Consider the following 72,089-nt stretch of genomic DNA (forward strand, 5'->3'; position numbering starts at 1 on the left):
TCTCTCCCTCCCTCTCCCCCTGATAACCTTCCACATGATCTCCATTTCTGTGATTATGTTCCTGTCCTCGTTGTTTGCTTAGTTTTTATTCTTTGTTTTGTTTTTTAGGTTCAGTTGTGGATAGTTGTGAGTTGTTGTCATTCTACTGTTCATAGTTTTTGATCTTCTATTTCTTAGATGAGACCCTTTAACATTTCATGTAATAAGGGCTTGGTGATGATGGACTTCTTTAACTTTTGCCTGAAGTCTTAAAGGAAGGACCCTGCAAACCAAAAGTGGTGCAGTCTGCATTGTGACCCTGGTTCTGCCAGTAAGTAGCTTGCTGTCTGATGTCGGGAAATCTTAAACTGAGAACCTGAGAGCTAGCCAGACAGTTTAGGGGAAGGAACCAGACAGGCCTAGCCTGTGTAAAGGCCCAGGGGTGCAATCAAGCATGACAATTTAAAGGACTTGAATTGGTTTGGGTTGGCTATATGAGAAAGTGTGGCTATAGAAGTGTTTTAGGAACAAACTAGCAAAGACAACAAGGAAGATACCATGATGTCACCTTGAAGCATTCCAAGGCATTGCTGAGCACTGGATGAAGATATCAACAGAATAGCATGGACGTGTCACAAGACCATGACAAATACATGAGCATATTTTATCCTTTCATGATTTTTGCACAAAAACAGATTCAAATCCACAACCTAACAAAAAAAGTTATTGTGCAGTCAAAAAGTTCAGACAGACTGTATCTGTTTCCTTCAAGATGACGTGTCAAACTCATCTCTAAGCAGCAAAGGGACCTCTCAATGTCCTTGCTAGCTTTAAAAGTGACTATTATTAATACTCAATAATATTTTAATAATTATGTAATGCTGTCAAGGGGGTACTAGACTTATGGGGCAATCACTTCCTAAGTTATATAAATGTCTAACTACTATGCTGTATACCTGAAGATAATATAATATTGAATGTCAACTGTAATTGAAACAACAAAGTGACCTGCCTTTCTCAAGTAAACTCCTGCTCCAACCCTGCCTATTCCATCTCCTTAGTCCCACACCCTGGAATTTTGGATGCAAGGTTCTGTCCAGTCTCTTCTCACCTCTTTTCCACCAAATCCAAAGTCTTGATCTTCTCCATCACTCGACTGACTTTCTAAGTGCCCTCTTCTTCACTCGTTCATCATTCTGCTCCCAACGTCTCAGTACAGACTTGGGTCTTTCAAGGGAGGACCCAAGGGATGCTCTCTCCCCACCTCCATGAGCAATGGACCCCAGGAAAAGATTTTCCCACATCAGAAAACAAGCTGCTAGAATCAGGGTCACCTTACTGATTGCACCACTTCTGGTTCCTGAGGTCCTCTCTTTAAGGCTCTTCGAACAAACAAGTCCATACGCACTTGTGGACAGGAGCCTGAGACTGTAAAATTCTAAGCGGGGGATTTCCTCTTTTCTTCCCCTCTTTTAATAGAACATTTTTCCTCTTTTAAAGAGATAGTAATTAATATTTAATAGAATGCCTTCTAGTTATATTTTACAATTCATGCTCTTGGGTTAAAGTAATACCCAGATGTAATTATTTTGTGTGTGTGAAATATCGCTTATGTCTCTGCATATTAACTCCTGCTTCCTTTAAAGTGGCAGGAAGCCTCCACATAATTGCTGCTGGAATTTTCTGTAAAAATTACTGAGGACTAATCACAAATTATTTTTATTGTACTGGGATGAGGCAGCACTGAATTAATAATGTGCCCTAAACATTAATTTAATCAGTGATTCACAGTCATTTTAATCTCAAAACTCCTTAGATTTCTAAAAATCAAGAACCCCATAAAATGTGTTTGGGGGAATTTATCTATAAACAATATTAAAAATAAAAAGAGAGAAGCTTAAAAGATCTTAACTTATTCATCCATTTTAAAATATCAGTAATAAACCCATTATATGTTAACACAAATGTTTATTTTTTAAAAAACTATGTTTTCAAAAAATGCTAAGAAGAGTGACATTGGTTTTACAATTTTGCAAATCTCTTTCAGGAGATTTGGCTCCTGAGGCTTAAGAGGAGACAGCTGGATCCTCACACCTGTTTCTCCATTCAGTCTTTTGCAGATACCACACATTATGCAGACTTTGGAAAATTCTACTTATACTTATGAGAGGATGAAAAAGGCCAAAAACAACTTGTATTGGCATGAAAATAGCTTTGATGTGATGAGTATTGTAAAAGGTTTACAGGAGTCCAGGGGTCCCTGGACCACATTTTGAGAATCTCTGACTTAACTAAAATAAAACAGCAAAATATATTTATTTATTCAAACATTAGTGTTTCTACATAAGGGGTTTCACTTAATCTTGGCAACCAGGCAGAGAGGAGACATGATTATATTGCATTACATATAAGAAAGTGTCTGTTAGTAAAGACACTGGGAATTTTTTTGTAAATATTTGCATACATAAGCCATGACTCAGAGTCTGTGGAACTCTTTAGGTGGACACCTGATGGCCAAAGTGAAAGTGATGTCACACAAAGATGATGGACTTACCTTAGTAAGTAGTTCACTCTGCCTTTAAATATTCATTGTGGGCAATTCATTTGGGTCCATGATTCATTCAATAGCTTATCTCAATTCTATTTCATCTGTTTAGGGCATGGATTCCTGGTTCAGGAAACAGGTGTCTTATTTTCATGCCTCGTAGATTCTCCTTTGTACCATTTGGGGTGGGGGATGGGGAAGCAATGCCCTAAACCTAGCATCTACTGAGCATAATGATAATCATAGCAATAATCAGCTGTGCAAATTCCAATTTGCACTTTGCCAGGTGCTGTGATTGAGGGTGAAAAAGAGGATCACAGAAAGAAGAAATGTATACATCATAAAGACTGAGATTGTGCAGTAAGTTGGAACTGGCTGCCAATCCCTTTCTGCCACTCACTAATTGTATGGCTGTGGCATGTCAAGGGACTCTGGGGAACCCGGTATCTTCATTGGTAAAATGAGACGACGATGCCCGTCTCCTAGGGTTGCCAGGAAGTTTGGATAGACTGATGCATGGAAAGTGCCTGCCGTAGTGCCTGACGCACAGTAAGAGCTCCCAAAGTGGCAGCTATGATGACGCAGCTCATAGTAATAAGGATGCATCACCAACACCCCGGATGTTTGCATAGTCTGTTGATTCAAGGAGCCACAGAAGGGCTTCTAGACAGAGGCCACAGCCTCCCTTCCCGTCTCTGCATTCTGGCCACAAGAGCCATCTTTCAGGTCCTTGATTATGCCAAGTTCCTCCAGCCTCAGTGCTTTCCTGAGGCTATTCCTTCCACCTGGAAGCTCTTGGAATCCCTCCATACTCACAGTCACCAAGTCTGCCATATGCAGCACATAACTAAACCCTGCAGGCTTTCCAGAGAATCCACGAACAAGCTTCTCTGCATAACTCTTTGGCATTACTCTAAAAGTGATGGGTCCATCCTACTAATATTCTATTGATATAATTTACCCAAGTTTACACAGGTTAAGAATAGATATGCACATCCTTCTCCTCCCACCACCAAGAAATTCTGAAATCTGTCCAAGTTCACACAGGTTACAGAATAGTTGTACCCTCACTCCTCTACCCTAAATCAACAAGCTAAAAATCAGCAGACTATAGTTCACTCTTGCTCTTAAGACTTCTGTTTTATTTCATTGAAGACCCGTGGCTTTGCTCCAGAACATCAAAAATTAGCATGGAAAGGGACTAGGTAAATAACAGCACATTTTAGACCATAGCCATTATTTTTTTTGAACAACAGGAATTTATTTTTTCACAGTTCTGGAGGCTAGAAATTCAAGATCAAGGTGTCAGCAGAGTTAGTTTTTTCTGCAGTCTCTCACTTTGATTCGTTGATGTCCATCTTTTTCCTGTATCTTCTCAAGATCTTCCTTCTGTGTGTATCTTTTTTTCTCTTTTAAAACAAAAGATTTTATTTATCTTTTTAAATATATTTTTTAATTTTATTGATTATGCCATTACATTTGTTCTATTTCCCCCCCTCCATTCCCCTCCACCCTGCACACCCCTCCCCCACCATTTCCCCCCCTTTAGTTTGTGAACACGTCTCAAGTTCTTTAGATTCTACATTTCCCCTACTATTCTTACCCTCCACCCTATCTATTTTCTTTCTACTGTCTATGCTACTTATTTTCTGTACCTTCTCCCCCCTTCTCCTTCTCCTTCTCCTTCTCCCACTCCCCTGTTGCTAACCCTCCACGTGATCTTCATTTCTATGGTTCACTCCTGATCTAGCTGTCCTCTTAGTTCGCTTTTGTTTTAGGTGTGGTTGTTGATAACTGTGAGTTTGCTGTCCTTTCACTGTTCATCTTCTTTATCTTCTTTGTCTTAGGTAAGTCCCTTTAACATTTCATATAATAAGGGTTTGGTGATGATGAACTCCTTGAATTTGGTCTTATCTGAGAAGCACTTTATCTGTCCTTCCATTTTAAATGAAAGCTTTGCTGGATAGAGCAATCTTGGTTGTAGGTCTTTGGTTTTCATGACTTGGAATACTTCTTTCCAGCCCCTTCTTGCCTGTAAGATCTCTTTTGAGAAATCAGCTGACAGTCTGATCGGAACTCCTTTGTAGGTGACTGCCCCCTTATCTCTTGCTGCTTCTAGGATTCTCTCCTTCATTTGAATCTTGGCTAATATAATTATAATGTGCCTTGGTGTGTTCCTTCTTGGGTCCAACTTCTTTGGGACTCTCTGAGCTTTCTGGATTTCCTGGAAGTCTATTTCCTTTGCCAGAATGGGGAAGTTCTCCTTTATTATTTGTTCAAATAAGTTTTCCACTCGTGGCTGTTCCTCTTCCCCTTCTGGTACCCCTATAATTTGGATGTTGGAACATTTAAAGATGTCCTGGAGGTTCCTAAGCCTCTCCTCATTTTTTTAAAATTCTTGTTTCTTCATCCTTTTCTGTTTGGTTATCTTTTCCTTCCTTCTGGTTTGCCCCCCTTGATTTGAGTTCCAGTTTCCTTTCCATTACTATTGGTTTCCTGTGCATTTCCATTCATTTCAATTAGTTTAGCCTTCATATGTTCCTCTAATTTGTGACTAAAATCAACCAGTTCTGTGAGCACCCTGATCACGAGTGTTTTGAACTGTGCATCTGAAAGTTTGGCTATTTCTTCATCACTTAGATTTATCAGCTCTGGGGCTCTGAGTTGTTCTTGAGCCATGTTTTGATCTGTTTGTGCCTGTTATGTATGAGGAGAGGCGCCTTCAGTGTTCACCAGGGCGGGGCCACCCAGGTCGCTGGTTTGTGATGCTGTATGTGGGGGCGGGATCAGAGAGGGAGCAATGGTGATCCTTTCCGCTTGCCCTGTCCGCCTTACCACTTGCCCCGTCTGCCTTAACGCTTGCCCCCGCCTGTTTATCTGAGTGCAAATGTGCGAGTCCGCCACCCTGTGCCAGGGCCTGCGATGTCTGTCTCAATGCATGTCTCTTCACTGGTTTATCTGCGAGCAAATGCGCGACCTCAGATAGCCAGCTGCGCCCCAAGCCTTCCCATAGCTACCCCACACCTGGGATCCGCACCCTTAGCTGCTTGTGCGCCGCCAGGGTCGGGGGATTGTTTTCGCCCGACCACTCCGCTGCTGGCTTTGCCCTTCTCACCAGTTTAGCTGAACTGTTGATTGTTTTTGGACTCCATATTGTTTGATTTTCTGTGGTTTGGTTGCATTTATTGTTGTTAAAACTTTGTTGTTTTTAGATTTGGTTGTGCGAGGAAGCAAAGTGTTTCCACCTACGCCTCCATCTTGGCGGAAGTCTCTCCATAGCCATTATTTCAAAGATAAAACAGCACCTGTGGGATTAATGAGAACTTTCTCATTAATTAATGAGAAAGAGAACTGAGTCTCCACAACGGCTTCCACAGTGGTTTCCTGATCACTGCCTCACACTCTCCTGCTTGGATCTAGCAGTGTCCTGCTGGATTACATTTCTACATACAGCTCTAAACTTGCCATTCTTAAAAATGTCCCATGTTCCACCAATGCCCACAGCCTAAAATCCCAACTCCTTACCCATCTATTTGCATCCTTCTGTGATCTGGCTGCATCCCGCTCTACCAAACTTCTTTTTCACTGTACTCCCCCACCTCCTACCTATGAATATCAGGTGGTCCACTGCAAGACTCTCTTGATGAAGGAAGAAATGCCATTTCATTCAAATACAACTTTATTTTTTGATTGGTACTCAGACCAGCTACTTTGGATAGTACTGACTATCCAGTTGGATACAGTTCTCTTTCCCTAGAATGCCTTTCCATCATCAATTTCTAAGGTCTATCTATCCTTTAAAGCCTACCTCAAATACTACCACCTCTGGGAACTCCTCCCTATTTATCCTCACTAAAAACAATCTGTAGTCACAGCTCTCTCTCATACTACTCATAACATGTCTTGTATTAGCATTCTATACAGCCATATCCTAACTCTTCCAGCCAGCTACTTGATCAAAGAGCTATGTCTTATATGTCTCTTTATGTGCCTCCCTCCCCCACACACTCTGTATAGGTCCTGGCATACAGGAAGTGTCAATTAATGACATTAAGCCAATTAAATAATAAATCAATCAAATTTGATCATGACTGTCTCCTACCTAAACTCTTTTTTAAAAGATTTTATTTATTTATCTTTAGAGGGGAAGGGGAGGAGAGAAAGAAAGAAATATCGATGTATGGTTTCCTTTCATGCAACCCAGGCATGTGCCCTGCCTGGGAATCAATCCTGCCTAAACTCTTTCAGTGGCTTTCATTTTACTCAGATTAAACCCACTTTCTAAAAGCAACTACAAAGCCAAGTGTGATTATCTCTGCCCTGCTCTCCAGTGTCATTTGGCACCATCTCACCTTTTCCACATTCATGCCTCTCCCCTATATGAACCTTGAACCTATCAAATTCTTTCAGGCCTTGGCCTTCACACATGTTCTTCTCCTTCTAAAACCCACTTCCTCTCATTAATTTCCTGGTCCACACTTTCTGACATTTCAGGTTTCACTTTGAATTCCACATCCTCAAAAAAAAAGTGCCCTCTTGGACATCTCTCAGCAAGGGCCCTGGCAGGAAGCAGGTGTCACATACCAAGTTGGGTAAATGTTAATAAATAGACTATGTACAAAGGTGTGGGCAGAGTTTAGTTAGAAACCCCCACAAGAAATAACGTGGTGCCCCATGCCTAACAACAGCAAGCAGACATTACCTCGCTCAGGCTGAATCAGGAGAGGAGGGAACACATACAAGAACCTGGAGAGAGCAGCTGTAAGAAGGAGGCTGCCTTAAAGAATTGGCCTTCAGCAGAGGGTAACAACTGAGCAGAGAGGCATGGTAGAGAAGGAACTAGGGAAGTAAATACCCCAGCCTTGTTTGCTCACTGTCCTAATGACCAATCTCCAGCTGGGAGCAGAGGAGCCCTTAGTGGCCATCCATGCAGGCCAGCCTCCTGGGAAGGATGGAGAAGGCAGGGAGGTTAGCGGGGTGAACAGAAGCTGCCCAGTGCATTATCCATTCTCAGGTAAAACCCTCTTGTTATTCTGCCTCATAGCAACCTGTGCTTTTTCATGAGTGTTCAATACAATGTACACTTCTGTATTCTTTTTTGCTTAATATTTAAAAGTACCTTCAGTTTGTAAATCCCATGGCCAAGAAGACATGAGCCTTGCTTGACATGCTTGTTCACTACTGCATTCCCAGAACCTAGTGTATAACAGAGGCTGAATAAATACTGCTAGCAAATGAGTGAATACAGGCATCGATTAGAGACACAATCACACATATAATTATACACATACATATCTCAATTTCAGAGAGAGAAATCTCCTTAATAGAATTAAGAAATGCCAGGAAATTTCACATCAAAGTCAATTCAATGAAAACAAATTGCTGCCTAGCATTGAATATCAAACTCTAACTTCAAAATAAGCTGATAATTTTCTAAGAAGAGAAGAAAATAAAGTCCTTCCAATTACCTGCTATGAAAACCCTCTGAACCAGACTAGAGAGGTTATCACTGTATTATACAAAATTGTTATCTCCCCCAACCCATGCTACAGATTTAAATAAGATCAAGTGGAAATATTCTCCTTGAACTCTGTTCTCCACAAACCTTGGAGGCTTCCATACTCAACTTCATAGCTTCAAAAGAAGGAAAGTGCTAGCAAACCCTAAACCCCCTTCTCCTGGTCTTGAGATTTTATACATCTTCCAAAAGACTAAATTTCTCTGAGTTCTTATGATAACATTAAAAGGAACCCAGATACAAACTTTTAAATCAAATTCTGTATAAGTTTATAAACCAGTGTATTTTATTGACAGCTAAACTTAATACCCAACCACAACCTCTCCATTTGTGTTTGTCAATACATTCAAACTTTGGTAAGAAGGGGGAAGTCAAATACCATATGCTCTCACCTATAAGTGGAACCTAATCAATAAAACAAACAAGCAAGCAAAATATAACCAGAGACATTGAAATTAAAAACAAACTGACAGTAACCAGAAGGGAGGCAGGAAGGGGAACAAACAAAGGGGAAAAGAGAAGGGTTTTCAGGAACACATGGAAAAACCAAAGAGGGGTAGGATCAAGGGTGGGAAGTGGGGATGGCTGGGGTTGTGGGGGACAGTGGTGAGGGGAAAATGGAGACAACTATACTTGAACAACAATAAAAAAGTTTTAAAAAAGGAGGAGAAAGTCTTTTTCCTTCACATTTTTACAAAGAAATAATTTCAAATCTTTCATCATTCTTTTAGTTCCTCAGATGCATCAAGTGCCATCTTCTCTTCAACAACAGGAATTGTATATTTGCTGTTCTCCTTTACTAAGATTTGCCCCTTTTCCCACCAACTAGTTCTATTAACCAAGGCTAATATTGACACCCAGATCATAGAGTGACTGTTAGGAATAGTGGATATAATAGGATAATTGAGATAGTACATGTAAGTCCCACAAAAGAGCACTAGGCACATGGTAAGATCTCAGTAAGCACTGTCATCCTTATCATCATTAATGATTATTTCCAAATTTTCCTTCAAACCTCTAATCATATGTTACTTGCTTTGGGAAGATTTAATGTACCCCAAATTAAACTGACTGCTTTAATCTTGACCATCTGTGTGATTGAGTACCTTTCCTTTATAGTACTAATGATAATCCACAATTGTGTATGATTCGTATAATCAAAAAAGTAATGTATATGTCCCTGGCTAGGCAAAAAAAAAAAAAAAGGATTTGTGCATCTAGCGAGTGTGTTATTGGTCATCATTGTATGTATCTCTAGATTCTAGGAAAACGTTTCACATTTAGTGCTCAGAATACATATAAATGAAAAGATGAACACACAACCTCTCCCCATCTGAGTGTGGCACAATATTCACCACCACACTCCATAGATTTCCTTCATGTTCACTATTTCAAAAGCTCTAAAGATAGATATTTTAGGAAGCTGATACATCAAGAAGTCGCATGACTACAGACTCCAGTTCCCAGAGTCACAGGTGGGTTAGAACACAAGTACCCATATTTCTAATCATACAGTATCCTAGGTATAGGCAGAAAATGGCAGAAGTTCTATGTTATGGACTAAATGTTTGTGTGCTTCCAAAACTCATATGTTGTAGCCCTAACCCCCAACGTGATGACATCTGGAGGTTAGGGCTACATTAGATTTAGAGGAGATAACAAGAGTGCAGTCTTCCTGATAGGATTAGTGCTTTTATAAGAGACTAAAGAGGTAGCTCTCTTTCCCACCATGCTCTCTTTTCCCACATGCCTCACCATGTAAGGCATAGCAAGAAGGCAACCACCTATATCCCAGAAAGGGAGCTCTCACCAGAATCCACCCGTGGTAGCACCAACCTCCAAAGCTGTCTATAAGCACCTTCGGATTCTAAATCCCATGGCCATGAGCTTTGCTCCTTTAACTAGAGACTTCAGTTCCCAGAATCATAGGCAGGCCAGAACCTAGGTATTCATATAACTTAATAATATAGTATCCTAGGCATAGGCAGAAAATGTCTGTTGTTTAAGCCACCTAGTCTGTAGTATTTTGTGATAGCAGCCTGAGCTGACTAATACAGAGTGGGGGTGAAGCCCTCAGCTTTATTTACACAGTTCCCTATATAATTGTGAAAGCCAATTGTCAAAGCTTAGTTCTGACAGAGTATGGGGAAAAATGCTTGATGTTCACCACACTATTTCTTCTTCCTAGACACACACAAAGACTACATTTTCCAGCCTCCCCTATACTTAGATTGGGGTCATATGACTGAATTATAACCAATAGAATAGAGGCAGCAGTGATAGGATCCACTTCTAGGACTACCTCATAGAATATTCCATGTGTAATTTTCCACTCTGTCTTCCCTCTCCACAGCCACCTTAGAGACCACAAAGCACTACCTATCACCCACTAGATTTCACATAAGTGAGTAATAGATTTTTTATTAAGTCTCAGATATTTTATGGCTAACTTGTTACTACTGCATGTCCTAGTATTATCCTGACTAATGCAAAGAAGTGGAGTGGAACAATGGAAAAAGAAATGAAGAGACCAAAAGTCTGAGGTTCAACTTTGTCATCAGTTTATGATGTGACATTGGAAAGTCACTTCTCTGGCTCTGAATTTTCTCATCCACATTACTCATCACCATGAATGGTCCATGATTTTGCCCCAAATCTACATTCAAACTGGACTTAGTGTTTCACTATGTCCTTCCCTCCTACACATACATACAGCCTCAAAGGCAATGGTAAATAACACTGTTTTACTGAAGAATTTGTTGGGTGGTAACAAGAGACTATATCTTGGGTGACCACTGTGTTTAGTTTGGATCTATTTTGGAAAAATTTAGACCTATTATCCCTAGTGTAATTCACTATAATTATTAATATTAGAACCCCCTTTGCCTGCTAGGCATCCTGGTTAAACAATAAATTATAGGGTAAGATTATGCTATCCAGCAAAGCTACCATTTAGAATAGAAGGGCAGAAAAAGAGCTTCCCAGATAAGATACAGTTAAAGGAGTTCATCATCACCCAGCCCTTATTATATAAAATGTTAAAGGGAATTATCTAAGAAAAAGATGATGATCAAAACTATGAACAGTAAAATGACAACAAACTCACAACTATCAACAACTGAATCTAAAAAAAAACCCACAAAAAATGAACTAAGTGAACAACTAGAACAGGAACAGAATCACTGAAGTGGAGATAACATGGAAGGTTATCAGTGGGGAGAAAGAGGGGGGAAATGGGGGGAAAGGTACAGGGAATAAGAAGCATAAATGGTAGGTACAAAATAGACAATGGGAAGTTAAGAATAGTATAGTAAATGAAAAACTCAAAGAACTTGTATGTATGACCCATGAACATGAAGTAAGGGGAGGGATTCAGATTTGAGAGAGGGTGCTGGGAAGAGGGGAATAAAGAAGAGAAAAAAATGGGACACCTGTAATAGCATAATCAATAAAATAAATTTATAAATAAATACTTGAGAAAGTAAAAAAAATTATAGGGTAAGCTGCACATACACAACCTATAGCAACTCTCACCAGACATCTCTCTGTCCACACTATTGTTCTCCCTCCACCTTGAGACTCCACCATCCCCCACAGGTCCTCCCTAGAGTCCTTCACTGGATCCCCCACACTCACTCACTTGCTGAGAAAGAGAGCAGAGAAATATGCCAACTCATAACTCCTCATCATAATTCACTGCCTCAAACAAGACACATGGCTCTACCCTAAATGCAAGGGAGACAGATTACTGTAGACTTCATGGTGATCTTCTGTGCTCAGAAACAAAAAACAAATTGATGAGTATGAGTAGAAACTTAACAACGTGCCTTCACCTTCTCTATGGGTAAATGAGCATGAGTCCATCTGATAAAGGTGGACCAACATCACTCATGGGAAAAATGACCTGACTGATGATAAACTGCCTCATCAGAGCAGACTGGGAATGAACTATGACTAACAAGTGAAAAGGCATTGATTTAGACTTCTTACATTATGAAACCTGGAAGCTGAGAAACAGATATTGGTTGCAGTGGAACTTAGGGCTTTTAAACTACAGTGGCCCCTATACCTAAGAGAATAGTCTCATTACCTGAAGTCAACACCTGAGTTTTTGGGGGGATGACTATAGTCCTTGGACTGCCATGAAGACCCCTACTGAAGGGACATGCTTGGTGCTGTCCTCTTGGCCTGCAGTGCTTCTTCTGCATCATTCTTCTAAGCAAAGTGGACCATTGTGGTCATGTTGGTTTGATTATTGTTATTTGCTGTTCAAGTATTGACCTTGGAGGGACAGCATTAATGGTACCTGCTTGATGTGGTCAGCTGCTCCCCAGACCTACTGAATTGAAATCAGCATTTTAACAAGATCCCCAGGCAACTGCTATGCATAATTAAAGTTTCTGAGGCAGTGAAATAAGATGAACCCAGGAGAAGAACTGGTGGTCACATAGAACAGACAGAAGAGTAAACACTAGCCAATTTCTACTGCTCTTAGGATGATCTACTGCTCTTAGGATGCTCTTAGAATGATCTCTCAGATGAAATCCATATTCATGTGTATTTTTTCTTGTTGTTTCTAGTTTTTACTTCTAATTGTTTCACAGAATTACTGATGTTCTCCAGAGGACTCTGTAAGAGAGATTAGGTCATGCTGTTAAAACCTACCATTAATCAATTAGCCCTCAATCCCATGCTGGGAAGACAACAATTTCCACAATGTTTTAAATGCATTAAATTTTAGGTTTTATTTCTTCTCTCCAAAAATGCTTATCAAGCACCATCACACTGAAGAAAGAGGGAAGAAAGGCAAAGTTATGTGGCCTCAAAGCTGGGGTCCCCCTGTTCCATGAAATACAGGAGATCTGGGTCAGCTTTGTCCAGCCTGAATCCTGCAGGGGCCATGCACTGGGAAACCAAAGACAGGACCTCACAGGAGCAGCTCACAGCTGGCACGTGCCCTGGGTTCCAGTCCTCTAGTGACAGGGTAATCATCTTCTAAAGTTCTGCCACACTGGCAGAAGAGCCTCTTGGACTGATACCTTATTTTCTCTCAGTTCCTATTTAAGGGTTTTCAGCCCTTTCAGCTATTCATCAGCTACGTCAACATTTTCTGATGTGTGGACAGAAGGGGCTACCCCAGACAGCACCATTCCACAAGAAGAAGAAAAGGACACACAGGGCTGGGTCCACCACTATGTGGGCTGGTTTCAGAGGGAGACATTTAATTTTGTTTCTTATACACTTCACATTCCCTGGAAAGAGGTAGTGAAAGGTAGTACAGGGTTTTTAGGAAAGGAAATAATAGATTTTCCTATGGCCCGCAGGAAACTACCACACATATAATTTAAAAAAAAAAAAGAAATGAAGAGTGTAAGGTCTGTACAGAAAGTGTCCAGCTATGTAATATGAAAAATAGAGACCTTTACTGAGGAAGATGCAAGATCCAAGAAACATTGTACATAAAACAATGATGCCTCAGTCCCCTTCAAAGTAGACACCTTGGGACCTCACAGAGTTCTCCCAGTGTCTCTTCCACTGTTCACAGCACTCTGCAAAATCCTTTGTTGGAATAGCCATCAGCTGTCCCACAGTATTTTCCTGAATCTCATTGACAGTTTGAAATCTCTTCCCTTTCAAAGGTTATTCTACTTTTGGGAAAAGTCAGAAGTCACAGGGCACCAAATCTGGTTCATTGGTAGCAGTTTGAATCAAGTCATTAGCAACTGCAACATGATGCTCCTTCTGCTCCAGTAACAGAAACCATGGAACAAATTTTGCTATGACATGTTTCATGCCAAGATCCTGCGTCAGAATCTTGGACACAGTAGTTTTTGTCAGCTTCTAGATCAGCTTCTAGTTCTTGCACTGTTAGTCTCCAATCTTTATTCATTGCAGCCTGTACACATTCAACATTCTCAGGTGTTCTGCCTGTTGTAGGCCTTCTGGAACATGGATCACTTTCAAGAGATTCTTGACCATCTTTGAAGTCTGTGCCACACTTTTATTTGCACTGGACTCATTGCATCATCCTTGAAAGCCTCCTGAATCATCTGAATAGTTTTCATGGAGGAATGTTCAAGCTTAATGAAAAATTTAATGCAGAGTCATTGCTCTACTTGCTCAGTCACTTTGAATGCAACAGCCACACAGTACCCATGCTCACTCAACATCCACCACCCCCACGGACTAGTACAGTGAAGTCATTGTTGTTCTCACAAGTTCATTCCAGTCCCTTCTCTTTGGCTGCCAGGTTACAATGATGTTGTGCAAAACCGTTATGATATTAACAATGGCTGGACTTTTTCCAGACAGACCTCATATAACATATATTGAATATAATCACAAGATAGTAGTTGTCATAGGATTATGGGTTGTTTCTAGTATCTTCTTTACTAAAAGCAATACATATTCATTTTAATCAACTTCAGACAAAAATATATAACAAAAATAAGAGAAATATAACTGGTTAAAATTGCAGCTGGGAGAGTAGAAGGGAATATTAGAACCAGGAAGGGAACAAGGACAAGTGAGAAAAGGAAGAGGGAAAGCCCTTGAAAAGGAAGAAAGCTTGAAAGAAAAGGAGGAATGGGTGTCTTTGGTGACTTGACCAGCAATGCTGGAGGAATTTCATGACCTTGACTCATACTCAGTGGCTCATTCAGCTAGATTAATGCTTCAAGTCAACAAGACTCAGATCCTTTCAACAAATGTAAACCAAGTGCTCACTATACACCAGGAGCTGTTCTAAGATGTTTTAAATACAATATCAATCTTTTAACCACCCTAGAAGTGAAAATGATTTTTGTTATGTTACCAATGAAAACAATTGACACATAGGATGACTAAGTAAGCCCCCTCCCAAATGCTAGAAATGGCTATCTTACGGTGAGTGCTCAATAAATGTTCATTCTCAACAGAAGGAAGGGGGAGAGAATTTGAAATCAGGTCTGTAGCAGGTCACTTCTCTGAATGCTTCTCCAAACATCCACAGTTTCTATACAACAGTTTCCCTGATCCACAGCTTTGCTTTCCACACTTTCAATTACCTGTGGTCAATTGTGGTTCAAAAATTAAATCAAATTTCTCCAACCACTGAAATCATCTATTCCTGACATCCAACCACCATCATCATCATCATGACTCGATGACCCAGGATCACTCAAAACAGATGATCCTCCTTCTGAACTGACATATGGTGAGAAGGCCAGTTGTAGCCTGATGCTACATCTCAATGCCTATATCATTCACTTCACTGCACCTCATCATATAGGCATTTTAACTCACCTTCATAAGAAGGGGGAATACAAGAGGTATTTTGGGAGAAAAGAAACATTCACATAATTTTTATTACAGTGTATTATTATAATTGTTCTATTTTATTATTAGTTATGGTTGTTAATCTCTTACTGTGCCTAACTGATAAGTTAAACTTTATTATAGGTATGAACATACAGGGAAAAAAACGGAATGCGTAGGGCTCATCACTATCTACAGTTGCAGGCATCCACTGAGGATCTTGGGAAGTATCTCTGTGAATAAGAGGGGATTACTACAGCCCCAGAAAGGACAAGTTTCCCAGAGAGATGCTCCACTACATGTTTTCTTCTATTTCTTAACACCTTCTGTGTTTCCCCCTTCTTGATTATATCTCCTCTGCAGACAGATGCTCACATGTTGGTATTTTCAGTCTGATAATCCCCCCTTTATTGGCACAGCTGGAAGTCTGATGTTAAGAAAGCAAAGTTAGGTTGGGACTTTTTGTTCTCCTTCCCAGTAAAAATAACAACTACGCAAAATGAAGGGGCACATTCTTGTGGTTCACATGTTTCCTCCTTTGCATGTCCCTTCACAACTGAAAATATGTGGCAGTGCACAGCAAAAGCACCTGTTTGATTTGAAATAGTTTATTCCAGGGATAAATCAAGTATTACTTCACAACCAAGACCCTTTGAGCTTCAAATTTCACAGAAAATGAAAAAAAAAGTTAGCACACTTTAAAGAGAAAAGGTCACTTCCTGATTTTGCTAACGTCAGGAAACAACACTTTAGGACATCTTTTAGTGTCAATCTCCACCCTCAGTGTAGTCCATAAATGTAGCATAAACAGAGAAATGAGCCACTCAAATCTCAATCTCTCTCTCTCATATAACATTTATTGGGAGCCTAATCAGGGTGAATACGTGCAAGTCATTTACTCACAGGACATGTTGTGTTCTCAAGGTGCTTATAGTGTAGTTGGGGGACAGAGCCCTAGGTAGCCACCTAGAATATAGTTAATATAATTGCACAGTAGTTTCAGCAACTTGCTCTGCAGTCAGGCAGACCTGTGTCATAATGCCAGCTCCATCAATGCATAACAGTAAGACTGGAAAAAGCTTTTTGGCAGCTCCAAACCTCAGTTTCCTTATCTGCCAAATGGGAAAAATAGCACTCATGGAATAACTGTAAAAAGAAGTGAAATTATGAATGTAATGTGCTTGACACACAATATGAGCTCACAAAATGTAGGTGATGGTTATAACCATACAATAAGTCTTATTACTCTCATCATTACTGACTGGAGCTAGAAGTATGCTATGGAATCCTGCATGAAAAGACTATTTCTTACTGGGAGTTTAGGGTGGAAACTCAGAGAAGAGACAATATTTGAAGAGCAACTTTTAAAAAAAAACAGTGTTGAATTATCAGAGCAAGAGATGTAAGAAAAGGCATTTGATGAGGGTGTTGCCTGCACAAAAAATACAGAGTTGGGGAAGAGATTAGCAGGGAAGGGGATTGGAACACACAGCACAACTGGAGCAGAGGTAGGGTTTTAGTGGGATCAGAGACTGAAAAAGAAGCTTAGGAGAAGACCATGCAGGGCTTGAAAGGAAACGTGACCAGGTTCCACGGGCAAAGGAAGATCCTGATAGATTTAACAATGGAAGAGGAATGGAGTGAAACTACCTAGTAGTGTCAGGGGAATTTTTATTCATTATCCTAGTGTAGAGGTCAAAGAGTTCACCACAAGGAAGCCCCCTAGACAATGACAGATCAGCTTGAATTTTCCCACTGTACACATATAACACCCTGAGTCTTCTGTTACCAGTATCACTTACCCAATTTTAAGTTTCACAAAGGCAGGAATGATATCTGTTGTCTTCATTGTTATATTGACAATGCCCAGCATGTAGTAAGCTCTCAAATGCCCAGTGCACAATGTACCATAAAACACCCATCTCTCCCCTTATGTATTGTTTTATTGATAAGAAAGGACCTCACCTCAGCTTTGCAAAAAATACAGGCTCATCTCTCTTCTTTGAATGACAATGGAGTTCTTAGGGACCACCTAATTGATGAGTTTTTTACTTCTTCAATTCTACTGGAAGCCCATAGAGGTCAGAGACTAATGATCTATTTTCGTTCTTCAATCTCCCACTTCCCTAGTGCTTGTTTATCACCAGCTCTGGATCACTGAGAATCATAAAGCATGTCTTTTGAAATACGTCCATATCTTCGATACTTAAGATTGGCTCTTATTCTAATTCATTTCAGTAGCATACTTTAAATTCATAGATTACAGTCATCTACCATTTTAGAATGTATATATTTCAAAGCACCTATGTAACAAGCAAAGGGCCCATTTCTTCTTTTGAACTCACCTGCTTTTTATGATCAAAGAGAATCATGCAACCCAATGTGTCTTCTTCTTTGTTACCAGGGAGCTCAAGGGTATACATGTTGTGCTCAACTGCTGAAACTGTCATCAGCCAGGGTTTCTTAATCCATCCACTTTCTCTCTATCTTTCTATCCTGGCTCCTACTTTTTGCTTTGTCTTATGGCTTCAGTTCTTACAAATCTGTGTATTGATTTTAAGTTGCCTCAAAACATTTTTTAAGTCAGCAGTAAATATATATATATATATATATATATATATATGTGTGTGTGTGTGTGTATATGATTTGTGTATGTGTGTTCATATGCTCATATATGTATGTGTATCACATTTATGAACACACCTATATCCAATATTGAAAACCTATGTATCTGTGTATTGCCCCCATACCTTCTGCCACACCTCTCTCTCAGCTCCTGCGTCCTCTCTAGTGGTTCATTTTTGGCAATTGCAGAGGATATTGAGCTCCCCTGCAATTGGTGAATCCTAAAAAAGAATTTTCTCACTTTAGGAACCACCAGTCCATGTGCTAGAGATCTCACAGTCCATTCTGTGGGGAAGCACTGGTGGGGGGGAGGGTTTTCTAGAGCTGGTTCCTCATTTCAAGAATGGGGCTCCTTCTTAAAGGGATAACAAATTTGTTCTTTTTGCACACCAAGTCTCAGATGCTACAGTCACACCTCACTACTAATTCAAGACTAAAAGGAGGCTGATGGTCACTCCACCTGTAGAAGGACAGAGAGGTGGGGGACATCACACAATTCCTTTGTATAAGCCAAACTTCTAGAACTTTCTCTCTCCATACACAAAGTCAACACAAGCACTGACTGAGGGTCGATCATTCCTAGGCCCTGCACCAACTAATGCAGGGTGGGATGCAAAGAATCAGAAGGAAACTGGGAAAGTGCAGGCTGCCCTCAAAGACTCTCAATCTTATGGAGAAGGCAAAATTCACATGGGTGCATGCACTTGACCATCATATGTCAAGGCTATTAGTAGATAATTAGATGCAATGTTAGGGGACACGGAGATGGAGAGTTCTGGAGAGAGGATGTTGGTAGACTTGAGAGGTCTAGACAGGCTTTCCAAGAGGAGGTAAGGCAGCCTGGCAGTGGCCCAGGGGGACAAAAAGGACCTGAAGCAGTGGAAAGGGGAGGAGAACATGAAAAGAAGCCTGGGTGTTCCTGGAATATTAGCAGAGAAGAGATGAGAATGAGCACAGGGGACTTCTGAACTTGTCTTTACCCTCCCCATGTGAACTCCCACAAGTAATTTCTATTTGTTTATCTCAGTTTCCCAATTTGAGCAATGAAGGTATTGAGCTAAATCACAAGTTTCCAAATGGTGTTCCAATTTGAAGAGACCCCAGGCCATTAAAAGGTAAAATGAGCAGGTTGGGCGCAGCCCTTCTCCTTGTCCTGTCTGCTTCTGCCAAAGAAGCTCCGCTTTCTTATAGTGTTCACCCCCTGTCCAGTTTCACTTCCAGAAAGGATCTGAGAATTACTCAACAAGAAAGTTTGTGAAAGCTCTTTCCATTGGTGCATTGGGTGGCTGAATAGAAAGGAGAAAAAAGACAGCACAACGAATGGGGCCACTGGGTTGGTCAGGCTCACTCCTAGAACAGCTTGGGAGAAGAGAGTTTCAGCCAATGGGGGCAGGAATCAGGAAACTCACAGGAGGTTTGCAAGCAGAGAAGTGCCACAAGCTGCTAAGCAAACTGATCTGAAAATCTCAACTGCTCAGAAGGTTCTGAGTAAACACAAAGGTTGATTTTTCCCCCTTGTCAGCCTTCCTTCCCAGGACATTGTACTATATGCAAAACGGGTAACTGTAAGACAAACATTTTTTTCCACTGCCCTTCTAAGCCCCACAGGCCTTCAGGAAGACCTGCACTTCAAGCAAACCTTTTTTATTTTTCAACACCCACAGCTTCCATTGAACAATCAGAAGTTTTCCACTTTCATCAAAGAGAGTGAAGAGAAAGGCCGAGGGAGCAGGCTGTTCTCAGCAGCCCTGGGCAGATTACTAAATCCCCTGCTACCCACTCACTGCCCATGCCCACCACAGGACATAGCCTTCCCCCAAATCAGCCAGGTACACATGCAAAAAAATGCCCACTGGCTTGCTTGCTTCATTCCCACCTCAATTTCCAGACCAAAAGAGTGTATGTACTGACTTCATCCTAAACCAAGCCCAGATGTGGGGATCACTATATATATTATATATAGTATTCATGTACCAATATAATATATAATCACATCTATATATAACATTGTGCTGGGCATCTGAAACATACAGTGATGTATATCAATTATTTCCCAACTTGGGATTAAGGGGCTTCCGCTTCTTTGAAGGTAAAATGGGTCTACAGCCTCATACTCTATTTAGCCCAAGTAAACAATGCACTTCTGAATGGCTCTTCCATATCCAGAATCTGTGATTTTATAGATTCACTGGGAAGGAATATTCAGATCCTAGGGTCTGACCTAACTCCAGTGATGCTCAGCAGTTTGGTATCCCTGCAGAGGGATCCAAGCTTGGCTTGGGACACCACACATTTCCTAAGGAGGAACTGGGGTTTCTGCTGGCTCTCAGAGAGATCCAAAAAGTGGCTTCAGCCAAAAAGTGAGTAGAAAGGGGAGGGGGTGCTACAAAGAATTGGGTACTTCCAGATGAGGTTTTCAAGGAGCTGTACCCAGAGCACCAACTTTGCAGTGATTCACATTTCAAATGGTGTTTTGATATGCGGAGTACTAATAAGCACAGAGCTGACCAGCCCTGTCCCCTAGAGAATCTATTTATTGAATCTATCTGAATTCCAGACTGGGCCCAGGGGACCACTTCAGATGCTTAACAGGAATGGTCCAACACCACAACCAAGTCCATTCCCATTCATGAAGTACTCTTACATCACTATCCCATTTCGTCCTTACAGTGGCTGTCAAAGCACTTGGGGAGAAGAGAGGGCCATAAAGATTTGTACAAGGACCCAAGGCCAGTAAAAGGCAGGGCTGAGACCCAACCTCAGGTTTTCAACCTACCAAGTGCAGTGATAGTTCAATGATTTAGCCCGGGCTTGGGGGCTAGCCAGGTATGACTATGCACCTAAGTTATCTCATTGATCAACATTTGCAACTTGGCTTGAGACAGTTTTCATTCTCTCTGATTCTCTATTTTCCCGTCTGGAAAAAAGAAATATTACCTGCCTCTGAGGGTGGAATGAGGCCATGTGTAAAGCTCCTTGGACAGTGTCTCAAACAGCAGAGGTTCAACTATCACAGTCCCATACCTACACACCACACACAATACACAATATACACATATGCACACCACACATGCAACCACCCACATATAGCATGTGCAAACACACCCCTCACTTTTGGCATACAACCACTTCCCCACCCCCACCCTCATAACACATTCCTCCCCCTTTTTGTGAGTTTTATGACAAGCCCAGGTGATCTACAACTCTAACAATCCTGATACATTTTGCAGAAATTTTTGTTCAAAAGATCAGTGTGTCCAGATTTCCTGCTCACGAACAGTCCCTTTGGACCTTTCCCCAAATTTTATGCTGCCACAAGCTTGTTCTTCTTTGGGTAAATCTTCACATTCATGGGCTCTTCCTTCCCAGATATCTGGTAGCAGTTCAAGTTTTCAGCAGGGCCAATATTGTCAAATTGAATCCAAGGAATCCAACCTCCCTGAGGCCCAGCAAAGAGACAATTTCTGACAAGATCTTCAGATCTGCAAGCCTCCCTAAAGACAGTGTGCAGCATCTCATGCCGGAAGGCATTTTGTGGCTGAGTCTCAACGAAGCAGAAGTGACTCTGCGTGTGTGCACGCGTGCGCGCACACCTCCCCACCCCCCACCCCAGAATAGGGAAACTGTCATTTTCCTACTCGCCCTCTGACATCAGCTACCTTCTGTGTAGCTACAGTTTCTCTGCACTCAAATTAATCTCTGGCGATGAAAAATGAGCCTCTCCCCCACCCTTGCTGCTGCCTTTCACCTCACGCCCCCAGAGAAGAGCTGCTTCATGAGGCAGCTGGTGAAGGGTTTTTTCCAAGTCACATGATCCAGGATGCAGGGGAGAATCCTTCTTGGAACCGAGATGGGCCCAGAACCGAATCAGATGAGGAGAGATAAGGTGTGATGCGGGGAAGACTATATAAGAATGGGCCCAGGACTACAGCAAGCACTTAACCAAGTGGCCCCTTCTCAAGACACAACCATGCAGGAGCCAACAGGCTCCGTCACCAGCCACCTGGGAACCACTAGCCGCAGTTATTTCTATTTCACCACCACCACACTGGCGCTGTGTCTCGTCCTTGCTGTGGCGACCATCATGGTGTTGGTAGTGCAGAAGACGGTAAGTGGACTTCTCTTCCTCGCCTTTCCTTTCTGATTTATATTCAGTTTTCCCCAGAGAGAAAGCCTTGGTAATAGACTATAAATGAATGGAGAGGTTAAAACAAAAAGTACATCTATCATGTAGTGAAAGGGAGAAAAAAATGGGAACTTAACTCTGAAATACATGGCTTTTTGAAAGAAAAATGTTTTTAGCCATCATCTCAAAACTTTCCAGACTCCCATGAGCCAAAAGAGGGCAGAAGAGCTATAGGCTTTGAAAGATTAAGGTTTTAACCTTGCAGAGACAGAGACGCATATCCAGGAGGGAAGCAACAAGGAAACCAGGTTTGGTAACCTATTTGCACAACTTACTATTTTGCCTTTGAGGTCTTTGGACAAGATTCTTAGGTTCTGTATTTTCAGTCCAAATGTTTTTCAGATTTCTGAGGCCTCATCCATTTCCAGGGGCTTTTTGTTTTTTTTTAAACAAGGATCTCAGTTTCAGAGGCTGAGGTCGGTAAGGGAAGGAGGTGAAAGAGAAGACCAGGGCTGCTTAGAGCTTTGGGCATTTCAGCATCGAAACCCACAAGGCAAATTGCAAGCTTCCTCCCAAGTCACTGCTTTGAAGAGTTTAGGGTGTCACAAGAAACAGCACAGAGGCAGGGCACAGAAATGTTTTTAACACCTGTGCCCTCTGAGACTGCTCAGAACACCGAAAGTACAAGCACTTCGGGTGCAGCGGGTGCACACAGTAGTCAGACCGTCTCCAGAGACTAACTTTGTTTGAAGTAAATGGTAAGCTTTGTTGCAAAAACAGAGGAGATGAAGAACACTTCTTTATATTTTAGAAAACTGGTTTTTATAGAGTCTACTAATATTTTTATTATTAAATAGTGTACTGAAAGTATAGATTGCTGATAAATTCTTAAGTAAAATTTTTGTTAATTTTGGTGATTCAAGAACTGTACTCTCTCCCCACCCCACCAAAGTGAGAACATTTCTGTTTATTCCTTCATAGTTCTCATTTTTCACAGTATTACAATCCTGCAGAATTTTCTCTGGTTTTCTTTCAGTTCTCTTAGGCTGAATGCTAAAAGAACAGGCTTTAAAAGGCCTCTGTGCTATCTTTCTCAAGTGTCCTCGGGGTTGAAATTTAAATGAAGATTTTGAGTCTTGTATATCCATAAAAGTGAAAGTAAATAAATGCTAACATTTGATTTCAGTAGTAGAATGTATGAAACTCATCATTTAATGGCCTTACCTACATCTACTAAGAATAATACTCTTGAAAATATGCCAGGGCACTTTTATTTTGATAGAAGCACTATAATTTCTGTAATTCTAATTTGGTGTGAACCAAGGCCAAAGAAAAGAAATGGAAGTGGCCTTTAAGGTCTAGTTAAAGGTTCCAACTAGAACTGATGGGGGAGGGGGCAGAAAGAGAGAGGGAGGATGGGGGTGGGGGCGGTGATGATGACATTTAAAGTTAGAGAAAGCTCCAGAACAGCTCTTATGCAAATCCCACGTTTAGTTGAATTGATTCTATTTACACAGGAACTGTCATGGATCTCTCTACCTTGTTTTTGTAAACATGGAAAATGAGTAAAAGAAAGGAAGAGAAGTAGGGGGAGAAGGTACAGAGAATAAGTAGCATAGATGGTGGGGAGAAAATAAGGGGAGGGCAAGAGTAGTATGGGAAATGTAGAAGCTCAAGAACTTATGACACACGGACATGAACTAAAGGGGGAAATGTCAGGGGAGAGGTGTACAGGGTAGAGGGGAATGAAGGGGGGAAATGGGACAACCATAATGGCATAATCAATAAAATATATTTTAAAAAAAAGAAAGGGGACAGGGCTTGAACTAGGTCATCCTGAGAAAGTGGTAGAGCCCACTGCCTGAGTGTGCACTGAGAAAGCATTCTCTTTTCCCATACGGACAGCAACGGAAGCACTGGGGAACTTTGTTCTCAATCAGAGCTTTGGGGCGCTTTATCTGTTTGTTGCCTCCATTTCTCTGACTTAGACCTCATGTTTGGATATGAAAAGATCCATTTCACAACCTGATTACATGGTTCGGTATGCTGTGATTTCTTAACCTGAAAAATATCAGTTACTCACTTGAAAGCATTGTGATTTTAAGTGTTTTACATATGTCATTTCCAATAAATTGTTAATACATTAACTATTATAAGAGATAAGAAGGGTTGTTACCCGGAGCTCAAGTTATCAGGGAAGGCTTCATGCAGGAAGAGGGAATGCAGCTTAGACAAATGAAGAAACTTCAACAGGACTTCTGGTAAAAAAAAAAAAAAAAATCAATGGGAGATAACCAAAGAACTTAAACTCACATCCCAATTATTAAAAATGAAATGGGTTGATGGCCACATAGCACTGTATGTATGAGGATGGATGAGGCCAGGGAAGAGAACCATGAGAATAGTTTTACTAAAAAGTCACAGTTGCAGGTAAAAGGGCACATGTACAGACACAACTGAAACAAGAGAACAAGAGAAGTCATAATATATAATAAGTGATGGAAGGTAGGCACCTAGCGCTACCATGAGATCCCAATTTAAGCAGACAGAACATTCTCCCAGGCATGTTTAAGAAAAAACTTCACTGGAGATTGAAGTTTCAGGCTGGCCTGAGAGACGTGTATCATTTCCCATTAGTGGAGAAGGGACGTCGAAGGAGAGGGAACTCCTGCTCAGTAGAACAACACAAGCAAACAGATGGAGAAGAGCAGATGTAACACATGCAGGAAAATCAACAGAGATTGCCTTGAGATTTGTCCTTGAGATCAAATAACTCCAAGGTCAAGCTTTTTGGGTAAAACAAAAAAAGCACTTAGGTTTCTATTACAGATTTTTTATTGGGCATATACTGTGTGCAGGACATTGTTCTAAGCAATGGGACTATACATAGACCTAAACAAAGCCAACAGACACCCTGCTTTCATGTTGCTTGTGCGACAGTCATCTAGTGATATCTCTAAGTCTGTGTGGTGGTTGTACTTTGTATTTACAAATTGTACTTTGTATAATACATATACTGGTTGTATTTAAAACCAGTATATGTATTATAAAATATTATATTCAAATGATTTAAGATTGGTAAACAGGAAACAAGGGGAAAGGAAAAAAGTAAACATCTCTTACACCCACCCAACTACCAATCCCTCTTTCTTGAATAACCACCACTGATGGATTCTTTCTTATTCTTCCAAAAATCCATTTATCTACAAATACATAGTATACACGTGTGAATATAGTAAACTCATAATTCTGCACCTTACTTTACTGACTTGACGGTATATCTGGGAGATTCTTCCATGCCAATACATGGTCATTCACCTATTCCTTTGAGGAGTCACATAGTATTCTATTGTATGACTGCTTCATAATGTATTTTACCTGTATGTAATGAAGAACACAATGTTTTTGTCTACAATTTTTCTCACTGTGCATGTCTAACAGTATATCTGTGGGGTAAACTCCTAGAGGAATTTTGTCAGTCAGCTTCCAAAGAGGTTGTACCAATATACCCTTGAGGATGTAAAAGTACAACCAACAAAGAGCCACCTCTGCACCACAATATGGAAAGAAAGAAAAGTGATAGATTATTATGTTGGCACAGCATAGCCCACATATATATATCAGGTTGAAATTCCACACAATTTATACAGCAAAGCAAAAGCAAAAACAAAAAAAATATGTCTCTTATCTCCTACAAAGGGTTAGATAAGGAGGTGACCCCAGAAGTTTTACATATCAAGGGACTCTGGGGTCTTCAGTGGTAAGGACATCTCTCTTACAAACCCCAAGACTGGGCTTCTCCAGCCCCCAAAGAGATTCATTTACTTTCTAAAAGGTTAGAGAAAATACAGTTGTCTCCATTTTCCCACCACCATTTTCCCCTGCCCTACCCACCCTCAATCCTACCCCGCTTTGGCTTTGTCCATGGGTCCTTTATACAAGTTCCTTGACGACCCTTTCCCTTCTTTCCCCCTTATCTCCCTCCCCTTCTTCCCACCTGGTGACTATCAGCTTGTTCTTTACTTCAATGTCTCTGGTTATGTTTTGCTTGCTTGTCTGTTTTGCTGATTAAGTTCCACTTATAGGCGAGATCATATGGTATTTGTTTTTAACTGCCTGGCTTATTTTACTTACCATAATACCCTCCAGTTCTAGGAGCTCCTTCTTTCTTCTGCACAGTATTCCATTGTGTAAATGTACCATAGTTTTTTGATCCATTCATTTAACTGATGAGCACTTAGTCTGTTTCCAGCACTTGGCTATTGTAAATAGCACTGCTATGAACATTGGGGTGCGCAGGTTCTTTTGAACTGGTGTTTTAGGATTCTCAGGGTATAATCCCAGCAGTGGAATTGTCAGGTCAAAGGCAGTTCCATTTTTAGTTTCTGAGGAGATTCCATATTGTTTTCCACAGCGGCTGCCCCAGTCTGCGTTCCCACCAGATCTCTAGGTTTTCTAGAGACCCTTTCTAGAAAGAAAAGAAAGCAGCTGCCTCCTTTCTCTTTATAATCAAAGAAAATTCCTTTTTTTAGACAATGTATCCATGCCAAGCAAGCAACTGAATGCCTGTTTAAGGGTAGTGACTAGAGTGGTGATATGGGGGTTTGTTTGTTTGTTTACTTTTAAGTTCAAATAAAATTAAGAGTTGAGTTGAACTGTCCTGTGACACTTCCCTCTACCCAAGTTACCCTCTTTCATGCATTTATCAGTGAATAAAATCCTCTGAAAATCTCAGGATCTAAGCCCTGTGATAGGCTGTGATGGGAGGAGCAAACAAACAGGGCAGAACTTCTGTTTGCTTGGAATTCTCTAGACTGAAGAGTGAGGCCCAAATATCCACAAGCTTGAGTTCAGGGCAGAATGGTACAGAATGCTACAGACCACAGGAGAGGAAGACAATTTCTGCTTAGAGATAGGGGTTAACAAAAGAGCTGGAATGAAAGCTGAGCCTCTTCTAAGGGTTAGAAGAATCACATTTTATGCCCAAAGTTTTATTTTGAAAATGTTCAAACCTACAGTAAACTAGAATGGTAAATGCCCATATAACCTAAATTTGTTGTGTTAATATTTTGCCAAATTTGTGTTCTCCCCCTCTCTCCATATATATATGTGTGTGTATGTGTATATGTGTATATGTATATATGTTTATATGAATGTGTACATATGTATATATGAATGAAAAAGTTGCAGTGTGACCTTTCACTTACACATATTCAGCCCCCATCTTCTACTTACTGCAAAGATATTATCATAGCTGATACCATTAATGTTAACTCAGTAAGATCATCTAATAATAATAACATGCAGTCCATATATTAATTTTCCCACTTGTCCAAAGATATTTTCTACAGGGGTTGTGCTTTGTTTTGTTGGGGATCCAGAACCCATGCTCAGGTTGCACACCACGTTTGACTATGTCTGTTAATCTAGATCTCTGCTACTTAAAGGGCAGTCCTGGAAGCTTGTTAGAAATGCAGAATCTTAGGCCCCATTCTCAACTTACTGAATCAGTATCTGCATTTTAACAAGGCCCCCAGGTGATCTATATGCACATTGAAGAGTGAGAAGCAATGATCTAAGAATCTTCTCTGCCCTTTGTTGTTTGTTTTTATGACACTGACTTTTTGAAGCATCCAGGCTAGTTCTGTTGTAGAACAGATCTGTCTCAGTGTTTACTTGTGATTACATGCAAGTGAAACACTTTTGGCAATTACAGTACATAGGTAATGTTATCGACTTTTTATTGTAGCGTGGTTGGAGATGTTTGTCAGCTGTTTAGTCAGTTGATTAAGGTGGTAACCACTGGCTATCTCTTTTGTAAAGCACTGTTTTTCTTACTAATTAGCAATCGATGGGGCAATAATACTCTAAGCAATACTACTCTGATGACATGTAAATATCCTCCACTCAGTGGTTCTGGCACCCTCAATGACCCTGGTCTGAGTCAGCTGACACTGAGGGTAGAAGAATAATGATTGCCTAATTCTATCATTCCTTCTACATTTATTAGCTGGCATTCTTCAAGGCAGGAGAGCTCTCTGTTGGGAGGATGGTGGCGGGTAGAATTGGGAGAGGGCATTCCAGGTGAGGCAAAGGTACATTCCAGAGGAGGGCAAGCCTGGGCATGAGGAGAGTAAAGGCAGAGCCAGAACAGTATTCAGTCCAGACTGCAAAGGGTAGCAGCAGGAAATAGGCCTAGGTGGGAAGCAGCATTGACTGAGGAAGGTGAGAGATGGGACGCCACTCCCATCAGCAGTCTAGGAAGAAGTCTTCTTGAGCCCAGCTCCACACTCAGTCTCCTGTAGCCATACCCCCATCCCATAGGTGCTCTGATTGCCTGTTCAGTAATGTCTTTAAGCCTTTGCTATTCAGCAAGCATAGGCATCACCCAGAACCTCCTTCAAAATGCAAAAACCTAAGGACCCATCTCAGACCTACTAAATCAGAATCAGCATTTGAACAAGACCCCCACAGGAAGAACTGCTGCTGTAAGCCACTCTAATTCCCACTTTCACTACCCATACCAAGACAAAGGCTACACTTCCTTCAGTGAACTTCATCTTTCGCCTAGGAATTTTCTATGACCTGCATCTATCTACTTCCTCAGAGTCACAGAATTTTCTGCCTCAGGTTAATCCTGCCCTTTTTTAGAAAGGCATGCCATCTAAGTCAACACACCTGAGTTTTAATCCTTTCGCACTATTTGTTATCTGTGGGACCTTCTGTAATCACTGCCATTTCTCTAAGTCTTGGTTAGTCACTAACTCTTGGGATAAAGACCAAATAAAATAATACACACGAAGTATTTAGCCCCAGAGGATTAAGAGTTTAATAATGTTAACTTGAAAATAAGAGAGGCACCCTGACTGGTGTGGCTCAGTGGGTCGGATGTTGTCCCAGAAACTGAAATGTCATTGGTTCAATTCCAAGTCAGGGCACATGCCTGGGTTGCTGGCCGGGTCCCCAGCTGGGGCCAAGCAAGAGGCAACCGTTCAATGTTTCTCTTGCACATTGTTGTTTCTTTCCCTCTCTTTCTCTCTCCTTTCCCCACTCTCTAAAAATTAATAAATAAAATCTTTTTTAAAAGAGAGAGAAAAGAGGCATTCCTGGCAAAGATCTCCGTGGTCTACCTGATAAGATAGCACAAGGCCAGCAAGAAAGGGGATATGGAATCCCCCGGCATATTCCAAACATTAGTTGCCTTTGGCCATTTTCAGTCCAAGAGGTCATATTTATCAAAACCACATTTGGGAGCTGTTTACCTCTGCACAGCATTGCTCTGTGAAAGGAAATAGCCTTTCAAGGTGCTGAGGCAAATTAAGCACATCATTAGGCTCAAGAGAGTAGCCAAAATAGGTATCATTTTCAAGCATTCTCTAACACTTTATATCTAACATCGTATTATGTCTGCAACAACACAGTGGACAGTAGGATTATTAGCTCTGTAATCACAATGATTAAAGGAAGTGAGAAAATGGAGTCCTAGGCAGGGCAGATGACTGGGATTGGGTCATTTCATCTGGATGAGCAGGTTAAATTTAGCAGTTCCTCCCTCCATGCACAGAAACATTGTTGGGGATATCCATCAGACATCCAGAATCTGAACCAAAAGAAGTTCACTGAAGGAAGTGCAGCTGCTTGGTAACCATGGAGTTGAAGTTTCCTAAGCTACTCGGTGGGGCTGAAAGTGACAACTTAGGAGGGTCCATTGTCTGTGTCTGTCTCTAGCCTGTGCACTTTTCACCTCAGAGTCAAGTCACTGAGCAAGATGGTTCATTTTCCAAGCCAGGACCCAGATTCCCAGGCAGGATGTGGGAGAGAATTCTAGGATTGGGAGGGGGACGTGCCATGGAGGAACTCATGGACAGCACTTAGAATAGTGCCTAGGGCACACACAGTCCTCAGCCAATTTTGGAAGTCATCATTCCTTTATACCCTGCTTTCCTATCTCCAAATGGGAGGGAAAAGGAGGGAAGACTGAGCTTTCCTGCCCTTGGCTTCTAAAGGTAGCCACTACTCCTGGGGAAGTGGAAAGAGCACCAGAGAACTTCAGCTCACATCTGCCACTGACTCATGAGTGTCTCAGTTTCCTCTTCTATAAAATTAGCTTTATGGACTGAAAGATGTCCAGGTTCTCCTCTGGCTCTGACTCTCTGATCTTGTCTACCATGGGCCTCCAAGAGACCTAGGAGGCTTCATCCCAAGAGCTCTTTACAACAGGAGTTATCACACTCCTGGCTTGGCTGCCCTGGGTCTGGGGTGAAGGTTTATGCCACAGGACTCTCCTGTACAAAGGTACCTTGTTTTTGACATCTCCTGTCTGAAGTTAGGAAACCAAGAAGCCCCCAAATGATAGACAGAGGCTTCCTCTGACCCCCATATAAATGAGGTCCTCCTCCCAGGTATTATCTTTTACAAGCTTGCTACCCATGTGTGTTCTGTGGACCAGCGGCATCATCATTACCTGAGAGCTTATCAGAAATACAGACTCCCGGGCTCCACCCAAACCTGCAGTCAGAATTTGCATTTTAACTCCAAGTACCTGAGGAGTGTAGCAGTCTCCCTCCGCACCTTATCTGTGGTTTCTTTTATCCGAGCTCAACAGTGATCCAAAAATATTAAGTGGAAAGTTCCAGAAATAGACAACTCTGAGTGGCGCAATAAAATCTCACCACATCCCCCTCCATCCCCCTCTGACCTGCCCAGGATATGAATCATGCCTTTGTCCAGCATCTCCATGCTGTAAAAGCTCCCCGCCTGTTAGTCATTCGGTGGCCATAGCGGTGCTCAGGGCTACTGTCCCGGTATCTTATCGCAGTGCTTGTGTTGGAGTCACTTTTATTTTACTTAATAACAGCTCCAAAGCCATCGCTACTGTGATGCTGGCAATTTGGATATTGTTTAAGGGGAAAGATCAGTATGTGTAGGAAAAACATAGTATATAGAGTTCAGTTTTATACGCAATTTCAGGCATCCACTGGGGGTCTTGGAAGGCATCCTCCTTGGATAAAAGGGAATGACTGTACAACCTTGAAATAGTTGAACTTTTTGCCTTCATAGCTCTTACAGCAACTTAAAATTCTAATTATATATTTATTTGTATATTTTAAATAACTGCTTTAATGACTGAACCATAAAGTCCACAGGATATTTTCCAATGACTAACTTGGTGCCTGGCACATACCAAGGGCTCATTCCATATGTGCTCAATGGATGATTCTCTGGTATTTCCCAACTGCCAGCAGCCCCTGGGACGGCTCCACAGGTTTGCTGTTCTGGCATTCTCTCACTGTACCTCCATATTCTCCTGGGCAGCCAACAAATTCAATGATCTTAGTACCACACCCAGACACAGATGATTTTCTTTGTCCATTCGAACATCATGCTAATCAATGGTGATGCTCTGCAGTAAATTAGGTGCCAATTAAATTTCCATGGAGGGGAATTTCGTGATGTCAGGTTTTCCTATGACCTGCAAGCACAACTGAGAGACCACAAGTGCACAGTATTGTTGGTTAGGTTAAGAGCTAAAGCAATAAAATCATAGAATATGAGAGCAAAAAGGGAAGAACCTGTGAAGCCAAGCTCACTTTCTTTTCCCTGAAAAGCTGAAGCCCAAGAGTTTATACTGACTTCTGCCATGTCCAGATCAGTGCTGAGCTAGGGTGTTGCCTCCAGAACACTCCCCAGACTCACACCAACCATTTTGGCTTGGAAAAGAGACCCAGTTACCAGGAAAAGAGCCCTTAGTGGAAGGCAGAGCCCCTAGGAAGGTGGTAGAATAAAAGGAGAACTCAGATGTGGTCTGAGGTGTTTATTCTGAATACTAAGAAAATAAGATACAGGCAGCTGCTAACTTCTTGCTTTGATAGAGGTGGGGAAATTGTTCTCATCTATGTAAGAGCTCCAACCTTTCTAGGTCTTTATTAATATTTCAATCCAATGGCCCACAGGAGATCTCAACCTGGCCAGGTTAAGAGATGGCTAAGACACTTTAATCCTTCTTGGCAGGACACCTGAGGGGTATCTCCATGGCTGAGGTGAAGAGAAGGGGAAGGGGAGCTACTTGTGGGGAAGTTAGTCTCTAAAAAATTTATTAGGGGTGAAGAACTGTACCCATCTGCTTCTGTTGCCTACTTGCTCAACAAGATATCCCTTTCATCCCCTGCAATGCCCCAACCCAGGTGGTACCCCCCACAGAACACAATCTGTTTCTATCCATCTCATGGTTATCTGTGTAAATATTGATGTATGAATTTATGTTTACTGTACAGTAAATAATATAAAATACACAGTGACTATACATATATAATATTTTTGCATTTATTTATATGTGTATAAATATTTGGATATTATATTCAATTTTGAACTTGTGATAAATCCAGAGGACAGGGATGCAATTTAATCATGTTATCCTCATGATGCTTGGCATATAACAATTAATTCAGAATTTCCAACCACAGGAGAGATATAAATGTACCTCTCCAGGTATGTTTACAACCTACTTTTACTGTTTGATGAATCGAAGATGGAAAAAGAAACCCACGTATATTTATATACTATATTTGATTGCTCTTAGGTGGACCAAAGAGGAAAAAAATAACACATGTGGAGATTAAAAAAATAAAAGCACTGGACTGGGAGTTGGTTGCAGATCCTGGCCCCTGAGCTGCCATGAACTTTTCATTTTACCTCTCAGCCCTGCCCCCCATTCCTTGCCTGTGAAATAAGGATAGTAATGGAATTGCTTTTCTGATAGGCACATTGTGAAGTAAATGCATGAGCAAGTACATTATAACTAAGTCAGTGAATTTATTTTTTAAAATGTAAGAGTCAAATGGAATGTGAATTCTAAACAGCACAGTACACTGAGAACAATCAGAATGTGGGGGTGGGGAAAGTGTATTCTTTCGATTGAATATCATCCTCACACTGTGTATTTCTTTTCTCCTAGGACTACATTCCCAACTCACCAGGAAAATTCCCCCTTAAAGGAGGTAAGACCTTGAGATTAAGAGTAAATGTGTAGTGAGTCATCCACATCACGCCACAGATGATCAACAACCAGAAACATCATGGCAGTGCCCAACAGAAAAGTGGGTGGAAGGGAAGGTAGAGGCTGCTCGGGCAGAGCTGATAGAGTCAGCTCATCATGGCAGGCTCTGATCTGCACTCTCATCACCACAAGGCTTCCACCATCCTTCGACTCTCCCACTAACGAAAACTCTACCTCTGGTATAGGCTGTCACATGGACATGGGCAGGAACACAAAGCAGCATTGTGTTAAAAGCTTGCCATCTGGCGCCAGGCAAGTATGGGTATGAATCTTGGCTCTACACTCTACGCCCTACCTGGGAGCTTCTGTTCCTTATCTATGAAACAGGAATAACAATAGTACCTTATGAAAGTATTCAAGAAGCCAATTAGATTTCATTCATAAATTGTTTAGCATGGCCACCAATACACAGGAATTATCAAATAACTGGTAGTCACCAAAATGCATATTGCAGTTGAAGAATTGTGAAAACAGACCTTCTCCACACCTCCCACATATTTTATCACTGAGGTCACTAAATAATGCATTTTGTCTACCAGCCCCAAAGGACTGATATGCAGAGTTAGGTTAGCACTGAAAGTGAAAAACTCTGAGATCATCTGATTAATGTTTTCATTGCACAGAGGAGAAGTAAGACCCAGTAAAGTGTTGTGTCCAAGGTAATATAGAGCTAAACCTAGAATCCAGATGTCCTTATCTTTTATCCAATATTCTTTTTACTCAAGAGCATTAACCCATCTCAGTTCTGCAATCTTTAGAACCTCAATAACAAACACAGCTGGATGACCAGAGAGCTCAGAGAAAAAATGTAAAAGGGAAAGGGTGGGTCATCACAGGCGCTCAGGTAGAGACACCAGAGGGTCCTTGGGACTGGAGGAGGGCACCAGTGTCTACACACAGCCTCCCACACCAACATCATCAAACTTGGAGTTCCCTTAAGCATGTCTCTCCTGCTATCTGTCACCCAGAGGCTTGGAAAGTAGGGGCAAAGACCCCAAAACAGACAAGCACTCTGGATCTTTTGGGAAAGCTGAATAATTATAGCTTTGTCAACAGTATCTTAACTGTGGCTTTAATTACTTAGCATGTGACCTCAATTCTCATAATGCCTCTGTAGACAGTCACACCAAAGTAAAAAGAATCATGGTATAATGAAAAGGTAAGCAAAAAAATTTTCCATAAAGGGCCACAGAGTAAATATTTTAAGCTTTGCAGGTCATAAGGTCTTTCTTGCAACTAGTCAGCTCTTCTGTTGTAGTGCACAAGTAGCCATGAACTTTGCAAATGAGCAGTCAGGGTTACGGGTCCATAAAGCTTTATTTACAGAATGAGGTGGTAGGCTGGCTTTGACCTACGCACCAGAGTTTGCCAACCCCTATTATGGAAAAAGTATAAGCTTTGACACAACAACATGTATGGCATGTTCTCATGAAGTCTTTCAGGAAGCCAAGGACACAGAGCAAAAGTCATTTTCCCTTCCTTACTCTCACCATTCCACCACCACAGCTACCCAGATTTTTCTAGAAAGACCAGAATTTTCATTTTTTGAGAGGTTTTTCTTTAACAAGGATGTGACCTCAGTGACAAGGACAGTTTTAATTAGGCAGTGTGACCTCAGCCCCTTAGGATCTCAGTTCAGCACCTGGAGAGAACTTCCAGCATAGGCTGCAAAGCACAGGGGCCCTAACCAGTGGTTTTGCCGCTATTATAGTTTTCAACAGTCCAGAATGGAATCAGAAAAAGAAAAACAAGGTTACCCCTTTCCCCACAGCCAACCATTTTTAATGTTAGAGGCAGTCCTTTGCTCTGAGAGTCTTTTCCAATAGTCTTCAAATGTCCTTTCTTTTACAACATGAAGCTGATATGGATGAAAGTTAAGTTGGTTTGCTTTTTGTCCAAGTTATTTTATTTTGTTTTAATGGTTGGGACAGAAAAAAATCAAAAGATGGCCACTCTGTATGGGTCACTGAATTTTCATTTTGGGGTAAATTTCATTGATCCATGAAATCCAAAACTATGGGCTCCATGGACTAGACTATTTGTTAGATCTCTTCTTATCTTGGCTGCCACTGGGAATTACCAGAATACAAACTAATCCAAAACCAACGTCAGTTCACAATGTAATATTACTGCAACCAGATAAAACAATGCTAATGATAATCTATACTGGGGCTATGAAACTTTTGGTAAAGACCTTCCAGAATCTCCCTTGCAGAGATCTTAGCCTCCTTCCCATGAGTGAGCAACATGGGAATCAGTGATCCCATTTTGCAGATGAGTAGCTGATACCCATGCAATCAATGAGACTTGCCTAAGGTAATCCAAGGAGTTGCCTGCAGAACAGGGACCAGAATCCAAGGATCCTCTATTTCCCTGTTAGATGTGCTTCAGCCGTAAATGTCCATGACCTGTTGTGTGTGGTTCCTGGTCTTCTCCTGCTCTTAATGCAAGCCTACTCTTCCCTTCACTTGGCCCACTGTATACATGGTGAATAGTGAGGTGGAAAGCATGTAAGATCTAGTCTCCAGAATGGACCTTCACTTCAGCCAGCAGTTTCTCTGGGCCTCATCTGTAATGTAACAGCAATGTCCTCAATGAACTGGAAAGCCCTTCCAGCTTTGACACTTTACCATAATTCTGTTGTTTAATACATAAATATGTAAGAAAAAATCTAACAATAACCTTGAGGAAATCTGCAGCCATAGCTTCTGCCTCCAGCAAGCCTGTCTACACAGGCACAGGCAGCAAACTGTCCCTTTAGAAAAGCCATTGCAAGATATTCTGGGCAGAAAGGAACCATCTCCCAGAAACTCCTAGGAGGAAGCTCCAGAGGCAGGATGTGCTTTGTCACTGAAGCAGATGAGAGCATAAGCCAGACACTTTGGGGGAGCCCTGTGCCACTGGCTGATGGACATTGCCCCCCATCAGCAGGAAGCTGGCAGAAGTTCAGAGCCTGAGAAGCAGGGCCATGTATGAACACTAAAGTAACTCGGCACAGCCTGACCATTAACTGCAGGGAAACCATGGGAAACAAAGCCCTTTTTGTAGAGGAAAGATTTCTCAGTCCCAAGACAAACTTCCTCTTCCTGGCCAGGATGCTGGTCATCAGCAGCCATTCGCACTCACTCCATTGTGCTTAGGACTCAGTGGATCACTCCGGGGTGTATTGGGACTGTCAGCCAGGAGAACCTTCCAGTGCACCCTCCTCTTCTCTAGAAAACGGAGTTAATAATAACTCTTGCACAGAACTGCTATGAGAGTGAATGCAACAACAAATACAACCCTCCTCTGCCACTAAATAAAAGGGCTTCGTCCCACCCCAATACAATGAGGAACTCAGGAGAGCTGCAGGGAGAGTGAGGCATGTGCTGCTGCTCCTCACTTCTTGTTCCAATTTTCTGTTTCCACCACATTTTGTATCTTGCATGTGCTCGTGCGGCTCATTTGTCCAAACCACAGAATAAAGACACCTCTACCTTAATTTCCCCAGTGTTCCTATAGCAACACTTGTGTATAGCAACATTTGCAGCAGGATTTAGGGTATAAGAGAAGCTGGTGGGCAGTGCACTCCTTCACAGAGGACGATGCAAACTGTGAATTGCACCCTTCTGTTCTCCTAAGGCTTCTTCCACTCTAGCCACCGGGTGTTCATTGCCTGAGAGACAGCTTTCTGCCCAGGGTTCAGCCCTCTACCGTGCACGCTGATCCACTCTCCTTCCTGCCTCTTTTTACTTTCTTCTTCTCCCCATTTCCACGCTTCACGCTCATACACACGACTTCCCCTCTTAAACGCTGTGGAAATTCAAATTCTACTGACTCTGTTTTGCAGAAAGATTTTTGTCACCTTGGTCTCACTCCCAGGACTTCTCTACATCCTGACAATCAAATGGCAGTTTTTCCTTGCCCTTCAGGAACTCTGTAGACAAGTTTTAAATCAGTTTTCCTGCTATTCCCTCACTTCATATGAATGAGGATCTGAGGATCTGGCAGAGTGAAAATAATAAACACTGATGTGCCTAGCACAGGGCTAAGGACTTCGAGATTCACTCACACACTTCTCACAGTGAGCCCCAAGGATAATTATTATCTCTATCTTATAGGAACAGAAACTGGTGCACAGAGAGGTTTACTGACCTGCCTAAAACTGCACAGCTAGCAAGGAGTGGAGCAAGACTTCAAAATCCAGGCTGACCTGCCTGGAGCCCTTTTGCTTATCCAGGTGCTTAGTAAAATCCCACCATGCTTCCTTCCAGGGCCCCTGTCAGTTCTCCATGGCTGGGATCCTCCCAATACCTTCCTCACTTCCTCCGAACCTGCAGGCATCTGTCTGTTTTCCTGTCACTGAAGCTTACTCGTTACTGAGCTCTGCCGCAGACAGCGCCATCAGGGTGGCTGCACACATGCCTTTGCATGAGAGGTGGAGTGGTGGGGAGCATAAATGGCCCAAGATAGGGGGTCTAGAGGGCCAATTTAAGCCCTAGCTCTGTAGCTGAGGAGTCATGAAATCTGGGATGATTCCTTCCCTCCTGCTAGTTAGAAGGGGTTTGTTTTTTCTGTGAATGCCCTGTGCTCGCCATACCCAGAGGTTCCTAGAGGCCCTTAGGAAAGTGGGTCCTGACATAAGGGTCCTGACAACCCCATCCTTGCATTTCCCCACCCTCACCTGAATGCAATCTCCAGCTAAGGGCAAGGCACAAAAGGCAGAGAACTGGGTTGAAGTTTGGAATACCTACACTCCAATCCTGGGACTTGGAGAAATGCATTCTCCCTTAGCGGGACTGGCATTTCCTGTTTTCAAAAAGATTAGGAGTGATGGGGGCAAGCCAGATGGCCTGACCCTGGCCCAGACTTTGCTTGGGGTATAACATTCCAGGAATCAAGCAAATATCTTAATATTCTTAGACCTTTTTACCATTATAACAACTTACAAATTCTGCCTGCCTTGGCAGGCACCCTCCTCCACACTCCTCTTGCTAAAAAGAAAATGTAGACATTAGAGACATCAAGTGAGGTTGGCTCTCTAATGGAATCCAGTGAACCCACTCCCAAAGAAACAGGAAAAGCCCCCCATTGCAGGCAATGAAGCTAAACCACTCACGCTAACTACTCACCAAACCCCACCATCCCTGATGTCGCATGGCTGTGATCCACATAGTCACAGTCCCACCAGGATCCTGCCCTGGCAGCAGAAGAGGCAGGTAGGGGAGCAACATCCCCCTTTCCTCACAAAGACTGAAAGCAGCAAATCTTACTTCTATCAGCTGGACTGATCTGGATCTAGATAACCCAACCGAGCAGATGTTGTTGCTTTTTTTTCATAGCAAGAGGGGCTACCTCCACTTAGGAGGTAAATCACTTTTCAGACAGCCAGTCACAGGTCTCAGAGAGCTTATTTGCTTCTCCATTTACTTTAAATACACTCACTCCAAACCCTCTCTTAAATTCGCTTTTTCTTAAGGCAGAGCTAACAAGAAAAAGAAATCTCTCCACAATAAAGAAAGTAGAAAACTGGCCACAGAGAATAAAGTGAAATAAGGTCCTGGGGAGGCCACCCAGAGTGAAAGGGTCTACACCTGACCCTCACCCTCTGCCCTGAAGAGGAGAAAGCGGGTACTAGGGAGCAGAGGGGAGAGAGGAGGAGATGGAAGAGGAGAAGGGAGGGAAAGGAAAAAACTGTTTGGATCACTGAGAAACATTAAAATGTATTACTTGAATTTAGTACATACAAATCACAAGTCTCTAAATCCAGAGGAAATCTTCATCTTTCAAATACTTTGAGGAAGGAAAAAAGGAAAGAAAGAGAAGTGGGGGATGGAAAGCAGGCCTATTCCTCAAACTGGCTTCATTATTTATTTCATCCAAGCCCTCAGGAAACTGCATGTGTTGGCTGAAATTTCCACCAGCCCAGCAGCGCCAGCCCTAAACCATGGAATGGGAACCAGACACTATTTTGTATATTTTGGGAGGTGGATAAAAGCTCATTGTTATGCATTATCTCATGTAATCCTTCCAGCAGCTCTTCCAGGGAGGTTACTATTATCCTTACTTTTAGGAGAATTCAGAGAGGCTGAGTGCCTAGTAAGTGGCAGGGGAAGAACTTGAATCCATTGCTGGTTTGAGCCCAAGACTCATGTTCTTGGTGTGCTGTCACACTTCTGCATCTAGAAGAAGCTAAGAAGTGCTTTCAAAAAGTTGTTGAAAATGTTAGCAGATTTCACCATGAGACTCCAGATTTACTTTGTCTTTTGGATTATAGACATTAAAGGTGCTTCTTAAATGCCCCCAATATTATCATTTCAACCTGCATTTACTGTAAGTGAATTCCAAAGAAATACCCATAGGGTCAGATAGTTTTATCTCACAAACTACAACAAGTCAGGATTAAAAAGACCCTAAAATCCTTAGGAACCTTCAAGGGGTTCCAATGAGCTCCAACTTGATCTCAGTCTGTACTACTGATCATTTTCTCTATAGGTGCTTAACACCAAGCAGGCCAGGGTAGGTATCCCCCAAAACTGCTCTTTTTAAATCCAAGGCCACTTATCCTGGAATTTCTCCATCACTAGTTGGCTTGGTAGCATCAAGAAGATGGTTGAGTTAAAGCCAGTTGAAATGACCCTTAACTTAGGTTAGGGTTTCACTTTGATTCCAAACTCCACTGATAATTGAGAGACACTCCCCTACATGTCCCTGTTGGGACTCTCCTGGATATTCCACCGGCCCAAAGGAATACAGCCAGACCCAGGTAGACGCAGAGTCATTCCTCTCTTTCCTGGGAGGATTAAAATATTTCAGAAGATGGAAGGAGGATTCTGCACACCTTTTTGGAAGTGTCAGATGGCCTCAAACACTTATATACATAATTGAGAAACTAATCCATCATATAACACCATGAGCTTTGTTTTAGAGAGCATTTCATCAGCCAGATTTCTCTGCTTAGCAGTAGTGTTTGGCTGGGCCACTGTAACAATTAGGAAAAGAGGAACAAAGGAGGAAGGGACTATCTATTTGCTGGCTGTCTCCTGTACATCACACTCTGCACTGGCCACTTGACATCCGTCATCGCATTGTATCATCACAGGATCCACACATTTGGGTTGACCGTTATCCCACTTTATAGATGCAGTAACTGAGGGTCAGTAAGAGGAAGTGACAGGTCTGAAGTTAAAAGCCTTGGCCAGAACCCAGGTGTTTGTTTGGAGATGCACTGTGTCTGTCTAGTCCCGATACCAACCTGGAAGGTGCCTGGCACTCAGACCACATACCATCTGGCAACAATGGTTGGTGTGGTTTGTTTTGCCACCTTGGGCATTGTTTGATTTTAATGTAAGCTTGATGGCCTGACAGATGACTTGGCAGGGTTCAGCACGTGGGCCTGAAGTCACCTTCTGGCATTCTCCCACAAGAGGGAGCCCAGAGGCTTGTTTTCCTAGCACCTCCAGCTGTCTTGTTTTCAGTCCAGTGCTGTGGTGCTGCTGCTGCATTTGGTAGCTGCAAACCCACTGCTTCCTCCATTTAACCCTCTCTGCTCCATGAAAAGCAAAAAAAAAAACCCAGAAACAGTGCTTTGGATTGGGGGTGTGCTGAACCCAGCTCTGCTACTTACAGTGAGGCTTGGGGTCATACCTTCAGCCCAGCCCCTCTGGGGTCAGTGTCCCCACTCATAGAACTAGGATTGTGGTTAACTTAGCATCTAATGGCCCTTTTAGGCCTAACCTTATGAGATCTCAAGGTGGAGTCCAATCTTCAGGTTGACATTATTCTCACTTCTAGAACATGATCCTTTCAACCACTTTGAAAGTGCTCAAAAGTGGTTGAAAGTGCAATTGGCTAGGACAGTTTCATTGGCACATATTTCTCTTCAGGTCCCTCCCCGCAAAAAAGCCTTAGAAAGTTCATGAACCTTCCAGAGGAGTCCAAAGCTTGGGAAAACAGTTTACAACTCTTTCCCATCTGAAAGCCTTGGCCCTCAGAATTCACAGGGTACTTGAGTTTTCTGAAAGATGGAATGCCCCAAAGAAGGAGTAAGGAGCACTGGACCCTGGTCCTGCCTCTGTCCCTAACTCATGGGGTGACCTAGGACAAGTATGCAGTGGGGTAACATTGGGGAGCACATGTATTATTAGCTGGTTACCAAGCTTGGACCAATTGACTTGTCGGGAACTTCCATTTCTATGAAGCATGCGCATCCTTAAGGAACTGGGCCCTAGGTAACTTTGATTATCCCCAGAGCTGTAATGGTCTGTTCTACCATGGCAGATATCTGGAGTCTGACTATGGGAAGACAGTCTTCTAGCTGGGGAAGAGCAGCATGTCCATACAGACAGACAGCTGGAGCTAGGACTGACTTCCCCCGCCCCATAGCAGGCCTGGCGGTGTACAGCTGAGTCTACAAAGCCTGCTAGAATAAGTGAGAAGGGCCTTCCAAGATCATCAAATCCACACTGCTCTCCATCTAGCCAGGGACATAAGAGCACAGAAAGGGGAAATTCCTAGTTTCTAACCCCCAGGCCATGTACATAGCCATGACTTACAGAAAGTTCATTTTCCCCATGGAAGTCTCCAGTTCTTCAAACTAACCCTGACTCTGGGTTTTACATTCATCTGGGAAATGAATGAAAAGGGAATGTTTTGCACTCTATCCTCCCAGCACACAAAATTCCAGGGACATTGCAGGATTACAGCTGCACGTAGCACTACCCATTGATAAGTCACTCCTTCCTGTTTTCAGAACTAGAAAAGAAAGTCATCTCATGTCCCCAGGGTGCTAAGGAGACATGAGCCACATAAAATGTTCACCCGGCTCTTGACAAGAGCCACATGACCTTCAGTGCAGCTCAATGCCTCTTTAAACAGCACTTGAGTAGTCAAATATTTGAGGTCCCAATACTGTGACTTCTAGTCTAATTTGTATGCCCCTAGTAAAGGTCCTTCCATGGCCTCATCTGAGAAATGGGGTGACAGCAGCGTTAGCCATTAGTGGAGTGGGTCAACTCCTTAAATGTACAGTTGCAGCCCTAGTCTTTGGGGCCAGTGGATCAGGCTGCCTGCCTTCCTGCTGACAGTCTCATCAGATGGCCGAGGCCTCTTCGAAGCTCCTCTCCAGGTTCAACCACTGCATTCATTTCATCTGCAACCCCTCCTGGGTCCTGGGGCCCAGCGCCCTTTCCTTAGCAACGTCATTCTCACAGGCAGTGGCTCATGTTTTTCCTTTCACTTGAAACCATTTTAAAAATTTTTCAAGAAAAATTAAAATACACCATGCCATTTGACTTCAGGAAATGCAAATACTTCAAATATGTTTTTCTTTTTCACCCTTGAGTTTCTCAGAATTACAACTGAGGTCAACCCACCAAACATGCAAAGACCAAAGGGGGAGAAAAAAAAGAACCTGCCTCTGTGAGAGGCAAGCCCAGGCTTGTACTTTTACAGCCATCTGTTTATAGAAGCTCACCTGACACGGCACCGTGTGAGCAAGCTTGTGGTCTATGAGCAGAGCTTGTCCTTGGTGTGACAGGCTGGCCTCACTCCGGGGCACAAGTTTTATCCCCTCATTTAAATCTAGCCTAACCTGCAGGAGCAATGGGAGTATGAGGCCAGGGGTATCTCAACCTGCAGGGGAAAGGCAAGCCAAGCACCCCATTCACCTCACTCATGCCTGAAGAACTTAGCTGATATCCACAGAGGGAAGAGAGAGAGGTGAACCAGATGATCCAATTCAACAAATATCCACAGAGCACCTTCTGTGCTGGGCAGTGGGGATATATAAACAGTAGTCCCTTTGTGGTCCATCCAATGGAGGAAACTAGGCACACCAAGGGGACAGTCCGAAGAGGCTTCCTGGAGGGGATGACTGCCAGGCTGTGCTTTAAATGAGCCATTACTTGCCCAGTGAAGGAGAATCCCAGTGGAATGGCAAATCAACATGTGTGTTTGGGGGCAGCAGAAGCCCCTAAACTCCAGTAGTCACAAGCAATCCACTCAGGCATTAAAGTCAGGCAGCCTGGGTTTGAATCTCCACTACACCACTGACTAGTTGTATGGATGTGAACAAGTCACTTAACCATTTAAAACCTTGATTCCTTAGGCACAAGATGGAAGTCATTATAATACATTTCTTGTGGGATGGTTGTAAGGATTAAGTAAAATAATGCATGTAACATGCTTAGCAAAGCACCTAGAAATAATAGCTATCATTCAATGGCTATATAGCTAAAAATGTATTAGCTATTATTTTTCCTAGCACTACTATTACTATTATTATTTTATTAGGACAGAGGGGAGGGATGAGAACACCCTCCCCTGATCCTGCCCTGATCCTGCTGGCAGGCACACAGGCGTCAGGAAGGGGATTCCAACAGAACGCAGCTAAACATGCCTCTCTGTGATTCCTCCTGTGGACTTGACGTTCCCCACCCCACAAAGGCAGGGGGACCCCAGAAATCTCAACAGCTGTCACAGTGCATTAGAGAGTAAGCAGCCCTCAGTGTTTTGATTCCGATTCTGAGACAAGAGGGCAACCTAGTCCAGGGCTTGTCACCACTCAGCCAAAAAGCAGAGATGAGGATTGGATTATAACTGTACTTTTATACATATCAGAGGCCAGCCATCTGAGAAGGTGAGGGGTTAAAGCCATAACATCCACTCTCCCTTGAGCTTTCACAAGCAAGTTTATATAAGGGAAAGGTGGGGATTGGCCAGGGGGAAATTCCTAAGGGAGCTGAAAGGGGAGTCTGGCAGCTTCTTCCCAAGCTCGCTCCCCTTGTTCAGGTGTTATGTCTCCATTCACGTTAGCATTGCTCTCTTCCCCCAGATAACTGTGGTTTATGGTCATCGAAGCTTTGTATTCTCTGGTTAGGGAGGAGAGCTATTAACCATTCATTCTCAAGTGCCCTTGGTCAGGGGAAATAAATTTTTGTGATTCATTGGCTGGCTGTAAGTTGCTCAAATTGTTTGGTCATGTTTAATTTTCTTGTCTCAGTTTCCCCATTCCACTTGCCCAGGAATTCTCCTAGCTTCTTACTATCCTATCTCAATTCTACACACCCCAAATGTGTGGGCTGAGGGCTGAAACAGGCAGGGCAACAATGTTCATCGGAGTATGAGTGAAAGATGGATTCAAAAGCCTGGCAGCTGGCCTTCCAGTCATCATCACGAAAGACACATGTGGATCAGAGAGTTGCTTTAAGGGGTGAGGGCAATGCTTCTGGTGAAGATGCCCCTAGCAGCAAGCTTGTTCAGACAGCAGAGGGAACTCTTCACTTAATGTTCCACTATTCCAAGTCCAGTACTGTAAAGAGTCGAGAGATTTTCTCAGGCCTGGGAGGAGAGGGCAGTGGGAAGATTGTGAGCCCAGCAAGTATTGTAAGCAAATTCACGGGTGTAGTGCTTTCAACTGAATTGGCCTATGGCTGCCAAGTGTCTGAAGGACAGAATAAATAGTCATTTATGATGGCATCATCCAAAAGATGTCAATGCCAGGTCACAGATTTACCAGTTGTATAGCTACGGAAATCAAGGCCTGAAGAAAAAATGAAATTTGCCCAGAATAACTTGAATTCATGAGGCAGTATAGGAAATGTGTAACTTGTTTCTTTGCATACAAAATAGTTACAATAATAAGAAGCTAAGCCACCATCACCAGTGAATATATTTAATAAAATATTTTAATGTTTTAAGCCATAATAACATAAACATTGTCTTTTTTCCCTGCCAACGGAGCTCTTGAGAGCAGTCTCCCTGCTTAGATTTCTTTGATCCTATATTGTCTAGGAGTTGAGCACAGGGATGTTTTTTATCTCCACTATCTAGCAAAACAGCTTCAAGGAGGAAACCTGGCCTCCAGGCGGATACAGACTTAGAAGTGAATCTCAGCGTTTCCAACCACTTGCTTGACCTTGTACCACTGACTGTGTGTAGGCCCCAGGATTAACCTTGCAGAGTTATTCTGAGACTTAAATTAGCTGAAATAGTGCAAGCACACAGTTCACTATCTGGTGCACTCTCAAAGGAAGGACAGTAGCAGTTGCCATCAACAATTACCTATCACTGCCCCGACTACCGTGGCCGGGCTGAGTGAGATGGGAAAGATCAGGTGAGGTTGAAACCTGTAATAGGACAAGAATGGCACCTGGTACATAGAGGAACCTGGGTCATATAGGTTTTCATTCCCCAACTTCCACAGTCTGCTAAAAGCCCAAGTACAAGGGATCCATTTTTAAAAATACTAAGGTAGTTGATGGCAAAATGAGAAATAAACAGATTTCTGTGGTGAGAACCAGGGGAGGAGGGCCAGGGGCTAGGTGGAGGTAGGCAAATGGGGGAAAAATGGGGGACATCTGTAATAGTGTTAACAATTTAAAAAAAGAAAAAACTAAGCTATAGAGATCTAATGCATGGTATAATATAATGAATATTATACTATAAAGGTGTAATGTGGTAAGTATTGCTTCAATGCAATCAATTATAATATATAATAACATGCTGTATGCCTTAAATTTACAAAATATAACATGTGAGATTAAATAAAAATTAATTAAAATTAAAAAATAGAGGCAGTAAACCACTAAAAAAATAAGTAAACAAACAGATGCCCTCTGCCCACAAATGGAAACAGCAGGGTCATGGTCTCCATCAAAGGGCCGCGGGGAAAGATCTGGTGTCTCCCACTCCCAGAGCAGAAGGACACAGTTAATGTGTGATTTCACTTTTAGGAAACTGCTCAGAGGACATCTCATGTATCCTGGAAAGGGCTCCATTCAAGAAGTCATGGGCCTACCTCCAAGGTCAGTAACCAAATCTAGGAACTCCAACCATCTCAGGGCCAATTCCTGCAGCCTATTATGCATTTGGAAAACTTTTTAAAAATTTATTGTTGTTCAGTAACAATTGTTTCACCTGTTTTCCTCATTCGGAAACTTCTGAGCCAGAGGTCACAAGTAGAGGCCTGTGGCCAAATGTGACCTGCAGATGTGTTCTGTTTCACCTGCAAGCTACCTTTTGCAATTTGAATTAAAACGCCTTAGGAGGAAGAGAAGAGAGTTACTCTAAAACAACAAGGTTCCTCTAGCCTCAGCCACCTGCACTGCATTCACGCCTTCTCACCGACTACCTGGCTCCCAGAGGCATCCGTGTTCCACCACCACCACCCCTCTCTCTTCAGCCCCTTAGAAGTTGCAGGCCAAGTGCATAGCGCCTTTCCTCATACAAGGGAAGGAGGCTCTTAATCTCTACCTCTGTCTAGTTATTCACAGGGGGGGCACAAAACTGCCCTGTGCCCAGATTGACAGCTTAACGAACAAGTCAGCACAGGGCCTATTTGCATATTACTGCAAGGTAAGAGCCCTCTTATAAATGAAATAATTAGAGCCACTTACACTGGGAAAGATGAGATATGGAGGCAATGGCCAAGATTCTCTGAATAACCATTCTGCTCATTTTAGAAATTCAATTTTACAGTTAGATTAGTTTGCACTCTTCAATTGAATTGCAAGGAGGTTTAAAGGTAAGTCATAGAAGCTGTTAAAACGAACAGGCCTGCTTCCCAGTTCTGAAAGGCACCCTGACAGTGCTGACTTTCACTCATTAGGGCCCAGAGAGACTTCGCTTCTGACAGGAATATGTTGGCACATAAATAACCTGGGGTGTCCAACCTTTTGGCGTTTCTGGGCCACACTGGAAGAAGAGTTGTCTTGGGCTACACATTAAATACACTGCAACACGTAACCACAAAAAAGTCTCATAATGTTTTAAGTAAATTTATGATTTTGTGTAAAGCCACATTCACACCACCCTGGGCTGCATGTGTCCCGTGGGCCGCAGGCAGAACACCCCTGGGAGGATCTGCTGACACTCACCTTTCTATAAACCCCAGCTTGGAAGAGCTCCTTAATGTGCACGTAAGGGGCATCTGCATTTATGTTTGGCTGCCTTTTTAAAAAGAGGAAGACATTTAAAGATTTAGATAATGAATGGTTAAAGGATGCATCTTGTTTCAAAAGCAAACAGACTGAGTTTCTCCTGGACATCTTGATCCCTAAATTGGTTACTAAAAATAAATGTCCTATTTTTGATACTTTATGCAATGCCTACCAAATAGTAGTCCCCCCCTTGATCAAGTATTCATTGATAGATTGGATAAATGAACATGATATTCCAGAACTTGAGGGGAATACATCTAGGAGTTTGTGGTCTGAAAAGGCAAAGATATCGTAATAACAGAATAATATAATAATTAAGTGGAAAGTAATTCTGTAGGACGTAGAGAGAGGTCCAGCACCCTGTGTGTTCTTTCAGCTTTGAGCATTAGAGAAAGAGAAGAATATTAAGCAGCACTTAGAAAGAGTAACACAGGAGCTATTTCAGATGGTCGTAATAGCAGGCAATATCATAGAAGACACATGTCTTGAATGGGAAACCTTGAAAAAGACTTCACATTTTTAGCCTGCACCTGCCATCTGCCCCATAATTGTTTTGTTTTTTCTTCTCTTTCCAGTGTCAAAGCATATAAACAAAACCAAGTTGTCTTGGAACAAAGATGGCATCATCCATGGAGTCAGACATCAGGATGGGAACCTGGTCATCCAGTTCCCAGGTTGGTACTTCATTATCTGCCAACTGCAGTTTTATGTGAAATGCCCGGGACATTCTGTCGACCTAAAGTTGGAACTTCTCATCGACAAAGATGTCAAAAAGCAGACACTGGTGACAGTGTGTGAGTCTGGAGTGCAAACTGAAAAGATATACCAGAATCTCTCTCAGTTCCTTCTGCAGCACCTACAGGTCAACAGTACCATATCAGTCCAGGTGGATAAATTCCAGTATGTGGATACAAACACCTTTCCTCTTGAGAATGTGTTGTCTGTCTTCTTATACAGTAGTTCAGACTGAACCCTTTCTCCTGGCCTCTGTCATATAGCACTTCATCTATCCAGACACTTGAGCAAAAAAAGAAACTCTAGAACAAGACTGAAACCACAAAGGGTATTAAATAGTATGCTCCTCCTTCTGTCTTTTCGGAAGATACAACTCCAGGGTTAAAAAGAGAGTTTCAGATAGAGAGCGGGGAAGCAATGTGGTGTGGTGGACAGAACCCCACAAGGGAATCAGAAGGGATGGGTTCATGCCCCAACCACTAACTCACAGTATGACCTGGAGCTATTCCTTTCCTGTCCTTGGAATTCAGGATCCGCATCTGAAGAATGAAAGGGCTGGATTTGAATCTCTCTAAAGTCTCTTACATCTCCAAAGACCAGCCTCTCGCATCACAGATCTATGAACTAAGATTCCAGACAGTGTTCTGGAAGCCTCCAACCAAAGGGAAGGCCCTCACACCAGTATAAAACCAATGGCACTAACATCATCTGGTTGCATGTCACCTCCACAGAGTCAGAATTTGGAGACAACGTTCAGGGCACCTTGACAAATGGTGTGAATTGTAGGACCTAAAATGTGTAAAAAAAAATGCCAAATTCCTCTGAATTGAAGAGGCTTTGTGGGTCCATTCCAGTGAAGGTGGACAATAACACAACAGATGGTTTCTGGTTTTCAGGAAAGTGCTGTGCGTTCAGCCAACTCTTAAATCGAGCATGTAGTGGTCCAAATGATGTGGTCATTTGGTCAGGGCATAGCTGCTGCCATCTCCCTCATGAGTTCATTCTGTCCCCTGCTTCAAACACCTCTCAGAAAACCATTTCTGGACAGGGTTCGTAAAGCCCCACAAAGTTGTTAATAGACAGTGATGACCCTGAAGACACTGAAAAGGACTCCTGAGCAAAGCCAGGTTTCACTCACTACATCAACTTTGACCACTGCCCATCATCTTTGAAGGAGCATCTTACTGTTTGAAAAGTCCATTGGACTAGAAGCGTAAGCCCCTGAGGTTATGTTTCAGAAAGAAAAGGGACCTTTAACTCTATGCAAATTAGTGAAGTGAAATTTGCGTTTTTCTCAGGAAAGGGGAAAGGAAAGAAAAGAGTAAGAATTCAGGAAAGTTTATCAGAGAAAGATTAGAAAAGACTTAAAAGAAGAAAAAATCATCAGTGGTGGTATGGATGAGAGGAATTCCGGAGAACAGAAATGACTAAGAGAAAATTTTAAGTGAGTAGCTGAGCAGCATACTCTGTTGACTCCTCCTCCATCAGTGAATTATTCAGTAAAGGTCCTACAATTTCAGTCTACACTGAAATGCTTTCTGTAAGTAGACTCTTTGGGAGCAAGGGGCATTGGAAGAGGTGTGATCTGAGCAAGCCAAGCCAAGTGGTATGTGGTAAAAACATAGGCAGGTTTTGAGGACCTAAAGCTGGAGAATAAGGAGGCCTCTGCCATTTGAGTTATAACCTAACTCTACAGGGCAAATGAATCTTGCTTTAGACCAACTCACGCATCCTTGAAAATGTATCTGCAACCCAAGCACGCGCAAATTAAGCACATTTTTTTTACCATTTCGCCTTCCAACTCAAGAACTATTCCATTTGCACTTTTCACCAACGATCTTCCAAGCAGAGGCACCTGACTTAGACATTGCGAGTGGTTGCCAAACTCAGGCTCTATCAAGCCAACACCTAAAGACACAGGGGGCACAGCATTGAAAGGAATCTTGTAGCAAGACAAAACAGTAAGAGAGTAATCTCTAGTCAGTCACCTAATAGTTACACAGGGAGTGGACGACCTAATAGTTATATAAGGAGTGGACAACCTAGGAAGTTCAAAACTAAAGTTACTCCCTGAGAGTTAACCAGCCCCTGGACATACTGTAAGCAAATGACACCATCTTTGCCAGTAAAATAAATGATTTTTGTAACTGGGAAGTCAGGCTACCTGAAACATATGCCTCTTTGGTAAAAACTTAACTGCACTTCTCCACCCCCACAACACACACATACACACACACACACACACACACACACACACACACTATACTTGCAGAACTTGTAGAAGAGCATGAATTGATGAAAAGTAACAAGTCAATATAGACTAAATGTATTGCTGCCCTTGGGAAAATTCATACCACTAATTCATTCCCACACAAGGACAAAGCCCTTAGTTAAGAGGACAGTCAGTTTGTCATCTCCACAAAGATCCTGAGAGATCAGCTAACCCAACATTTGAATGGAAGCCCAATATAAGGCAGGGACTTGGGGAGTCCTTACCCATGTTTAGTAGCAGCACCAGGGTCTGAGCCCAGCCTCCTGACTCCTGTGTCCATCATTTCCCACCAGGCTTTATGGGTCCCCTTCTGCAGCTCATCTGTAATTCCGCAGGCCATATCTTCCCAGCCCTGCAGTGCAGTATTCCCAGCACTCAGGGCTGTCCTCTGCTCTGCCTGGCCCCCACTGCAGTCACCCCGGGATCACACTCTAATGTGAGACCCAGTTGGTCTGTAGACTCAATACATGGTCAAATCTCAGGGAAAGGTCAGTGTCCCATGATATAAAAGTTCTATCTCTTAGAAACTGAAGAAATATGTAAGGCTGGTATTTTTTCCAATAAAAAAATTAGAAACTTGTTTTAGTTTGAAATTATGTGTATATGTGTTAATGCATTATGTGTGTACATCTATATATCTCTATACATGTGTACATGTGTGTGCACTATACACATGTGTATTATATATACCTATATGTATCTGTGTGTGCACTTTATTTAGTAATTGTTTTAAAGGTCATCTGCATATTCTGGGGTCAGGAGAGGGAGCCTGATTCTTGCTCTGGTCATTACAAAATTTATATTCATTTCTATTTATTTTTAATTATAAAAAGAACAGAAAATAATATTTTTTCATGCCTTACCAGCCTATTTAATAACTATTAATATTTTGCTATATCTGTCTCTGCTTCTTTTGAAAAATAAAATAATACATATAGAACTAAAGTCTCATTCCTCCATCCATGTCCCTACACCTTCTCCAGAGAATAACTATTGACTGGAAGTTTGTGTGTTCCCTTCACTTACATGAATTTATACTTTTTCTCCCATAAAATTATATAGTAGAGTTTAGAGTAGCTTTTAAAATTTCAATAAATGATATCATACTTTATATAACATTTTGTGAATTGAATGATTTCACGTAAGTTTTTGAGATTTATGCAGACGGATACATGTAGTTCTAGCTCATTCATTTAACTGCCATATGCTAATATTTCATTATTTAAATATCCCACATTTGCCCATTCTTCTATAGATGAACTTTTATTTTGCCTATTGGTTTTGCTATAATAAGCGCATCTTCTGTACAGCTCCCACTGCTTGTTGCCATTTTTCTATGCAACAAAAATAGTCTTCAAAAACTATAAACATGGCAGTTCCTCCTTTAGCCACAAGAAACACATTCCAAGACCCACCCAGTGGAAGCCTGAAACCACAGATTGCACCGAACCCTATATGTACTGTTTTTTCCTATACATATGCCAATACATACCTTTTAACTTAGAAAATAAAAGCAATTAACTTTAAAAAATTAAGGGCTTCTCTGTGACATACTGGAATTGCCAGCATCACTACTCCTGTATTTTGAGGCTATTATGAAGTAAGAGAAGGGTGACTTGAACACCAGCACTGTGGTACCGTGATAGTCAGTCTGATAACCAAGACGGTTTATACGTGACTAATGGGCAGGGAACATGTAGGGCCTGGATCTCATGGACAGAGGGATGAGTCGCATCTCGACTGGGAGCTGCTCGGCATGAGATTTCATCACAGTCCTCAGAACAGCCTGCAATTTAACATTTACGAATTGTTTATTTCTGGAACCTTCCGTGTAATATTTTCAGACCACAGTTGACTGTGGGTAAGTGGAAGCATGCAAAATGGAACCACAGTTGAAGGAGACTGCCGTAGTAGCCTGAACCTACTGAATCAACTGTGGCTAGTGAAATTAGACCCCTGTGGTCACAGCTCCTGAGCCAGAGCTTTGGAATCTGAATAGTTCTTCCTACCTTTCTTAATTAAGCACTTCTTTGCTCTGTGCACCCACTCTGCACACATCATGAGTGCCCATGTGGTGTCCTGCCCCCTGCCAGATGCCAGGCTATGACCCAGTGTTGTAGGAGACCATTCTGCGTGGCGTGGGCCCACCTCCCACTGGGAAATGCACAGGACCCACATCCACGGATAGGTTCTCCCGTGGGGGATCAGGCCTGCTATGTACCTAGGCCGCTTTGAGTCTTGCTTTTTCAAAACAACTCCCTCACCTGGATTTGTGGCAAACGTTTACAGCAAATTTCCTAAAAACAATGCTAAACCTTCCAAGGACCAGTGTAACCAGTTCAACCACTCTTGCCTTTCCATTTGCTAATATCCCGCTTCTGTGATGTGTTACCAGCATCCTCTCCATTGTTTTCTGTGAAAGGTAACTGCCTAAAGTGAACCTGTGCATAGTAAATAAGGTCCATCTTGTAATGTGCCAGGAAACCCAATAAAGGACATCCTGGCAAGGGCCACAGCTTTTGCTCCCCTTGAGAGAAAAGCCATGCCCGCTCTTTTCCTCCACAGGACTCAGTAGTCTGTGTGAATGTCTCATTTCATCCATAATGACACGGACACTGTGGGCCAGTGTCCACATCACAATGTAATGTGTGCCATGGCTCTGCCAGGCTGCTGCAAAATCAGCACTAGTTAACATGTCTTTGGAACATGCCTTTCCAAAGTGTTCTGGGGCTTCCCCAGACCCAGCTGTCTTTCTGGAGAGTATATGAAAAATGTCAGAGTACAAGAAGGACAAGCACAACCCCAGAAGAACATTTCTGCCTCAAGATAAAATACCTCTGTTCTCTGTGGCCTGTTCCAGACCTCTTTCTCTTGACACTCCATATTGTCTCCCTGGGTGACTTAACTCCCATGGCTTTGAACGACATCTTCTTGTCAATGACTATATAATCTACATATCCAGCCTTGATTTTCTCCTAAAACCCAGGCCTATATAGTCAGTAAACTCTGGGCTCTATCCATTAGTTCTCTCTGAGACCCTGCAATGGAAGATTGGCACTCAACGTCTAGTGCAGTGACTTTTGAGGTTTGCTTTTTTTTACCACAACCCAAAGAAAGAAATTCAAATCCTTTTGAAAAGAAGTTTAAATCCTTTTTAAGCAAGGATACATATACACACATACACATACCCTAAGACAAAAGTTTTATTACATGAGGAGTTGCTCTTACTATTTGCAACTAAGAAAAAAATCTTGTTGTGACCACCTGAATTGATTTTACAATCTTTTCATGAGTCACAACCCACAATTTGCAAAATACTGTCCTCATGTGACCTTCCCTACTCCAGAAGTTAGAAGACTAAAGATATACTTTCCTTATTTTCTTGTGGCTTGGGCTCTTGCAGCTAAGACAAACAAGACTTTGGGATGTTTGTTCCTTCTGCTGCAAGCCCAGCTGTGGAGGCATTTGGTATTTCTGCAGCTGCTTTTGCAGAGGTTCCCGTGTTTAGATACTAGTTTAGTAAGTGTGGCGAGTCTAGGCATAGGGAGAGAAGCATCCATTGTGCTTAAATGGTCTGTTGCAGATTTCCATTGGTCCTAGAACTGGAAGTGGTAGCAGCTTCCTGATTGTGGTGTTCTCCTGTTCAAAATAGCAGTATGGTGGCTCCTGAGGGGGCACCTTCCTGGTACAAGATTACTGAAGAGATACCTGAGCAGCTTAGTTCCTAAGAGGGGGGTTAGAAGTTGCTCCTGAAAGCTCAAGCTGAATTCTTTTTCCTCTTGACAATTCTGTAAGCCATTTAACACCCTTCAATAAATGCCTTCCTTCTAAGCAAACTAGGGGAAAGTCTAATCTCTGCAACTGATCCCTGATGGATAGTCTCAGCAGGTACCAAACCAACTTCACGATGCCACAACTTGTCGCCATTCCCATATTCTAAATCTCAAAGTCTACATGAGTTTTGTATCACCCTTCTTTCCTATTTCCCATCCAATCAACATCTGTTCAATTCATCCAAGTCCATAGTCCCAGCCACCATCATCTTACTTGCATTCACTCTGATCACCTCCTTGGTTCCTGTCTCCTCACAAATCCCATCTCCAAACAGCAATAACAACTCTCCAATGTTCTTGAGCTTGGTAGTAATAATTGTTTACCCAGCTCTCACATTTTATTCACTTTTCATATCCTTGTTCATTTAATCCTCAAAATACCCCTATGAGGTAGACGTCATTGTCCCCACTCAGTAGACAATGACATCAGGACTCAGAGACGCTGGGTAGCATGGCCAGCATCACCCAGCCAGTGGTTGATAAAGCTGGGACTCAAGCCCTGGTGTGTGAACACCCACATTCCAACATTACCTGCTCCAATCACTGCAAATCCAGCCTTCCTGAAATTTAAGATCTCTAAACCAGCCCCATTTCCATCTACATCCTGCCTTTCTCTCTGGCCTCATATCACTCCCCACCCCTAGATCACATTGAACTTCTCCCCATCCCTCAAACTTTCTGTGTTCAGCTTTGCCACCAGGTGTTTGCAGATGTTCTTCCTTCTGCTTAGAATACTTGTTTCACTCACTTTTGCCTGGTTACCACCTATCAGGGTCTGATCTCCCCAGAGAAGTCTTCCTGACTCTGCTGGCCTCACCTAATTCCCTTCTACTTTCTTCCATACTTGTGGCATAACACTGTACTGTTCACCCCTGGTTCTCGTCAACATCTGGACTCCTCAAGTGCAGGAGCCCTATCTTATTCAGCGCTAGGCCCTCACAGCCCAGTACTGCTCCTGGGACAAAACGGTCATTCAGTGACTATTTCGTAAATGAATAGTCAAAGAAAATCTCTTTAAACACAGGCCTCATTCTAGAGAGAAGATAGCAAATAAGCTACCCCTCCCCCAAGGAACAGAAACTCTTTACAAAATATGAAAATGTAAATTGAAAACAATCTTTTTTCTTCAAATGGTTTTTCAGGACTCAGGAGAGTAAGGATGCAGACTAAGGAAAGGAGAAATTTTCAGAAAACAAAACCCACTACTGCCATCTGAGAATTTGAAAAAAGACAAACTCTCATTTAGTTTATTGAACCCTTATGATCCAGGTGTAGTATATCCTCTATATAATTCATCTCTATTCCTACCCTTATGAGATAGCTGGATGCTATTCTATTCCTTTTGTAAGTGGGAAATGCTCACCATAGAGAATTTAAATCAAATTTGACTGCATCTTACAATCAACTGAAAGACTTCTTTAAACCCTCAAGGCATATCTCACACCAATTAAGTTAGAATATCTGGGGTTAGAACTCAGGCATCAGGATGCCTTTAAGCTCCCAAATTTGAAGCTAAGTTTGAGTCAGTGGTTTAAACCCTCGGTGTCCAAATGGACCAGCAGCCCAGAATCTCACACCCACCGAGACCTATTAAAACAGAACTTCCATTTTAGTAAGATCCACAGGAGACTCACAGATACCTATACCCTACGAAAGCTCACCCTGAATTTTCTTTCCTTTGCCCTCTTGACAATTCTATCAGCCATTTAATTTTTTAGGAACACTGGCTTTGATGACTTTCCCTGTGAAGCGGCGAAAACTGCACTGAATCCATTATGCTTCCTAAGCTGACTTGGGAGACAGTCTCCCTGTTCTTCTGCTGCTTATGCAATATGAGGGTCCAGACAACTACCAAAAGCATTCTCAAGTCACCGTGACAGTATTCATTTGTAATTATCATCACTGAGTTTTGAAAATAGCTTTTGGTCCAGTTCTCTCCCTTGGGAATCTTAGGCAAGATCTTGTACAAGACTACAAGGTACTGGCCAATATGTGGAATGCTTGGAATACAGTCCAGAGTGAGTTATATGTTTTCCTATGGCCAAGGAAAGAGAGAAAACAAGTTTGAGGGCAGAAGAAGGGAAAAACAACTTGGAAACTTGAGTTTGAATCCTAACTCAGGCATTTGCTAGCATTAGGATCTTGATGAGCCAACAACATCCTCTAAACTTGTATTTCCACAGCTATAAAATGAGAAGCATAATCTGCCCCAAAGCTGTGGGGAAAACAAACACACAATAAGCTTGAAATATATACAAATGATATTCAGTATCCTCAGAGGAGTCTGACTGCGGGAAAAGGAGCAGAAAAACAAATCAAGAGCAAATTTGAGAGGAATGAAGCTTCTTCCATAACCTCACCGAATCCCATTCCCACCGGCATCCTGAAAAACCAGCCACTGGACCGACAAAAATGTACACAAGGCCAATGCCCATGGGATGCTTTCATACTTTTGGGAAAACTGGCCTGATTAAGCCAACTGAATATTGGGATATGGGGTATTGGGGGTCCCTTTCCTGTCTCTTTCATGGCAGCACTGGTCACATCAGAGTGTTGGTGTTTTCAAGTCTTTTTTCCACTTAGAATGGACTACTTAGGCAAGAATCTGTCTCTGAACCCCAATGCCTAGGTCAGCGTCTGGTACTAAGTCAACACTCAGGAAGTCTATAGATTTCACTCACAGCAAGACAGGAAATTAGCAGCTGAGGGTGTCAGGGCAGCTAGCTGAGAACATGCTGAACTGAAGTCCCCTCCACCTTCACTACCAGAAGGCTGCAAGTGAAAACTAGCTGAGGTATTTCATCATTGCATTGTCCGTGCTGGTGGTGCCAATGACATCACTGCCATCACCTCTGACTGCCTTCTGCTCTCACACTAGTTTCATTTTAACAGCTGGCCTGATGCACTCAGCATCAGATGCAAAGGAGTCAAAGAAAGGCCACAAACAGTCATGGGATTGATGCACCAAGATGAGGACAGAACACGAGCATGCACAAGGAGGCTGAATTACTATTGCCAAAGCGACATTCATACACTCAAACAGACTGCCCTCAATTGTATCTGACCTTTACCTGTTCCTCTTTTCATTAACTATGGTGTGTTTATTTAAGTAGTTTTCTATTGTATAAATCCATATAATTGCTAACACTTACTGAATGCTTGCTTACCAGGTTCCAGGCATCATACTGAAGCTTTCAAATACTGGTCTATTTTCACTACCTGTTATGAGAAAGACTATTGTTTATTCCCATGTTAATAGATGAGGAAACACAGCCTGAAAGAAATGCATAAGCATACAGGTTGGCAGTTTCAGAATAGTCATGGAGACATAAAGTACAGCTTAGGGAATATAGTCAATAATACTGTAACAACTATGTATAATATCAGATGGGTACTGGATGTATTGGGGTGATCACTTAGTAAGTTACATAATGTCCAACCACTGGGATATATACCTGAAACTAATAAAATATTGCAAGTCAACTGTAATTGAAAAATAAAAAATATTTTTAAACAAGAAATGTACATATAGGCAGAAGTAATTACATGCTTATTTGTCTATTAAGGGCTGGTTTTAGCAAAGTATGTTTAAAGGAATGAAAGCAAGTGCTCAAGAATATAGAACCCATTTAATTTGTGATAAAATTTCTTTTCTTTGTGTGCTCACCACCCAAAGTCAAGCTTCCTGTCACACTATATATTGGACCCCTTTTATACACAATGCAATATACATATGATGTGTTATAGAATTGTATACTTGAAACCAATGTTACCCCAATAAATTTAATAGAATTTTTTTTAAAAAGAGGTAATAAAAATTTAAAAACAACCAAAACTTAAAAAAAAAAAAAGAAACACATAAGCATGTCCAACTTTAAGCAGCTTGGAGCCGGGATATAAATGTTTGAAGTCTGACTGCATAGCCACATCCCTGAGGACGCTGCACTACTCTGCTGTGAAGCCACCTGACTGCACATACTGCTTCCTTTGGCTACAGGGTCCTTGCCCTCCTGCCTCAGCTAGGCTAACTTACCACATTCACAAGATTTTATTATTTCTCAAGAACCATCCCCAGGCTAAGTCAGGCATCCAGCTCAGGCCTTGACATCCTCATCTCTAAACAGCCATCACCCTGTACTAAAATCGTGTGATTATGTATTTATCTCCCTTGCTAGACTGTGCACTTCATGGTAAGAACAATGTTTATATGTAGTACACTTCTCCCTCCAGTGTCTACAACATAAAGTGCTTCTTGCTTCCAAATGATTTGGCATGGCCTCCCATATTCACGCTCTAGACTCTGGAAAGGACACTGCTACCTTGAGGCCATAACTCTACAAGCCTGAGCCTTCATGCTGGCTGCTCCAGAAATGTTGGCTGTTTCTCCTCTTGGTTGCTGTCACAACTTAGTGGAAAATCATACACTTAATGATACCCATCATTCTAGGCTGAATTCCAAATAGCCAGGAAGCATTTCATTCCCCACAGCCAGAATGACCGAGGCCTTTCCGTGACTTACAATCTTGGTCCAACTCTTCCTGGCCCCAGAGACAAAAAGAAGTGTGACCACGCCGAACCCAAAGTGCCAACTCATTTCCTGCCCAAAATTAACCACTTCCCAAAAACAGTGACTGTGTGAATATTAAGTCCCTTCAGGGGAAACCCCCACCTCCATCTACAGGGCTGTCATCTTACCCTATGATCCCAACTTGACAGTCATCCAGCTGTCCGTTATTGGTACCCTACCCAAAGTTTATGTGACTCATTCTTGTCGACCACCAGCTTGATGTTCTAGGACAATTCTTAACACACATTGGGCATTTGATGTGCATTTGTTGAATAAATGAAAGATTAAATGAATACTATCTTGGATTCTGCATAACATTTTTTAATTTTAATTTTCATTTGGTTTACATTCAATATTATTTTGTATTAGTTTTAGGTATACAACATAGTGGCTAGATAATCATCTACTTTACAAAGAGTTCTCCCAATATTTCCAGTACCCTAATATATGTATGGCACCTACATATACAACACAATACACAATACATATACAATAATAATACATATATTATTGACTATATTCCCTATAGTATACTTTACATCCTCATGACTATTTTGTAACTACCAATTTGTACTTTTTTAATCCTTTCACCTTTTTCACCCAGTCCCCCAACTCCCTCCCTTGTGGCAACATCAGTCTGTTTTCTGTGAGCATAGTATTTTATAGAGTTTACAAAACTGTTCTTTCGAGTGACAGATATGGGAATTAAGCTGTTCAGTCAACTGGTAAGGGGCAGAGCTGGGAACCCCTGTATTCTGATTTCTTGTCCAGACTATACTATATTCTGGGATCAACAAACTACAGCCTCTGGGGATTTTACACGTTTGGGTAAATAAAGTTTCATTAGAACACAGCTCTGTCCACTCACTGACATACAATCCATAGCTGCTTTTGAACTACAATGATTACAAGTTAAGTAGTTGTGCCAGGATGCAAGAGAGGTTCTATGGCCTACAAAGCCTAAAATATTTACCATTTGTGCCTTTACAGAAAATGTTTGCCAAATCCTTCTATATATTAATGGTGATTCCATATATGTCAAGATAGACCACATTTTGCCATATATAATGAGCACCCATGTTTTGTACACATTATACACAGGATTATTATACCCGTGCTATGTAATCATTATATACCCTGTATAATGCACATCCTTATTTTTCCCTCAAAAATTTGGGCAAAAAAATGTGCATTATACATGGCAAAATACAGTACATTTACATACCCCACAGGCATGCTAAATTTACCTACAAAGAGAATGATCTGGCTACTGCTTCTATCTCAACTTCTCAATACTGTCAACTACAGGAGGGGAGTGTCAATTGTGTTAGAACTGACTGTAGAACATACCTGTGGGCACTTTGCTAGATGGGAGGGGTTGGGGGACAGGTGAAAAAAAGGAGAAATTAAGATGTAAAAACTTTTCGTTATAAAACAGTCACAGGGACATAAAGCACAGCATATTAAATATATCCACTAATGTTGTAATAAATACGTATGGTGTCAGATGGGTACTAGACTTATCAGGGTAATCACTTCCTAAGGCACATATAAATGTCTAATCACTATGTTGTACAGCTGAAACTAATATAATATTGCATGTCAATATTACATGTTTGTGGCCATTTAAAAAATTATAAAATAATTTAAATATAAAATAATTTAAAAATAAGAATAAACTTTAAAATGTCTGTGAGTGCTGAGTTTTATGCAAGAATGCATGGGCTTTGACCACAGTAGCATCCATCCTGACAAAAGAAGAACTGGCCTCAGAGGCAAGCCCACTAAACACAGTGAGCGGGAATGGCTTGCAGTAAGAGGGGACAACAGAACCATAAAAAGCAGAATAATTTAAAATCACAGTGTAGCTGGGGGATGAAAACCCTACACACCCTTATAATGACACAATTCAGTTCAATCTTAACATCATGGCTGACACTGAATTGCATTTTTGCATTATTATTATTATTATTATTATTATTATTATTATTCAACCTTGATGACTTGAGTTAGACAAACAGCTGCCGGGAGATTTCTAAACTCAGAATTATAAATTACCATTTTAGAAAAAGAGTTTTTTGTTTTTTTAAAAGACACATTAATGGACCTTTTTGTTACATAAAGACAAAGCAAAGATTGAGTTCTAAGTGAAAGAATTTTTGAGATGTGAGGATTTGAACTTCCTTACAATAATGAAAAAGGTTTTAAGTAAAAAAATTTTCTAAAATATGAATTTGGAATGTACTGCTCCAGGAAAATTACTGTTTGTTCTTAGATGTGTATGTTTGTTTTTTTCAATCAGCTACTCAGGGGAGTTTAGCAACAGTGAGTAGGTGGATGGTACCTGAAGGGATATGAAAATGTGTCTTTCATTTTCACTGGTAAAGGGCACTTAGTGAATTCTGGGTGAACTATGGAGCCTCATATGTGGCTATTTTGCAGAATAAATTATCCAGTTTTCCAGAAATATACTATCAGACATGGGGTTGTATTCAAACATCAGGACAAAGCCAATATGGTAGGTGGTAGAATATTGTAAGTATCCAACAAGGACAGGGTATCATTTTTTTATTCGAACAGAAGCTGAAATTGTTAACTGCACAGAAACTTCATTTCTTTAATATGAACTTTTCCCCTTTCTTTCCTTTTGATTCAAACTGGCCTCATCCAGCACCCTAACTCACCTGCCTCTTTCTCCCTTGCAATGTCTATTTCCTTAATCATTAAATCCTCAGGACAAGGTAGTTCTAGTCAGTATCAATAATCTTAGGAACAAATTCTCAGGTCTATTGACCCGAAGATAGAATTTCAGTCAAACTAGAGATAAAATCTAGGCCTCAGCTATGTTCCAGCTTCAGACCCAGAAACGAGGAACAATCCCATGAAGAACACACCCTTGCACAACCAGGCAGACAGCCACCATGCCTGACATCAGGATCAGACACATTAATCAACTGCCCCCACACCCAGGTTCCAACCAATCAATAGAGGTCATGACCCTACTCACAACCCTAACTCCCTTAGTCCCCTATATAACCCATCCCTTAGAAACAATCCCAGGTTTTGGAGCAATAGCTGACTTGTGACTCTGAGTTTGGCACCATTTCCTTAAATAAACTTTTGCTGCAAACTCCTGTTGGTGTTTGGGCTTTGATGTGTGCAGGCAAACAAGCCCCTGTAGTTCTGTTACAAAATCACTTTCATATATTGAAGGTCTATACCCTTTTCTGCAATTGTTAACAATTCTTTCTTTCTTTCTTTCTTTCTTTCTTTCTTTCTTTCTTTTTTTCTTTCTTTCTTTCTTTCTTTCTATCTATCAATCTATCTATCTATCTATGTACCTATCTACTTATATAGATAGCTATATATATGGATCCATATATACATACATATATGTATATCTCATATGTCTGTATCCCTATGTATATAGGCATATGAGATATATATATATATGCACACTAATGACTACAATACACATTTACAGTATTCTGGTGTTGTTCCAGCTATTTTTAAATCATATTTTTGTCAAAAAAATACTATTATAGTATTTTAATCTAAATATTGAAATACAGAAGAAAGCTAAATGCTACATTAAAAAGGCATTACTATCCTGATTTTATTGACATAGAAACACTGAGAATCAGAGAAGGGGGTAGTGGGGGGAAGAGGGGAAGGGTTTTCAGGAAAATCTATAAAGGACACATGGACAAAACCAAGGTGGGGTTGGAAGCAAGGGAGGGAGGGAGGGATGGCTGGGGTGGGGGCTGGAGTGGTAGGGGGTAAATGCGGACAACTATAATTGAACAGCAATTAAAAAAGAGAGAGAGAGAATCAGTAAAATCACCAAGATAATAAATAAATAGAAAAACCAAGACTTCAACCCAGGTTTCAGCAACCAAATTAGTTTTCATTCTAAACCACATTTCTTTCTCTGAATATTTAAAGAGGTTAATCTCCACATAATAGGGACATATCCATTATTACCAAAACAGCAAAACTTCAAAAAGAATCAGGCTCATGGTATTTCAGAAATACAGGTAAAAAAATACTGAACTATCAAAATTATCATTTTGCTATTGCAAACAGTGAAAATGACTAGCAAGAAAAGTACAAGACTCATTTGTGTGTTTGTAGGACTTAAAAAGGAGTTTGGAAAATATTATAGTACTCAAAACTTCCTGATAAAAGTATAAAATAATGTATTAAAAAGCCCAACAAACTCAATAATATCAGCTAATAATAGCAGCTAATAAGCAATAAAAGTATACTAAGTGCCACAGATTAGTCTGAGTGCTTTTTACCCAAATGACTTTTTTTTTTCTTTTTAAGATTTTACTCATTTTATTTTTAGACAGAGCAGGAGGGAGAGGGAGCGGGAGAGAAAAATCAGTGTGTGGCTGTCTCTTGCACGCCCCCGACTAGGGACCTAGCCTGCAACCCAAGTATGTGCCCTGACTAGGAATTGAACCAGCAACCCTGTAGTTTACAGGCCAGTATTCAATCCACTGGGCCACACCCTAACTAAGTGTGGCTGAACCAAGGCCCAAAACACCTCTTTTAATCTTCACAGGTATACTATGAGATTGGTCCACTGATATCTCCAATTTAAAGATATGGAAATGTGGACTGGAGAGGCTAAATTACAGCAGGGCCTGTCATGAGAGTGTCTTGCTAAGGGAGAGAACTCCTGTGATAACTGTGCTATTTGAATTTGGAGAGCCCCACCCTTGACCCAGTGGGGAAGGGGATCTAGAAGAGAAATTAGCTGTGCAGACCTGGTGGTGCTGAGAAGCCCAGGCCTCAAGGAGGAAGGATCCAAAGCATGGCTAAGACACAGTAGGAAGACAGAGGAGAATAAAGGTAATCAAGATGAGGTCAAAGGTGTTCTAGGCAGAATAAGAAAGCATGCTTAAAAGGCTTGGGAAAATCACACATTAAAAATACCTTGCTTTAAGAGATTTTTAAAAATTCTTTGCTAAAGAGATGTGTTTTATTTAGAAATACTAAAATTAGTGCATCAAAAAGTAAAAGTGTCCCCTGATATAACTGTTTGGGGGGCGGGGGGAGACAATAATAGCAAGTCCTTCCTTTCTGCATCAAAGGTCTAGAATAAACCAAAAATTAAAACAGAGATTAAGACAGATGGGAAATTAAAATATCAACTTTATGGTTCTGAAAGGTCAATTTGGAGAATGTAGCTTATAGTTTAACAGTCAAATGGGCCAGCCTCACTAGCCAAATCCCAGGTTTAGACAAACTTGCCTGTTACAGTATCATTGAATCCTGGGCAAGATGGGGATCCCCCAAGAGGAAGATAAAGAGAGCCTTGGAGAGGAACATGCCCATTGTACTTTTCCCAGATAAGTCATTCCACCATCCCTGTGGCAGAATAAAAGAAGATCAGAGAGAGAAATGGAGTTATGCTAACTGAGCTTCCATCATGTAAAAGAAACATTTAGAAAAAAGGTTCCTCACTAACCCCCATTATTCTTTTAAATATTTCACACTAAGAAACAAAAGAAATATATTTACCAAAAGTCTACAATTAAAATCATACTCAGTGGTAAATACTGAGTGTTTGCCCCCCCAGTTGGTGACAAGACAAGGGTGTTTACTGTCACCACTTCTGTGCCACACTGCACTGCAGGTCCTCACCAGAGCTGTACGAAAAAGAAACAAATTGTACAAAGATTAGAAAAGGAGTAAAACTGTCTTTATTAACAGATAATACAAATACTACATTTTAAAAATTACAAAGGGTCTACAAACAAATTTACAAGGTTGTCAAATACAAAGTCAATACATACAAATCAATTACATGTCTGTATACTACCAACAAATTAGAAGACAAAAATTCAAAAGAATACAACATGTATAGTAGTATGCCAAAATATCAAATACCTAAGGAAAACTCAAAGGAAGATGTAAAGGAACTCTAGACTAAAAATTATAAAATATTGCTCAAAGAAATTAAAGACCTAAACAAACAGATTTCACGTATATGAATTGGAAGACTTGATATATTATGATATAAATTCTCCCCAAATTGATCTGCAGAATGAAAATTTTTCTAATTAAAATCCCTGTATGTATTTTGTGTGTGGGAATTGGCAAACTGATTGTAAAAGTTATTTGAAAATGCAAAGAAACTAAAATAGACAAAATACCCTCAAAGAAAATGAGCAAACTGCAAAACTTACACTATCAGATTTAAACTTATTATAAAGTTGGGGGCTTCTAGCTAAGATGGAGGCATAGGTATACACTTTGCTTCCTCGAACATCCAAAAGAAGGACAGCAACAAATTTAAAAACAAGAAACAACTAGAACTGCCAGAAAACTGAACTGTATGGAAGTCTGACAATCAAGGAGTCAAAGAAGAAACATTCATCTGGACTGGTAGAAAGGGCAGAGATGAACGGCCGGGGCAGAGTGCAGCAAGGTGGAAGCAGCTGGTGGAGTGGGCAGTCACATATTTGGTACAAATAAACTAACAGGAACAACTGAGGAGCAAGGCAGACTGGGGCAGACCAGTCTGACTGTGCAACCCAGGGTTCCAGTGCAAAAAACTAAAGCCTCAAAACCTCTGGCTGTAAAAACCTGTGGGGGTTGTGGCAACAGGAGAAACTGCCAGTCTCACAGGAGAGTTGGTCAGAGAGAACCACAGGGTCCTAAAATATACAAAAATACCCCCACCAGGCAATCAGCACCAAAAGGACCCAATTTACTCGTAGGTAGCAGAGGAAGTGACTGAAAGCCAACAGAGAGCTAAGCAATCAGCATTGTTCCCTCTCAGACCCCTCCCCCACATACAGTGCCACAATGCAGCCATTAGGATTGTCCCGCCCTGGCAAATACCCAAGGCTCCTCCCCTAACCACCTAACAGGCATGCTGAGACAATAAAATATGGCCCAAATGAAAGAACAGATCAAAGCTCCAGAAAAAATAACTAAGCAATGAGGAGATAGCCAACCTATCAGATGCACAGTTCAAAACACTGGTAATCAGGGTGCTCACAGAAATGGTTGAGAATGGACACAAAATAAAGGAAGAAGTGAAAGCTATGCAAAGTGGAATAAAGAAAAATATATAAGAAAACAACAGTTAAAGGAAGGTAACCAGTACTCAAATCACCAGTTTGGAGTAGAAGGAAGAAATAAACACTCAACCAGAACAGAATGAAGATACAAGAATTCAAAAAAATGAGGAGAGGCTGAGGAACCTCTGGGACAATTTTAATGTTCCAACATCTGAATCACAGGGGTGCCAGAAAGAAGAGGAAGAGCAAGAAACTGAAAACTTATTTGAAAACATAATGACTGAAGACTTCCCCAATCTGGCAAAGGAAATAGACTTCTAGGAAGTCCAGGAAGCTCAAAGAGTCCCAAAGAAATTGGACCCAAAGAGGAACATACCAAGGCACATCATAATTAAATTACCCAAGATTAAAGATAAGGAGAAAAATCTTAAAAGCAGCAAGAGAAGAGGAGACAGTTACCTGCAAAGGAGTTTCCACAAGACTATCAACTGATTTCTCAAAAGAAACCCTGCAGGCAAGAAGGGGCTGGAAAGAAGTATTCAAAGTCATGAAAGGCAAGGACCTACATCTAAGATTACTCTATCCAGGAAAGCTATCATTTAGAATGGAAGGGTAGATAAAGTGCTTAGCAGATAAGGTGAAGTTAAAGGAATTCATCACCACCAAGCCCTTATTATATGAAATGTTAAAGGGACTTTTGTAAGAAAAAGAAGATGATCAAAACTATAACAGTAAAATGATAACAGACTCATAACTATCAACAACTGAACCTAAAAAAGAAAAACAGAAACAAACTAAGCAAACAACTAGAATAGGAACAGAATCACTAAAATGGAGATCACTTACAGGGTGATCAGCAGGGAGATGGGGAGGGGAGAAAGAGGGGAAAAGTACAGAGAATAAGAAGCATAAATGGTAGGTACAAAATAGACAAGAGGAGGTTAAGAATAGTACAGGAAATGTAGAAGCCAAACAACTTAAATGTACAACCCATGGACATGAACTAAAGTGAAGGGGATTGCTGGTGGGAGATGAAGTATAGGGCAAAGGGGGATAAAAGGGAGAAAAAAAATGGGACAATTATAATACCATAATCAATAAAATATACTTTAAAAATACAATTTAAAAATTTAATATAAAGTTAAGGTAATCAAAGCAGTGTGGTCTAATCACACACGTATGATTATCTGAATAGCAACAAAAACCTTAGTGGAAAAACAATGTTCTTTTTAGTAGATGCTGGAACAATTATATGAAAAATGAACTTTTACCCCTACCTTGCACATACCTAAAAATTTTTTTGAGATAGGCCATTCACCTAAATGTAAGTAATGAAATAAAATAGCTACTGCAATAAAATAGAGAATATTTTCATAATCTTGAGGTAGACAACAATGTATTTTATAGATATGAAATACACAACTATAATAAATGATAAGTGAATATTCATTTATTATAGTTGTGTATTTCATGTGAAGCAACTAGAAAGCTGATAAATTGCTGGGGGAAGTGAAAATGGTACAATCTCTTTGGAAAACTGTTTGCCAATATCTACTAAAGTTAAACATGTGCTTGCCTTATGACCCAACCATTGTACTCTTAGGCATATTTCTAACAGAACTGAGGTCATATAACATCTGTCCAGACAGCAGATGTTATAATATGAAATAAATTTAATATAATTTCATATAATATGAAAATAGGACATTTATTGAAGAAAATACAAGCTATAAGAAACATTGTACATACAACAATGACACTTCAGTCCCCTTCAAAGTAGGCACCTTGGGACCTCACACAGTTCTCCCAATCACCATCAGCTGCCCCATTGTATTTTCCTGAATTTCATTGACAGTCTGAAATCTCTTCCTTTTCAAAGATGATTTTATTCTTGAGAAAAGCCAGAAGTTGCAGGGTGCCAAATCTAGGCTGTGAGGGGGGGTTGAATCACCTGGGTGATTTGATGTTTTGCCAAAAAACTCCGCACAAGATGTGATGCATGAGTGGGCTCATTGTTGTGATGAAGCTGCCAATCACCAGTTGCCCATAGCTGCAGACTTCTGAATCATCTGAATAGTTTCCATGGAGGAATGTTCAAGCTTAACACAAAATTTAATGCAAATTCATTGCTTTATTTGCTCAGTCATTTTTAATGTGACGGCCACACAGTACACATGATCACTCAAGGGTGTTTACTGCACCCCACTGAGTAGTACAGTGAAGTCATCATTGTTCACCCATGTGCATTTCTACTGCACCCATGTGTAGCATCCTTTCTACTGCACCCATGTGCAGTCCATTCTCCTTGGCTCCCAGGTTACATTGATGCCATGCAAACTGTTCTCATTATACTAACAATGGCTGGACTTTTTTCCAGACGGACCTCATATATCCATAAAAAGACAGGTAGAAGAATGTAGCACCTTAAGTTATAATAGTCCTAAAGTGCAAACAACTCAAATGTCTATCAACAGAAGAATGAATAAATAGTGGCATATTGGGACTTCCGCCAAGATGGAGGTTTAGGTGGATGTGCCGTGCCTCCTCACACAACCAAGTTTAGGGACAACTAAATATTAGCATCAGAAAACACAACCAGAACACGGAAAACTGAACTTTTCGGAAGTCCGCTAACAACAAATTCTTCAGCCCGACCGGTAAGGGGCGAAACCGGCGTCTGGTGAGGAGCTGCAAAGGAGGGCTCGGTGGGGCCCGGGCGCGGAATCCAGACGCACGGGTTCCAAACCCAGGATTGGACCTAGTGAGCGACCGAGCAACCCACCAGGTGAGCGACTGCAGAGGAGACAGTGGGGAGGCGGTGCAACGAGTTGACTGCAGTTGCCTAATTGCCCGCGAGCGAGGGAGTGGGTGGTTGGACTGGCCGCGCGGCGATAGGGGCGCCGCCATTTCCCCGCTCTGACTACGCCCCCACATACAGCGTCACAACCCAGCGACCTGGGAGTCCAAGGCGCAGTTTCTCACATTTAAAGGGCCAGAACAGACCAAAAATGTCGCAGGAAGACCTCAAAGCCCCAGAGATAAATCTAAGCAACGAAGAAATAGCAAAACTCTCAGACGCACAGTTTAAAACACTGGTCATCAGCTTCCTCACAGATCTGGTTGATTATAGCCACAAATTAGAGAAACATATGAAGGCTAAATTAAGGGAAATGAATGGAATTCCACAGGAAACCCATAGAGATGAAAAGGAAACTGGGACTCAAATCAATGGAGTGGACCAGAAGAAACCAAATAATGGCCAAACAGAAAAGAGTCAAGGAGCAAGAATTCAAAGAAATGAGGAGAGTCTTAGGAACCTCCAGGACATCTTTAAACACTCCAATATCCGAATTATAGGGGTACCAGAAGGGGGAAAGACACAACCACCAGTGGAAAAACTATTTGAACAAATAATAAAAGAAAATTTCCCCAATCTGGCAAAGGAAATAGACTTCCAAGAAATCCAAGAAGCCCAGAGAGTACCAAAAAAGTTGGACTCAAGAAGAAACACACCAAGGCATATCATAATTACATTAGCCAAAATTAAAATGAAGGAGAGAATCCTAGAAGCAGCAAGAGCTAAGGGGACAATCACCTACAAAGGAGTCCCCATCAGACTGTCAGCAGATTTCTCAAAAGAGACCTTATAGGCAAGAAGGGGCTGGAAAGAGGTATTCCAAGTCATGAAATCCAAAGACCTACAACCAAGATTGCTCTATCCAGCAAAACTTTCATTTAGAATGGAAGGACAGATAAGGTGCTTCTCAGATAAGACCAAATTCAAGGAGTTCATCATCACCAAGCCCTTATTATATGAAATGTTAAAGGGACTTATCTAAGAAAAAGAAGTTAAAGAAACATGAACAGTGAAAGAACAACAAGCTCACAGTTATTAACAACCACACCTAAAACGAAAGCAAACTAATAAGAACAGCTAGATCAGGAGTGGAAATATAGAAATGAAGATCTCAAGGAGGGTTAGCAACAGGGGAGTGGGAGGAGGAGAAGGGGGGAGAAGGTACAGAAAATAAGTAGCATAGACAGTAGATAGAAAATAGATGGGGGGGGCGAGAATAGCATGGGAAATATAGAACCTAAAGGACTTGAGACACATGGACATAAACTAAAGGGGGGTAATGGTGGGGTTGGGGGGCAGGGTGGAGGGGAATGAAGGGGGGAATAGAACAACTGTAACAGCATAATCAATTAAAAAAAATAAATTAATTAAAAAAAATAAAATAAAAAAAAATAGTGGCATATTCATGCAATGAAATATTCAGGTGGCAACAATGGGGGAAAAGCCACACACAATAATAGAAATAAACTTTAAAGACATTTTGGTGCCATACTTTCACTAGCCATGGGTGCTACCAATCTTTATTATTTTTGCTAATATGAGGGGAAATACAGTTTATTGACATTTGGCATTTTTAAAATAATCACATATCTATGCTGGAAACTGCCAATGCTTTAGATATAGAGAAGACTTCTGCTTTGAAAAAGAGTTGGGATTGGTAAGGTTTTGTATGTAGTTTCTTCCTTATCCATGGGGAATACAGTCCAAAACTCCCAGTGGATTCCTGAAACTAAGGACAGTATCAAACACTAAGCAACTCCAACTTTGCAGGAAATGTGGCAGCAGCTTCTTCATCAGTAGACACAGCCTCTCTAGTAGTTTTATATCTTTCAATCCAAACCTATTCCTGGGTCTGTGTAGCCATCCCTCACTTGCAGTTAACAGCATGGTGTCATCACTCCTTCCAGGGAATCCCTTGCTGAAGTCTCTGTATAGGTTCAGGGCTGTCTGGTGCAACACCATGCCATCAACCAGAGCATGTTTTCTGTTCATGTCTTCTAACCACAAGCTGAAGGCCTTTTCTACCTTAACTAAGCACTTACCACCCACTGTGGCCATAACTTTTGCAGTATGAAGTGCGACAGCAAATCTAGCACAATTTTTTTTTCCTTCTTCACAATTTCATGAGTAGAAGATTCATTCTTACTGTAGATCTTAGAATACATTTTTTTCTTTCCTTAACTCAAGAACTTTCACTTTAAGGAAGAATATTATGGCTTCTCTTTGATGTATCCAAATTGCCAGCATCACTATTCTTGCACTTTGGGGCCATTATGAAGGGTGACTAGAACACAAAAACTGTGAATCCATGACAGTCACTCTGATAACCACAACAGCTACTAAGTGGCTAATGAGCAGAAAGCATGGAGAGTGTGTTGACGATGAGCAAAGGGGTAATCCACATATCCCCAACGGGATGGGGCAGAATACATGAGATTGGATCATATCACCGGTTGCCCACAATTTAAAACTTTTGAATTGCTTATTTCTAGAATTTTCCATTTAATATTTCTGGACAGTGATTGACCACAGCTAACTAAAACTGTGGAAAGTAAACCACAGCTAAGAGGTGACTGGAGTACAAGAATTCATTGCCCTAAGAGAGTCTGCCCAGCCCTCAGCCTTTGCTGAGGGAAACAGTTCTAGGTAGATTCTTAACCACAGGAAGCCACACTCTGTATCCAAATCATCACCAGCTGGCCTTAGAAGATTTGACCAAGGATAGGTCACCCCTGATGGAGCATAGAGAATGCTCAGATGTCTATGAATTAGTCTGGCTCTGCAGGAACAACAGAGGGTAAGTGGGTGCACATCTCCACGCTGCTTGGTATATCTTCTAATCTAACCCAATCCCTCCCAACAAACCCTTCCATAGTAACCCTCTGAAAATCCTAGTCTAGGGTAAGCAAACAGTCACAAATAATCACTTTTCTTGATAAATTCTTTTTATCTTTTTGCCTTACTTGGAATATGGCTGTTCTCTGAGACACCATTTTTCCCCTAGGCCTCTCAGGGGGGACGTGCTTTGTTCTCTCTATCCCACAGCATAGAGTCTTGAGATAACGTGGGTGTTCTTCTTTTTCCCTATTTCTTTTTTCACACTCTTCCTGCCCCTTACTCTTATAAAACACTCCAGCTCTCATGAACTCTCACCTTTTCCTTGTTGCTATTATCTACTGACCACCTGACCATTCCCTTATCCTTGAAGACCTGAGCTTCTGGCTCAGTTTTCCTCTCTATCCCAACTTCTGTATTATTCTCACCAGTCTCAACATGCACACAATGGGCCATCCAGCACCCTGGTATCTCAGCTCCTTCACCTTTTGCTCCACTCTACCTCAGCCCACTCCCACAGTCACATCCCAGATCTCCCTACAGAAACCGTATCACCTATTAAATATCAGCTTAAACATCCTACACTCTTCCCATCACCTCCCATCATTCTAAATTATATGCTCCAGAACAGCCCTCACAACTCCCAACACAATTCTTTGACCTTATACTTCAAGTCCTATCATTTTTTTTACCATCCCTGAGTCTCTGCTGACTTCACTTCCCTTCTTGACCATCCTATATTCATGAGCACTCATTTTAAGTACTGTCTGGCAAATCCCCTTGCCCATAGCCCCCCTTATCATTCTTGCCTGAAATATACCAGCCATCTCCCCTTTCTGTGGCTGCCTCAAGCTGCTGTATGTTGCTGGAGAAAATGACCACACAA

The 72,089-nt window shown here is 41.5% G+C and overlaps 1 protein-coding gene across 1 annotated transcript; it reads left to right on the forward strand.

Moving 5' to 3' along the window:
- The first annotated feature begins 21,596 nt into the window (after window positions 1–21,596).
- Window positions 21,597–52,648, forward strand: TNFSF8 (TNF superfamily member 8). The gene is made up of 4 exons (XM_037139458.2): window positions 21,597–22,071; window positions 33,044–33,086; window positions 45,859–45,930; window positions 47,640–52,648. Exons 1-4 carry the CDS (start codon window positions 21,877–21,879, stop codon window positions 48,032–48,034), a joined length of 705 nt encoding a protein of 234 aa, XP_036995353.1. The 5' UTR covers window positions 21,597–21,876; the 3' UTR covers window positions 48,035–52,648.
- Window positions 52,649–72,089: the final 19,441 nt, after the last annotated feature.

The sequence above is a fragment of the Artibeus jamaicensis genome, unplaced genomic scaffold (genome assembly GCF_021234435.1).
Source record: "Artibeus jamaicensis isolate MK-2021 breed Jamaican fruit bat unplaced genomic scaffold, CSHL_Jam_final scaffold_1964, whole genome shotgun sequence".
Lineage (NCBI taxonomy): Eukaryota > Metazoa > Chordata > Mammalia > Chiroptera > Phyllostomidae > Artibeus > Artibeus jamaicensis.

Coding starts and splice junctions, on each gene's coding strand:
- TNFSF8 (XM_037139458.2), top strand. CDS start 21,877: ATGGGCCCAGGACTACAGCAAGCACTTAACCAAGTGGCCCCTTCTCAA. Junction 33,087..45,858: donor AAAATTCCCCCTTAAAGGAG/GTAAGACCTTGA, acceptor TTTCACTTTTAG/GAAACTGCTCAGAGGACATC. Junction 45,931..47,639: donor GTCATGGGCCTACCTCCAAG/GTCAGTAACCAA, acceptor TTCTCTTTCCAG/TGTCAAAGCATATAAACAAA.